The sequence below is a fragment of the Dermacentor albipictus genome, chromosome 9, assembly GCF_038994185.2.
Source record: "Dermacentor albipictus isolate Rhodes 1998 colony chromosome 9, USDA_Dalb.pri_finalv2, whole genome shotgun sequence".
Taxonomy (NCBI): domain Eukaryota; kingdom Metazoa; phylum Arthropoda; class Arachnida; order Ixodida; family Ixodidae; genus Dermacentor; species Dermacentor albipictus.
Window position 1 is genome coordinate 106570629 of NC_091829.1, and position 71592 is coordinate 106642220.

Sequence of the window (71592 nt, forward strand, 5' to 3'; positions counted from 1 at the left end):
GTTAGTAATGTTTTCAAAGGTTTTGCAAAAGACCCCGCAAATTTGTAGTATATTTGTGAGTCAAGTATAATATAAATTTTGTACACTTTAGAAATAGGTGCAGTTTACAGAATTTATATTGTTTTTTATTACAAAGTTACATGGTTGAAACCTCGGTACTTGAGTATTTTGGGCACAGCTCTTGGGCGCCCGTTACTGCGGCGAGCGCCTGCGTTCCCGGTGTTACCGAGCGAACGAGCACATTGAAAGATGAGGGCGAACGTAACGAGCAGCGGGTGAAGAAAAAAAAAAAAAAACCGAGAGAGAAGAGGCACGAGGCGGAAAGCGGACTTCGCTTCGTTTGCAACGTACGTACGCGCCAGCCAATATATCGCGAAATGAAAACGCGCATATAAAGCTATGCTCACATTTCGCATTAGGCACTACCGTAATTGTCGGCGAATTTTTCGTTTTCAATTTTCAGCAATACATTTGAACTTGAACTTTGAACTTTATTTGCATCTATACAACGTACAGATAGCAGGGGCACAGACAAAAAGCCATAAAATCGGCTTGACTAGGTCTGTGTCCCTTATTGCTTTCTTTGGCATCACGTAGCAATGTGAAAGAAATTACGGCCTGAACAAGAATTCTGCTTCCTACGGTCAGCAGATTTTAACCTTTCTTTTAAATGCAACAAACTATCACAATCGATGCAGTGCATGGTTTGCCGATTTCTCCATTTCCATATATAGATCGGAGCTCTCAAGCTAATGCTTCCTCTTTAGGTGTGTGCTTGTTAAAACCTGTATGTATGAACCAACTATCCTAGTTAAACCATTAATCGTGCAAATGAACTCTCGTCGCTGCCTGTATGTTAACCATGAAGTGTGTTTAAAAGCTGTTTGGAGATGTGCAGCTGCAATTATCAGAAATACTTCTCTGTCAGTACAGACACATGGCGTGGCCTCTATGCATATTGTATGAATTCCTATCAGTATTCATTTTCTTTCCATAGTGTTTCCGCCTGACTGACATGGTTGTGCAGACAGGCAGATGGGTTTAGAAATTAGTTGAGCTTAGCGTGCCTCAAGTAGATATGAAAGAGACTTGGGCCATATCGCGACACATGGTGAGTTGCGCTGTTTTTGTACGAGAACACAGTTGGAGCTCCTTTACAAAGTTAAGTAATTTCCTTGTATGTCAAAGAGAGCAGGCTCACCGCTACGGGTTTTATTTTTGTAAATCAGCTGTTGTTACTGATATGCAGGGCTGTGTACTGATGAGGTTACAAGGAGACTCGTACTTTGGAGGTGCTGAAATGTCGAAGCATTCCTGCAGAGGAATCAGCAGCCTAAAACCCTTCCATTCACGTTTCCGTCGAACAGGGTGACACGCGAATGGAGGGGCTTTACGTCAGCCGAGCGTGCCGCGTGATCTTCCGAAATCAGAACTAAGCGCGTTTCACAAACGCGGATTTATGACCGCCCTTACTTTGACACAATTACAATTTTTTTCTAACGCTGTCAGTTTCCTTCATTAATCACTGTAACTTGATCGTTACAGCCAGCTACTTCACATGGAAAACAGCCGTCAACACTATCATCATCGTTAGTTCGCAGTCAGCCAGCTGGCGGCAGCCGACGCCCCTCATTCAAGTGATACTTAAGTGATCTGCGGTAACATCCTAAACAGCGTGTGAAACCGTGACGACAGCATTCAAGAAGAACGTGCACTTCGCCATCGAAGCTACCCGATCGATCCTTCCCAATCGTAGGGTCGACATCCCTTGATACCAGTCGAGCATGGCGGAAGCGCAGAAAGCCATCAAAGTGAGTGCGATTGCGCGCCGCGCCGAGGGCATTGCAAACCTTTGCCAGCGTGTCAACGATCGTTGATCGTCGCAGGTTGGCATCATCGGGGGCAGTGGCCTCGATAACCCGGACATCCTGGAAGACCGTAAGGAGTACGCAGTGAGCACGCCATTCGGAGAGGTACGCAGCTGTAGGCGCTCAGCGACAGCGCGCGGCACACGGCACTGCCGGCGCTGGGCAGCCGGTTGCAGCTTTGCGGCGCGGCCAGTGCAGCAGTGTTCGTCTTTACTGTGCTCGCAGCCAGCGATTACTGGCTGTGGCTTCGCCGAATGATCGCGGTCGTTTTTCTTTCGACGAGCTGTTGCACGCACGCCTGCCGACTTGTAGGCAATGGAGGAGATTGAAAGAGAAGGGAGATTCCTTGGGAGCTAGTGGAAAGCCCGTTGGCTGCATCACGAGTGTCTTAACGCGCGGCTGATGCCCGAACACCGGTAAACCGTAGTGATAGAAAAGAGCTAATCTGGCTGAGCAGGTGCCCGTGGTGATGACGGATCGTTTAGAGAATGATGATGTAAAGCTGCACTTATCCCTCATTGAAGGGAGCGGGATAGATGGAGGAACTACTTGAAGTAGGCCCCCTCTATCCTCGCAGCCCACTGCAGGACGGCCTTCTGAAGGTTGGGCCTCGAGCTGCGCAAAGCAGCCTCTCATTGCTCCTCACTAGATGTTAATTGCTTGAGGAAAGTGGAAGGGGGTGCCCTGAAAGGGGTGCTTAGGGCACCCCCACATGATGAGTCTGCTGGGAGAGACGCAAAATTTGCGAGGGGGAGAAAGGTAAATGGATTGATGAATGCGGGAGAGGAGGTAAGGGGAAGGAAAGGTGCGAGTCTGCAGCTGTCGCGCGGGAATTTGCCCATGAGTGGCGGAAAGGTTAAACGGTCTAATCAGTATTGTGTGCAGATGTCGTGGTAGGTAATATTAAGCAGAGCCTGCGCTGTAAACGGCGCCTCCTCCGTAGCGAGGTCCGACACATCTGATTGCTGAACCTGGACTGTAAATCCTCGCGCGCTGGCCTGAGCCGCCTCGTTTCCTGCAAGGCCCGCATACGCGGGAGTCCAGATTTATGCTACAGTTTGATTAAGAGGATGGGCCAAAAGCAGGGAAAGGGCTGGCTTAGAGACCCTGCCCTCCCCAAAGTTATGTATGGATATTTTGGAGTCGCTAACGATAACTGATAAAGTTGGGATTTTGAGGGGCAGGGCTAAGGCCTCCTTCTCCTCCTCCGAGGAAAAGCCAGGCGGCCGCAGTGGCCTGGCTGGGAGAGTTAATGACTGATATTGCATAATGATTTCTGTTCCCATATTCGGCGGTACCAGTATAGAGAACGTCTTTTGATGTGGAGAATTCTTTTGGAGAGCCTTTGCTCGCTGCCTCCTGCGCTGTTTGTGGTGCACAGGGTGCATGTTTTCAGGAAGTGGGGGGATGCAGAGGTTCTCGTGTATGTGACGTGGAATGGTGTATTTAGTCTTGATGATGGGTGCCGGAGTGATAGACAGAGTTTGTAGAATATGTCGACGTGTCGCTGTGTTAGAAAGTCTGCTATACTGGGATGCGAGATGGGCTTCTGTGAATTCAGTAAGTGTGTTGAAGGTGCCAGTAAGCATTAGCCTTTCAGTGGAGGTCCGTATGGGGACCTCCACTGAAAGACGAATAGTGAGAGAAGTCTCTCTACATTTCATAAGCATTGCCTGATATGTGTGAAACAGAGTATAGTAAATGCTAATCCAGAGTACTTCATTACAGCATCTCTCATGGACCGTGTGTTGCTTTCAGACATTAAAAGTTGAAACCCACAATTCAACTCGACTGTTCCTCCACTGAGGCCATAAAAGACAACAAACCCACACTCCTTCGCCATGTTTTATTTCCTGTGGTGCATGCATCCAGTCCTTCATGCAAAGAAAATTGGAAGTAATCTCACATTCACTCTCTGCCTGTTTCTTACTTCCTTAATTCTCTGTGCACCATGAACACCATAGAAATCAACAGATTGGCTACAAGAGTCACTGTAGTGGAGGGCTCCAAATTCCAGATAAATCCTGACCACCTGGGCCTTGTTAATGCATAGCCACAGCAGGCTACACGAATGCCTTTGCATTCTGCCATCCATACAATGCAGACTGGGTGGCTGGGAATTGAGCACATGGCCTCGTGCTTTATCGTCAGAATGCTATAGCCACTAGACGACTGTCTCGCATACATCTGTCAAGTGCCAAGTCTCCTGATTTCTGCATGAATTTACAGCATTCTGCTTAGCTGGCGCTAGTGCTGCAGCAGAGGCCAAAGTCTCATAACTACTGCATTTTCTTGCAGCCCTCTGACGTTCTTATATGTGGACGGATCGGCAAAGTGGACTGTGTGCTGTTGGCAAGGTGAGGCCCTTGGCTAGATAAGGGATCCACTCTTTTAGTGGACAGACAGTCACATGTGGTCTTGCCCCTTGTCTGTCTTGTCTGTCTTGCCTGTAATCTTTGGGCTGTGCGCTACAATATTCATGTGTACCAACTGTCTACAATGAAACCTTTGTGTTTGTGAGTTTATTGAGAGACCATAGAGATTTGTATAGGGCCGCAACCGTCTAAGGGCTGCAGCCCCGACTTGGCAGCCCAAAATTTAGAAAAAAGTGGTCCATCGGAGAAGCAATCACATTCGGTGCTCTGATGATGCGGGCATGTGTCGACAAATTTTTGTGCTCTGTGCACTACCACATGCCCTTACTAGATAGCGAGAGCTGTGTGTTGACCTCTGATGCAATGGTACATTCGGGGATCCGGGGCTTCGCCGACTGCACCGGCGACCATATTGACCAAAAGATTCAGTCCCATGTAAAGGCCTGCACCTCATAAAAATTGGGGAAAAAAGTGCATGCCTTACGTGAGTGTCTGTACAGTAGCGAGTTCGTGTTGTGAACGCATGAGTGCTTGTTCATTGGTTAACATAACATTTTCCTGACAGAATGATGAACTTTCATTTGCAAGTAGGGCACAACTCCTCTTTTTATGCATTCTGTAGTCTGGTCTATGCCATTGCATTTCAAAAAATCCACATGAACATAGACCAATTCGCTTGAATCACCATCTTGTTCTCACCAGTTGTACTTTTTCTGCTCCTGCTCTGTAACATGCTAATGTGACCATCACTTTACACTGATACGGTTTAAAAACTCTATTTTTTGTTAATTTTGTGGTAAGAGGTTTATTTCTAGGAGAGAAAATGAGAACCAGAATGGCAGTTCTTGAATTTTGCACCAGAACCCCACTGCATGTCAATGTGACATCACAGAATTTAAACTGTTATTTTATTTGGGCCGTTGTAACGTAGCAGAAATTCAAAGAAACTTACTAAATCCAGTCTGTGGCTCCTTTAGAATACAGTGGGGTCTGTCTTTATTGAAAAAAGAAATTACCATATCCAAGCAGACACTGTCTAAATGCACGACATCATGGAGAAATTGTGTGCTGTAGTCCTTGGTTGCCTACAAATCATATCAAAATCTAACCTTTGTATATTAGCTTGCTGTGCACTTTTGTGGCTCATGATTTATAGTGTGACCTTTCATAGTTATTTACTTTTGTGCTGTGTTCAGTGTGGTAGCTCTGTTTTCAAAGGTATCAACAGCCCAAGTTAGTTTTGTATAAAACTTGTAACCATGTCTTTATTCCCTTCATTGTTTACTGTAACCACTTTCCCCTTGTGTAATACCCTAACAGGGGCCCGTAAGGGCGAAATAAATTATGGTGATGATGATGAAACTTGAAGCTGACAGATATATACTTGTACATGGACATTGGAAGTTGAGGAAGTGAGTGAGAGAGAAGCACTCTAGCTGTAGGGTGGCTGCTGCGATTGGCTTAAAAAGGGGTACTGACACATGTTTTCGAAATTGTAGAAATTATACGACAGATACCTGCCATGTTGGCATAGTGGGTTTGGCATTGCTCTGCTAAGCATGACAGCATGGGATCGAATGTTGGCCATGGGGGGCCACATTTCGATTGGGGCGAAATTCAAAAGCCCTTGTGTTCTGCGCATTGGGTGCAGGCTAAAAAACCTTAGGTGATCGGTATTAATCTGGAATCCTTCACTACGGTGTGCCTCATAATCGTATCTTGGTTTTGGCATGTAAAACTCCAGAATTTAATTTTTTTTAGTATACCACATGTTTCTCACACATAAAAGGATGACACTTAACAAGTACGAAGGTAGGAAAATGCTTATAAGGCATGTTAATTTGATACTAAAGTTGGTCTTGGAATTCTGGAGCTGCTGTCTGTGTTATATCATCATGTCATGACACAGAACACAAATTGCTGCCTTTGTGAATCGGCAAGGCTAGGTGTGACGGCGTAGCTCATAAAAAATGACAAAATGTGCTGCATGCGTTTAATGTTGCTGTGCTCGCGTGTGGCAACCGCAGTGATCTCGGGAATGGAGCTAGCCAGTATGTCATGCTGCCGTGACATATCCACCTCCCGAATGCAGAAACCCACATTGTTGTCGTACAAACGTGTAATATAGTACTTTATTTAGTGTGCTCGGACCCTGGCCAGTGTTTCTTTCTTTCTTTCTTTCTTTCTTTCTTTCTTTCTTTCTTTCTTTCTTTCTTTCTTTCTTTCTTTCTTTCTTTCTTTCTAGTGTTTAGTGTGCCTTTAAAGGGACCCTGAAACGATTTTGGCGATTTTCTACAAACGTACTGAGTTGTTAGAGTAGGTTCTTCTGATCATTAATTGATGCATCTAAGTGCTCTGCGTAAAGCGTGTTATTTATTATAAGATTTTAAAAATACCCATCGCTGCCGATCGCAGCGCACTGCTCGGCGGAATTTTAAGCCGCCCCTACCCATATGATGCAAATAACCCATATTACGTCACATGGGCGAGCTATCTGATTGGCTGACCAGGGCGCGTGGTCGATAATTTTTCCAACTTTATGGTGAACAAATGGTGCTCGTAATAGTTGGAATGTTAGTTACTTTGTTTTTGTAAAAAGAAAATAACTTAAAGAGAATACACAAGCATAGTTTTTTAGTACACTTCAGCACTTCCGGCACACAGCAAGTGTCGTCTGCTTGTGTTACAACGTACTCCATTTTGACGAGAGCTCCGCGGTCAGAGTCGATCTCAGTCTTTTCGCGAGCACTATGATTCGACTTTGTTGCCTTGTGGACTGCAAACCGCAAGTCCAGTATTAGGGCAAGCGCAAGGGGACAGGGTCTGGCCGCTTGACTGTGCCGGGATGAGCCACGAGATGAGCAGAAGGGCAAATGTGAACGGTCTGCACGGTGCAGCCACCTGGTGGCACAGAGCTCAACCATACACAGTAGCAGCAACGAAGTGTATTCTTTGCTGCTGGTGTGTATTTTTCGCAGGAGTGTAATCATCAACACGTTGATTTATAAATGTTTAAAATGCTTTACACTTGGTTAGAGCAATATTAGTGCTTTGTTTGACTGGTTAAGCGCTGCGCCAGCAAGTGTCTGGACCGTGCAGACCGATCAGGCTGCTCACGTACGTCTACGCTAAAGTTCCTTCATCAGCTTGAGTTCATGCCTCCAGTCATTTGCTGAAATGACCAGCTTGCCTGTTTTTAGCGGAGTACCGGACACGTTCGGCGCTACGACAGAATGCTCGCAACGCACGCTGCTTCGATAGCTCTCGGTCGACGGCCAAGCGGCTAGCGGAGAGGTCTCGCGCGGGAGGGGGCGTGCTCCTAAACAACCGGAAGTGAGCGATGTGACGTCGCATCGTGACGCTGAACCAGTGAAGGCGGAGCTTAGCGCCGCTCGTTCGGCGAGCGAGTTGAGGAGGAAAAGCATAGCTAGGGAGGAGGGTAACTTCTAATCGCTTGCAGCTCCATTAATACGTAACGCTTCACTTAAATTGTGGTGCGAATGTTCTACTTAAGCTGTACCCTACGCGCCTACAAAATTTGTCCGAACCGTTTCAGGGGCCCTTTAATGCATGTACATGGCAAATAATAAACGTCATGTCAGTATACTACTTTAGCTGACCATGAATTACCAATATATGGCTGAAGAAAGGTCTATTATTTTATATATGAAGCTGTGTTGGATCAAATAGTGTATGAAAATATCAAAGGGACACTGTACTACATTCGTATGGATGAAATTTTATTGCATCATTCTAATTGAAATCATGCTAACTCCAGATGTTTTCATAATACCCATGTGTGTTTGTAGTGTACTTCATATGGGTCTGTTTTTCCATGCTTATTAAGAATATGTTATGTGCAAAAAGAAACAACTCAAGAAGTGTTTCCTTAGCTGGAATTCGTGAATACCTCAGAACGGTGTGTACATGTGCGAAAGTTCCTCAAAGTGAAGTTTGAAGTTTCTTGCGGTATTACGCACACGGCAGAACATGATGGGTGTGTGTGATGTTGCCAGTGTGCGCAAACGAAAGCCTAATATTCGTATTTCATGGCAGTTTTGTCTTTGAAACTTTAATTGCTGTGTTTGTGTAGGCGGCTAAATCATGGGGTTCCAGATTTAATCACCTGGAGTGAAAAGGTCAAGCTTGCTGAGTGGGTGGCGGTGCTGAGCTCGGTGAGCGTGCCTCATGTGACCTTTATGACCTCTTTGCTGTTTAAGAATGTGACTGGGTTATTAGCCTGGTATTTGTGGCAGATGGTGATAATGGGCCGTGTTTTCGTGGGGCTCCTACGTAGAGCCAGAAAAACTGTCAGTAATTTTGTCATGTTGTTCGTCTGTCCACACTGAAACCCTTTTTGCATATGCAGGCACGGCCGCAAGCACACGCTGATGCCGTCCAAAGTCAACTACCGAGCCAACATCTGGGCGCTCAAGGAGCTGGGCTGCACCCACGTCATCGCCTTCACCGCCTGTGGCTCTTTGCGTGAGGAGATGAAGCCGGGTGACATCGTCATCCTGGACCAGTTCATTGACAGGTACGCTTGCCAACAACAGCTCTGGACGGAATGTGCATGAAATTGATGCTGAAAGGCAAAATTTACATCCCGTGTCACAAAAATTTCCCTTGTTTAACTGTTCAGCACTGCCTTTTTGGCTTTCCTGGTCCGTGTAACATGTCATAACTAATTAGCATCGTGTTTATTGTCATGTTTCTCTGGCAGGACTTGCCAAAATTCGGCCACGGTGGCCTGTGGCTATGGCATACTGAGCCCGATGTTGTGGTTGCAGTTACCAGCCGCAGCTGCCACATTTTGACAGGGGCAGAATGCCAAAACATTTGTGTAGCTAGACTTAGGATCAGGTTAAAAAAAAACAAAAAAAAGCATGGGTGGTTGAAGTTGATCCAGAGTTCCCTGCTATGTTATCTCCCATAGCTCATGCATTCCTTTGGGACATCAAACCTCGTAGTTTCATTTGATTTGATGTAGAAGTCGCTAGATGAAGAAACCATCTGTTTTCATCTGCAACTTGATCGCAGCTTGGCGACACATGTCACCAGTTGTAGTGCTGTTGCCATCCTTATGCTGCTTCATTCAATCAACTTCTCTGTAGTGCTGCTAACCTCGGTTGAATTTAGGGGGCCCTGTGACACCTTTTTCATATGGCAAATCAGCCTGCCTAGTTGCTGTTTGATCTCTTATGAGTGCCTGAGCTAAATGCAGTAGATTCCTGTTAATTTGATTCCTAGTTCATTCGATAAGCCGGCGCCCACGCATTTCTATGGGCCCAAACTTTCGTTGCTTCGATCCTAAGATTGGCCTTTGCTGGATAAGTCAGCAGTCACCTGACCATTCAGAATGCACTTGCCTTACCTCTACAGGGACCTAGACAGCGACGCCATTAGTGGCACAGTCTGTCTCGGCTGAGCTTAGGGGACAGTGAATGCGTTGAACGTACGTCACCTCTCGTCGAAAACGGCTATTTTCGGCCCGCCCTAGGAATATTTTCAAGCAGTAACCGTATTTCACAATGTCCGATTACGTTATTTACCACACTCCAAAGTGTACCTTTCTTCATAAAAAAAATATTAAAAAATAAAGAAAAGGCCATCGCGGTGCGATCGGACATGCAACCAAAACCACCTTCACTATGGTCATATACTTTACCGCATAACTAGGATGTATTGCGGCGGAACTGACGTAAAAAAGCCGTGTGGCGAAGTTCACTTTAGAAAACCGGCCGCCATTGTGGAACAATATTTCTAGCTAAAAAATCGGGTGCGCGTTAGATTTTCACTTCGTTTAGGGGCTTTAATTTCGTTGCTGTGTTAGTTTTCTACTTTGGACACATTGGAAGTGGGCGCGTGTTGGAATGGGGCAAGTAATGCCAAACGAATCAGCAGTGTGTTTGGCATTTTTTTCTGCATCCTGTCTAATTCGACCCATCGTATAATTTTGTCGATTTCGTCGGTCCCATCAGGGTCTAATTAACGGAAGGCGACTGTTCTAAACATAATTCTTGCGAACTGATCTAATCAGGATGTGGGGGATGGAGCAACCCAAACATTACTCTGCACAGGCATAGCAGCTCAACATTGAGTTCAGTGGGAATGACAAAAATGAGGAAAGGCTACGAAAGGCCTGGCTGAGTTGGCGTTGGCTTGCCGATGACTGCGCAGTATGAAGCGCGTCAGCGTTTTTCTTGAAAGAGACTCGTGCCTGCTGCATAAAAAAAAATTCTGGAATGTGGGGAATACCACATGCAAATTGTTTTCCCTGTAACTGAAGTTTATTTTCGTGCTATCGGTGATATGTTTGTGTGTTGTTACACTAGCCTTGCTTGAAAAAAATGTTCAAAAAGCCAGGCGAACTTATTCTTCAGTGTGTTGTTTTCACTGGCTTTACTCAACAATAAAATAACAAAAACATAGACGTTTCGCCACCTATGCGGGTGGCATCGTCAGTAGGCGAATGACAACAAATGAGAAAATACATCCTATTTATGTATGAAACTGCCGTAAACATCCGTCATGGGGCCACGGTTAGAAGTGCATGCAGATTGATTGCAACGGATGAACCATGATTCCACAAGTTTTCTTGGGCCCCATTGGTGTTCCCGTGCTAACCTGGTTACATAATCAAAATCGAACGTGTGTCCTTTAGTTAAGAAATGGTCCACGAATTCCGTCTTTGCACGTGTGCCATGGGTGGCTTTCGTAGTCGAGTGCGACATCGCCGCCCCGTCTCGCCAGTGTAGCTGGCACCACAGTCCGAGCAGTCAACCTTGTAGACGACGCCATTTTGTTCGTCCGGAGGCATGCAGTTCTTTGGCTTCGGGAACACATTCGCCAATGTGTACGAGGGTTTGAACATAGTTCGAACATTCAAAGGCTGTAAAGCCCTGTGCACTGTGTCTGATACACCACGGACATACGGAATGCACTCAAAGGAAGCCAGCCTTTCAGCCTTGCTCACACGGGCTCTCTGCATGCGGCGTCGCATATCATTAACAAAGCGCCGAGGGTAACTCCGTTTATGCAAAAGAGCGGTAACATTCGTTAATTCTTGCTCCCTAAAAGTTTGCGTTGACGAGAGTGCATCGCAACGGGACAGGCGCATACGCACCACGGCATGTTTGTGTTCTGTAGGGTGATGAGAGTCAAAACTCAGCACACTCCCGCTATCACAAGATTTGTGATATATGGCTGTCTCCACTGAGCCTCCTTCACTCTGTTGTACCAGCACATCTAGAAAGGCTAGGCTGCCACTATTCTCCGTCTTGCATGCAAATTGAATGGTATGATGGACGGCATTCAGTACCTCATGCATGGTGTGCAGGTTTTTCTTTTAGACAATGACAAATGTGTCATCTACATAGCGACAGTCCATTTTGATGAGGAAGGGCAAGGACGTTCAGTCGCCAAGGCGGCGACGTTGCACTCAACTGAAGGAACACTTAAGGGATGCTACGAAAGCCACCCATGCCACACTTGCCCAGACGGAATTCGTGGACCATTGCTTAACAAAAGGACACATGTTCAATTTTGATAATGTAACCACGTTTGCACGGGAACACCAATGGGGACCAAGAAAATTTGTGGAATCATGGTTCATCCTTCGCAATCAATCTGCATGCAATTCTAACCGTGGCCCTCTGCCTGATGTTTATGGCAGTATCATACATAAACAGGATGTATTTTCTCATTTGTTGCCATTCGCGTACTGACGATGCCACCCGCGTAGGCGGAACATGTATATTTTTGTTATTTTATTGTTGAGTAAAGCCAGTGAAAACAACACGTTGAAGTACTAGCCTTCCTTCAAGATCAGATCTTGGTCGTGTCATGAACGCTGCAGCCATTTACAGAAAAGGACAGGCCTGTCTCATCACATTGCATATAATGCACATGCTGGCTTCCAGAGTTATTGTGGTGACTACCGGTTCAACTGCGATGTATCACAATGCTGAAACATTTACCTATGCCTGCAGTCATGGGCATTACGGAGACCTAGTACCGGTAACAGTAACTGTTACACTGGCATTATTGAAGGCAAAAATGTCTGTGAGATGTGGGCAATAGATGTCGGAAGGTGGTTCCTGTCACTCTTAGATTAGGGGTTAATAATTCAAAATATGCATTAGTACAACACCTGAAAATACCAGCATTGAGACAACAGTCAGTGCAGGATGAAAACAGAAGTTAATAAAGAGAAAAGTTCTTTCAAAGCTGGGTTGATGTAATTTAGAACATTTATTGAAGATCCTGAAAGTGTTTTAAGCACAATGCTACAGTACACAGTAGAAAGAACAGGACAAGGTGCTTACTCACCTTGTGCTGTTGTTTCTATCATGTGCTGTCTCTCATCGCACTTACAAAGTTTTCAAGATGCAAATCAAGCAACTAGCCTGATTGACCATTTTGTTGCATTTATGGAATAGACACAAAGGAGAACAATTATGGCATAACAGTATGTTTGCTTAACTGAAAAAATGCTGGCACTATAGAACTAATCGGACTAAAACAGCCCGATTTCTTTATATTTTCGGCAGCATGGAATACTGCTGCATGCCCTATGTAAGATGTCAAACATAAGGCACATGCTGCAGTGTTAACTGGACAGAGACTCGTAAAGTGTAAGTTTAAGATTGGGTGGATGAAACTTTTAAGGGCAGGCCGATCACTTTTGATGACTGCCAACTATGCCATCACTGTCACCTTCACCAAGCAGCGCATGGTTCCTATAGCAGGCACGTGTTCACCCAATAGACCCGTTTCTCAATTTGCAAGTGCAATTTTCTGCGCTGCGCGTTTATGGAACTGATGGTGGCACCAGCCAGTGTTTAAGTAAGTGTGAAATGTCAGTAGCTGGCACATGATAGGGGTCCATAAGCTCGAATTTCTTTAGCACGTCGGCCCGTTTTTGTCTGTCGTGTTCATGCGACAATGCGATCTCGGAGCAAAGAAATAATTTGCAAGAGTCGTGGCTACGGCTTACGCTGGTGCTGTGTGCAGGACGACCAAGCGGGAGACGACCTTCTACGATGGCAGCAAGGACTCTCCGGAGGGCGTCTGCCACATCTCGGCTGCATTTCCTTTCCACGCGGGGCTTCGCGAGGTGGGTTGGCCTGCCTATCCATCGTAAGGGGAGTGGATGCGGTGCCCGTGCTAGGGGATGGCGACGCGACATGGTGCTGAACTAACTTTTATTCTGACACGTATTTGAATTAATATAGACTACAGCATCAATGGAAGGTTAAAAAAAAAGATGTTTTGTTTTTTGTCTTTCGTATTCTTTTATTGCTGTTGTGACTATTTCTTCAGATGCTCATCAGAATGAAGCTTCAATTGTAAGTTTGTTGCTGTGTTGTGTCGCCCAGCTTCGTCTTGTGTCCCTGTTGCCTAGTGCTGGTATCGCATCATGTCTGGTCAGCGAGCCCAGTGTAGTGTATTTTTGTAATAGACTGTTCTTATTCATTTACTCCTCACATGTGCAAAAGAGTTGAAAAAAAAAACAAAACAAACAAACCCAGAAAAATGTAAAGAGAGAAGTTGTTCCAGCACAGCTATTTGCATGTTCAATCTAAGCTAGGAATCCTGAAATACTTTTAGAAATGCAGAATAAAACATTTGAGGTGCGTGTAGCTTTCAGCAGCTACATTATAGACAAGGAAACAGCTGCAATGTCGCGCTTCACACGTAGTTTTAGCTATACAGTGGAAGTCTTAAAGTGCCAGTGAGGGAGCTTTTTTCTTTTTTCGAAGTTGCTCGCTATTAGAGGACATCAAACAAATTGAAATGGCATGTAGCCAGGCTGCCCGGAAGTGAGCTCCACTGCAAACGTAGACACTCTGTCCTTTTCCCTTGACTAGCATCTGCAAGAGACGTTCCTCCCCTGCCTCTTCTTGTACCAGAGACGAGGGAGTGCGTCACGTTTAGGTCCCGAGCCCCATCTCTTTTTGCTGTGCAGCACACTCTGTTGGCGGTATTCCGCACTATCCACTGGATTATCTACTGAGGTCACGCGTCATAACTGGTGAAATCGCGGGTAGTGCATCTTACATAGAGGCATTTGTGCATGTGACCTTGACTTGAGCTGGAAGTGGGGGCTCCGTTGAGAAGAAGGGCTCACTGGCTTTCGTTTGAAAAATTCATGCATTATCACACCGCATAGCAGTTTGATATGTTGAAGACACAATTTTCAGTGCATGATCTAGGCATCATACTATACTTGTCAGCTTGCAATGCCCAAATCTGATCAGGGGGCCTTTTGCGGGGGGCACTAAAGATGACAAAATCTTTGGGCCTGAAGAGCTCCTTTGTATTTCTATTTTTTAGATGATTTCATTTGACCACATTTAATACTATGTTACCCAAATTCGGGTGGTCCGCTGACAGAGTCCCGATGCAGCTGAAGCTGGGCAAACATGACAAAGTGCTTCTAATGGCATCACCGACGAAGCCACTACACGCTGCCTGGATCATAGCAGCCTGCAAGGTTTCGAATTCCCCCTACAGCACCTGAAAGGACTGGAAAAATACAAACTTGCTTAGACAAGTAAATCGACTACACCATATTTTTGGGAGTGCAGCCAGGAGAACTAGCTGGCAAAGTTGTTATATAAGGCGTCGCTGCCTATAGCAGCGCCATTAGAAGGCGCATGCTTGGAGCTGCCTAAAAGGAGGAGAAAGAGGATGGAATAAATGGAGAGACTGAGTAATGTCTCCATTGCTATCGTGCTGAGTAATATGCACGATGTAACATAATTGGCGATGAGGATGGGAAAGCCTGGGAAAAAGTTGCTATCGACATCGCGAGACCTTTCATGCAAGCTTCAGCTGACTGCCGATTTGCCATTACACTTATTGATTATTACAGCAAGTGGCCAGAGGTGGCTTTCGTACGGGGTGCGACCACGTCTACAGTGAGAAAATTCCTACTTGAACTTTTCGCAAGAGAAGGATATCCACGTGGTATCGTATCCGATCATGGACCACAATTTTCTTCGGCGAATTTTGGAGATTTTTTCACAGAGTGCGGAATCACGCATTACAACTCTTTTGTGTATTACCCGCGAGCTAATGGTTTGGTTGAAAGATTTAACAGGGTAATTAGTGCTGTTAGAACGTCGTGAGATAAGAACAGCGATGTTTGATTACCTGCAAACATATCACTGCACGCCTCATATGACTACTGGTGTTGCACCAGCTGTTCTTCTTCATGGACGCCAACTTCGAACCAGACTTGACATTGTGGGATTGCCTGACAAATGTTTCAGCACCAAGCCTTCAAAGGCACTACAGCAGTTGAGAGAGTGCATCAAGAACAAGCAAATGAAGCCGAAGAGCTACACTGAAGGAAAACGTGGTGCCAAGGAACCCAACTTCGTTGTTGGTGACTACGTGCAGGTTAAATTACCTGCAGTTCATGGGAAGCTATCTTCACAGTTTTCTGCTCCCAAGAAAATTATCGGAAAGTATGGACCGCCTCTTACCTCTTGGAAGATGGACGTGTGTGGAATGCTTCCAAATTAGCGGCCGTTCACCAGTACCACTGCTGTCATGAACTGGTCACCGGCATCTGATCATTCAACTATTGTGGCTTTAAATCATCCGTCACAACCTGACACATCAAGCGCAGACAATGCACCCCTGAACCCTGAACCACCTGCTGCAGGGCGTACGCAACAAGCTTCGTTTAATAATTTGCCAGAATGCGAAACAAGCGTGAGAAGTGCCCGCAACAAGAAGACACCGAAGCTGCAGGACTTTGTTAGGAAGTAATGGACAACCATTTTCTGTTTTTTTTTCAAGAGGGAATATGTTATATAAGGCGTCGCTGCCTACAGCAGCACCATTAGAAGGCGCATGCTTGGAGTTGCCTAAAAGGAGGAGAAATAGGATGGAATAAATGGAGAGACTGAGTAATGTCTCCATTGCTATCGTGCTGAGTAATATGCATGATATAAGAAAAGTAAATTTTTACTTTCCAGCTTGTCCATATTTCATCCGTGAAAATTTTGCACACCCTTGAATTTGCAACACTTCGTCATGAACTTCGTGCAACAGTCGTGAAATTAGAGAGTTTTAGCCCAGCGGGTTTACGGCCAGCGGAGCGGAGCGGGCGAGCGGAGACGCGACTGCGCATGCGCACCACGCTGAGGCGGCCAGCGGTTTTACGGAGCAGCGTTTACGCCCGCTGGAAAGCACTCCCCAGCGGAGCGCGCGAGCGTGCGTAAGGGCGCGCGGGCGTTTATGGGAAATGCAAGACGGCAGCCACGCACATGAACGCCGGCAGTTCTGCATCGAAGACGGCGACTGCCGCGCTGACCCGTACATTAGTACTCAGTACATTATTAACAAATAATGCACTGAGAACATGTAATATATCTTTATTCAACATTTCTTGCATAATAAAAGCAAGCGTAATTCAATTTCATTTCTCAGTAACTCCTATTCGAACCACTAGGTGGGGCAGCAGAGCGCCCCGCTCGTTACCCCGCTCGAGCGGGTGATCCGCTGGGCTAAAATTCTTTTTTCGCGAGCCGCTCCGCTGGCGCAACGGTGGAGACCGCTCCGCTCCGCTGGCCGTAAACCCGCTGGGCTAAAACTCTCTATTAGTGTAACCTTAATGGAGCCCGAAAATAAGAGGTCTTACACTAAATCATTGTCAAATGGATGTCATATTGATATCCTCTCTCTGCACACTCCTCCTCTCCACCTTTCGTTCATAAAAAAACTTTTTTTTTTACACATTTTGCCATGTACAAAATAAACCTTTAGTTGAAAGTCAGCATCTGTCCTGTAATACCATCCTTTGTTCCTTGTTTACTAGTACTGTATAACCTAAGTAAATCATGTCAAATAAGTTAGCCTGTCAGCACATCCTTATGGAATACTTAAGGTGCTTTCCCATGTTTGGGCTGCATAGGAAATGTTCTTGAAGTTTGCCGGGTTGAGTACTTTCCTCTCTCTCTCCTTTTTTCTTTTCAGATGCATTGTAGCTTTTCTTTAACTGTTGAACAATTAACTAGGCCAATGCAGCCACTCTCAACTTGCATGCAAGCTGATGCGGCAACTTCAGAATGGTGTTGTCAATCATATATTTCACTGTTCGCTACAGGTGCAAGCGCTTGTCAAGTCACATATGCTGTGGTATTCGTGCCAGCAAGTTGAACGCTGTACGAACGACATACGGTTCAGGTGTTGGCCAGAGTGTTGTCTAGATACAAGGCTGGTTTATGTACCATAGCTGGTTTTGGTAGCACGATGACACAAGGCCACAGTATGATGTGCTGACAGGAGATGTGCTGTCAGTTTGTCGCGGTCTTTCTCGCTTGCTTTTGCATGCCTCTGTTAATTGCTTCAGTTATTAGCATGTTTTCGCCTTGTGTTTTGCTTATGTACTGTTTCCTCTACTCTTCTGCTACTAGTACATACTATAGCTATATAGTACTTATAGGGCTACATACAAATGAGAAAAACGAACTGCTTATTTGTCCTCGCATTGTCGTGCTATCAAAACGAACTCTGAATCCATTGCCCACTTGCCCATATTTATGTCCTTTTGCAATATTTTCTTTTACTACGTTGGAAATTATTTTCAATGCCCATGTGACTGCGTGCCACTGCGTTTGTTGTTGTCATTGCAGGTTCTCATCAAGACTGTGCGATCCCTAAATGTCCCACATCACGAAACAGGCACGGTAGTGACCATCGAGGGCCCGCGTTTCTCGACTCGCGTCGAGAGCTGCCTCTTCCGCTCCTGGAATGGCCACGTGATCAACATGACCACCGTGCCTGAGGTGCGGCCCTGCTTGCTTTACACGTTGATACTTCTGATGCAAGAAGAGCTCTTTCGTGTCAGAAAAAAAAAAGAGGTGGTTTAAACGGATGCTAATGAAAACAAATTGAACTATATATTAGGAAATTCTGTTTGTTTCATCCTTTCAAACCATAATCTAACTGAGAGCATAACCTCAATGAAAGCTAACCTAGCATTTCAACCACTAACTGTTCCTCGCAAAGTTGCCAGCCTTTCCTTGCTTCATAAAATTTTCTATTTTACCACGCTTAACAATGACCTCGCACTGCAGCTGCAGTACACTTCAAACTGTGTTGATCACTGAAATAAGGTAAACATTTATTTGCGTTGCACGAAGACTTTGTTCCAGTCCTTCGACTGCCATGCATCCAAAAGAATGGAACCACTGTCCGCCAGGTGCCGCAGCAGTCATCGACAACAAACTTCTTTCCTGAAACATTGTCTAATGTTGCATAATCAGGAGTATCGTTGGACAATTACCGCAGCTGGCAGATTCCTTTTTGAATGCCATTTGCTTTGTGACCACTCCCCACTTTAATTCCATGTGTCTCTGAGGGTATTTTAAATAAGCGTATAAATAAATATATATCGATTGCCCTACTGCAATGCCAGAGAGCCACTCTTTTGCCAGTAGAGACTAAAATGAAAGGCAGGTGGCAACACCACCTTAGACCTAGTTAGTTCCTAGTTCATTCTTTCTTGGTAAAGATAGACTACACTGTGTTCTAAAAGAACGAAAGATTGGTCTTGGTCAGTTTTAGTGAAGCACAACAGTTCAAACAGACAAAAATACATTGAAGTTTGTAGTGTTGCGCTGTAGTACCGGATCTGGGCTTTCGGCACAAAATTAAAGAAACAAACAGAAATTTGGCCTTCATTTCTTCTGCTGACAATCGATCTGTTAATGTGCAATTAGTAAGAACAAAGATTTGAAAGAATATCAGCCTAAAGTGATTTAGTGTTTATCTAGCATTTATTTGAACTGTTTCTTTAATGCACCGCTTTAAAACGACGCTATATAGATAAAGATTATTTCAAGCTTCTACATTCTACAAGGCCAGTCTTCTTGTTTCTTAATCTTATGCTGATGGCCTGAGCTTGACGTCGCCAATTTTGCTCGTTTTCTGCATTTTTCAGCAGTTTTCCTGCAGGAATAGCTCCCATGTTGTGGCTCTACACAATCTCGAGCGCACTGTGACCTATCTTTATTTATGACCGACTAGGTAGCCTTGAGGAGGTGCTACGAAAATTGTAAGACGTCGTGGGCAGCTGGCGTGGAAATTTTACGGTAGCACCACCTCCCGTCGTTTGTTTTTGCCAAGTGTTGAAGAGGATGTTAGATGAGCTTCACACATAAGGTGCCCAAAGGAGGCTCACAAGTTCTGTGGCATACAACGCTGCATGCATGTTGAGAGCTGAGAGAATAGTTGCCTTTAAGGGCCACAAGTAGGCTGTATGCTATCTCGCCTCTTAAAAAGCAGTACCACACCTGCCTACTTGTTTCTGTATGATGCTATAGACAGAATTTTTCTTACTGTCTCGCCCGCGTTTAGAGCAAGTGCGCTTAATGTCGACCCCAGTCACCGTCCGTCAGTGTGGCCCGCGCAGGGACTGTGGCTTTGATGACAGGACAGCTGACAGCAAAGCTCTGACGGCTGAACGTTGGTGCCAAGCATGCGAGAGAACAGGCTCAGCGCTAAGAGGCTGGCGTTCATTTAGCCACTTCCTGTCAGGTGATGCACGCCCCCTAAAAGCACTGCAAAATCTCATCTATAACCAGTAACGCACTAGCGAGTCATACAGGCTTCAGTCTTTGTGGCAATTGTTGGCTTGTGCCCATGTAATGCAGGTTATACTGGCCAAGGAGGCTGGCCTGCTGTACGCTTCTATTGGCCTGGTGACGGACTACGACAGCTGGCGGCTGGACGTACAACATGTGAGTGGTTTTTGGTTAGGCCTTCTAAACTGATGGTTTTACCGTAGTTATAAATTGCAAAATAGGTAGCATGTGCAAATGGTGCACACAAGACACAGTCAACTAGCCCAGTTTTGTACTTTCGTGTAGGAAGTGAGCCAATTGGGTTTCTTCTTCATCCTCTAGTTGACAAGGCGTGACATGAGGTAAAGGATTTCTAGCAGAAAACCATTGAAGACCATACTGCCTTTATACCATTAAGCAACATCTGCTGGAGTCGGTATCAACCTTGGTTTCCCCAGTATGGGTGGTGCTTAACTTCTTGAGCAGTACTAGCGTGAAAATGCCCTTGTTACCTTAGGTAAAGGAGAACACCAGTAATAGGCCTCTTCGATTTTCGGAGTTCTGGCAGCCTGCTGGGAGCCAGACGGCAGCCAGCTAGTTCCGGTTCTGACAGGAAGACAACCAAGACAACCCAAGACAACCAAGACAACCCGAACCTGCCCGAAGTTTGCAAAATCGAGCGCCGGTACAGCTGGCCAAATGTAAACATGCTACCAGCATGGCAGCGCCCGTTGAGGCCGACGCGCGCTCGGTGTAGTCGGCCCATTTATGCTTTGCCAGCTTGAAAATATATAGTTGCATTAAGGAATACGATCACTATCGCGTGATTTCGCGTGACTCGGCGCAGGACGCGTACTCGGCCAACCTCGCCTTGCGCAGCGCAACAGATGGCCTCCGACGAGGCGGATGACAAGACGCGAAATCGTGATTGTGTACTCGAAAGCGATAGCTGGAGGATCCCTGCTTGCAGCGATCACGTCGACCACCGGCGACATTGATGAGTTGGCGTTGTGTCATCGCAAGACATGAAAAAGCAGGTTGTCGGGTACGTCTCATACGGATAAAATTTCGCGCCGACCTGCTTGGGCTTCGATTTCAGAAAGTTTGTTGTGGCTGATGGTGCTTCTCATTTAAGGAGCTGGGGACGCGGCTGGCACGTGAAAATGCACGTCGCCTGTGACCAGCGAAACGTTTCACACGAAAAACAACATTGGTCGCAATCATGAGAGCAATAAGCCAATGTACGTGTGTCACAATGTACCGAGTGCAATCAGTGTATTTTTAGATCAACGGCCTGCAGTTTGAACACATATCGGTTTCGAGCTGCCACCTAAGCATACGACGGAGAGACGGAGCGAACACGGGCTAACTGCAAAGCCTTCGCTAACTGCTGAGAAAGGAGAGATATACATACGCGAAACATGTGAAAAGGAACGCCACCAGAGAAAGACGAACCCAAAATGTACCGCAATGTGTGAATGAGCGTCTACAGCTTGCGTGGAACACAATGCAGATAACACGCACGCATGAGAGCGCGGCGCGCTGTTCACCGCCGCGAAGAAGCAATCAAGGGACACACACACACACACACAAAAGCTTCAAACGGTTCACCACAGCTCGTATCACACCGCTTCGCGATGCGGAACGGAGCGTTAGCACCTAAAAAGATAACGCTAGAAGTAAGGAAATCCGAAGATGACCGTAGACAGTTGGCTGAGCAAGGTAAATTTAAGTCCTCAAGTGCCCGCGTTGCAATCCCTGAAGTCCCTGTAAAGATGGCGGCGAGCGCCCATCGCCTCTTTTAGTCGTCTGCTGGCCAGAGAACTTCCAGAGAGCAGCCAGACCAAAATCGTCCTGGCAGGTTCTGGCAGCCCGCGGGTAGCCAGAACCGTCCGGCGCGAGCAAAACGAACGCCCGGCGGAAGTGCGTAGCGCGGTGGGCGGAGCAACCCGAGAAAAACGAAGACGCTCTGGCTGGCTCTGACAGCCCGCGGGTAGCCATAAGTGGAAAATCGAAGAAGCCCAATGTGTGCAGTATCAGTAATCCTTCGTGGTCTTGAGAACTTCTCCACTTTGCGGTCATTCCGGTGGGGAACTATGGTTCGTGGTTTCTGGACGCTGCCCAGAAAAACCACTTGTCTGGACAAACATACAGTAAATGAATTAGGATATCAGAATTTTTATTTTATTCCCGAGGCTCTTCTACAGTGTGTACAATAGCCTTTAGCTAGTGTCACTTCGGTAGTGACAACCACACAAACTGTTTTCTCTGGGGTTCTCAATGTCACTTTCTTCGGTCCTGATATGAAGATCTTTGTTGGCCTTCGAATAACGGCATGTATTTTTCCTCATTAGTAAAATCATATTCAGATGCACTGAACTCCTGCAACATTTTTCTGTAAGATTCATGCAGATAGAATGTCTTCAAGATGCCTTGCAGCACTAATTGCGTGCACAAATTCCTCCGAGACTGCTGTAAAAAAATATATACTGCCTTTGTACGCAGGTGCTGCCATGTGCACTTATGAGTGGAGTTTAACTTCGATATAACAAACATGGATATAATGAATTATGAAATATAAGAAACTAAATCTACACATTTCCTCGCAAATACTGTCACGAAGTTAACAAGCAAGGCCTTGGCAATACGGTGTTCCTTTAATAATGGTTGTCGTTCGGAGAGTGCGCATTCCACTGTGCACTACATCGTTCTCGTTCCAGTGGCTGGAGCGACCATCCCGGTCGGCTGGTTACAATAAAGTGCATAAAGTGGTAGGACAGCTCTAATGGCCAATGGGCTCACAATATCAGTGTAACAAATACAGTCGAGCCCACTTATAGCAATATTCAAGTGCCACGGAAATTCCATTGCTATAACTGGGTTGCATGAAAAAAAATCAAAATAGGGGGACGGCATAGCTGCTGTGAGAAAACTATAATGACAGGGAGGCCAGTGCCCCTTGCCACCCCCTTCCTCCACCTGGCTGCTGATTGTGTTGACTCGTTTAACTGTTTAAATCTGCTTCCTGTGCACTCCGATCGCACGTAACAAGCCTTGGTTGTCGGCATACAAGACTAGCACTGCTCTAACAACTGCAAAGAGGGTTCACGGGCAGCAAGTGACATGCGAGCTCCACCGAAGCATTGACCCAAAAGGCCCCAAAAGTGGCCTTTTAAAGAAATGTGAGAAGGTTGATGCAGCAGCTTTTCAGCTTGAGAAATCCAGAAAGAATGCAGGGGCGAGATCGCCACAAGCACCTCGCCATATACTTTTCACTAGCTTGCACGAGAAAACCCCATGTCTGTCAGCGTTGGTTGCTTTACGTGAAGCTTGCCGACATCCTTCTCCAAGGCATCCAGGCTCTCCAGATAGTGCAGCAAAAGGTTCCTCGTGAAAATGAAGCCCCGGAGGACTGTCTGCAGGGCCTCCTGTGAGGACAATGTTCAGGCAGCCTGCCCTACCGCGTCATCGCTGTCATCATCACTGTCGCTACCCGATGCAAACACGTTCGCGGCGATCGGCTTATCGGTTAGGAGCACTTCATTTCCAAATCTATAGCATTTTACTTTCTTTTTCACCGGCAACGTCGTGCATTGCCGATCATCAGCGGCCGCAAGAGCCATCTACCGTTTAGGCAGCGAGTCAAATGAGGCCGAGAAACCATGCATTCAGGAACGACTTTGATGCAACCATCAATGATGAGCACGAGGGACTTAATCCGTTGGCAAAACTGTGCAAAATGAGGGGCCAGTGAGCTATCTGGGAGCAGCGCGACCAGCACAGTTGGCGCAGTCCATTTGTGTTATGGAGGGTGATGCAGCATAGAGCTACGAGTGCAGCCCAATCGTGTTTGGAGGGGTGGAAGGGTGACTGGAGAGATGCGCGCGAGGCTGGTGAGGCGGAGAAGGCTGGAAAACACGCTTTATTATATGATTGCATGACGGCCATTAGGGCAGAGGGCGATCTTGCAGCAGCTCGAATTTTTTTTTCTTTTGAAGGATTTCACATTCCATTACCTTTCGGCACGGACACCCAGCAACCAGACTTCATTGTTATAACCGATAATGCGGCATGGGGGCATTGTAGCAAGCAGGTCAATTCTCCATACAATATATACTAAAGTTCACGGTGCAGCAGCTTCTCGTTATTATAACCGATGTTGTTATAAGTGGGTTTGGCCGTGCTAATAACAAACATCTTATGGTATAAGGAAAGTATTTATGTTGGGCGCGACTTCGTTACGACGAGATTGGGCTAGTTGAAAAGGCTCCCGAACGATGCCGCAATGCACACATGTGCACGCTAAACGAACAGCAGATGCAAGCGTGTGTGTGTCAAATGCTTGAAGCATAACTGAACATAACTCAAATGCTTGCTTGACATCTGACTGGAACTGATCTTTTTGCAAGTCATGTGGGCCAACACATGACTGCGAGGGAACCGATTGGCACCATGTGCCGTGGCAAACCGGCTGAGTCAAAACACTCCCGTCAGTGCACGGCGTGCGCTGTTGCAAGGTAGATCCAAGACGGATTGTAATGCAGTCATGCGCAGGTGGACGTGGAAGCTGTGCTGGAGACGATGCGGAAGAACAGCAGCGTAGCCATAAAAGTCCTGCTTGCTGTTCTCCCCAGGGTCGCTGCCATTGATTGGAGTGCTGCAATAAAGGAGGCAAAGGTGTGTGTGTGTGTTTGTGCACGCTCGTCGTTTACTAACGATACATTGTACTGGTCACGTTCGAGCACTCTGGCGGCACTCTCGCCTTCTAGCTGTTCTAACATTACTCTTTTCCAACCAAGGTGTTGAGTCTCAACCATTTCAAATGAACGTCCAAGCATGCTTGATGCCTAAAAACAAGAACAAAAACAAATCGCCTAATGATTTCAAAAACACAACGAAATTGCATGTAATATCATTTTAAGAATAATAGTGCTTTGACACGTTTCCTATTCACTACGTGGTAGTAATCTGTTACTTGTAATTTTTTGCTTAGGTACTGTATAATGTCTTGTCGATTTTGTATAATCGGTTTTATTTCGTATTCAACGTGTGTCGATTACAAAATTGGATCATGTTTTCTGTTTTGTGCACAGGATGCCCATCTGTAGAGCAGTGAATGGGTGGCACAGGCCCACGTCAGGCCGATGTATTCTGTCTTTAGTGTTATCTAAGACTGTCCTTGTGTCTAAAGAATTCGAAATAAAAAAATACCCAATACATACATACCCAATACTGGAAGCTGAGCTCAACCAAGATCAGACTGAATTCAATGCAGTAGGAGTCAGTGAAAGGTAAAGCCATGAGGAGAAGTATAAGGACTGCAGGCTCGCCAAAAAAATATCTTCACAATTCAGATATATAAACTAAATTAATAAGCGCATCGTAAAGCTCACAAATGCCAAGTTTGGAGTACAGTTTTCATTCCATTTCAGTTTATATAGCAGAAATAACATTGGCTTTGTCATGGAATCCCTGGTCCATATACTGCAAAAGTTAATGGACTGCAGGGCCCGAAGAATTGAATTTTCAAGCAGTTGCGACTGTAATCGGTAAAACTGTACAATGTTGTTTGCATATATGTACTACTACTAAGCTGTGGTCTCAGCTTTTCCTTGGATTCTGCGGTCCGTAAGATTACGTGGCCGATGCTACAAGTGTTCAGAGAAGGGCAGCTGCTCCCTTTCTACTTTTTGTTGGCATGGGTGTGATCCTTAATGGTTTGAAAAACAAATTGTTCGCTTCGGCTCTTGCGATTGGTCAAAATTGCGCTGTCGTCGACACAATTTCGACCAATCACGTGAGGGAAAGCGAAGTTTGCTTTCCAAACCGTTACAAGATCATGTGGCATGTTTGTGATTGTCATTCACCAGTATTATTAAAAAATCCTGCTTCAGTGGTTTGCCCCTGTAATTTACTCACATGCACCCTGTCTCCATCTCTTGCAGGATATTGTTGCAGAGGCAATACTTAAACCTGTGCCGCTACTGTGACGACAGCAGGGCTAATCGGTACCCTGCTCAACAAATAAAAAAGGTTAACTGAGCCCGAGTGCAGTGAGAACCAGTCAAGTGTACCACAGGCATCTAAGTCTGTGTGCTTGTCATTCACTGCATATCTACAACAGGTCTTTTGTGGTTCAATTCCATCAATTTGATCTGGACGAATTCGGTGGTATAAATAAAATCGTCTTGCTGGTAAACTGAAAAGGCCTAGTAAAAGGACGTCCGAATAAGTGGCGTAGTAGTGACCCGACTTGAAATTAACCAAATTTTGAAAGCGGAGCTTCCATTGCCTACCTCATCCCCCCCCCCCTCCCCTCCACACACAAATGCACTTTGTGGCTGTTGTTTTGCCAAGTAGACAACTTAGCCACTAGGTATGTGTCGCTGTGACAAAAAAATCAAGCATATTTGTCTCTTGACAATCGCCTTTATAACACAATGTAGCATGCCTCCAATTCTAGCCATAAGGAATAGGATAAACTCTGCCAAATTTGCCTTCATGGAATGCTGGCCAATCTCGAGACAAGGTTTTGCAGCAAAGCTGTACATGGCTAGGGCATGTCCGTTGTCTGCAAACAACCCGCGAGCTAGCTCGCTGGTGCGCCTCGGCGCAACCTGTGGGCGCACTTGTGCCACTGCTCATGCGTACGTCCGCGTAGTCTCCTTCCACAGCTGGCTCGGTTGTCGCTCTTCATTCCATCAAGACTTTCACTTCTCTCCTATCGTCGTAATGGGGAGGCTGCATTTACGGGGTATGAGCCATTCATACCCCCGCAAGTCAAGAGGACACTATCATCATCAGCAATGGCTCGAGCATTGTAGTCTTCCACAGCTGGCTCCTTTGCAGCTAATCATTCCAGCATAGAATTTCATTTGTGTCATACAGATGGGGAGGCTGTGTTAAATTTTAAAAAGATTTACGATGGTATGAACCATTGCTCAAGGGGTACGAGCCATTCGTTGTCTTACATGCCAGATGAATTTAACAACAGAGGTGACACACGAATGTGTGTGCGTGTGTGTGTGTGTGCCCATCATCGCTATTACTGCTATCAGAACAATAAATATGTCGATACCTTTGTTCAAAATTCTGTCACCTCTGCGTCGTGTGCTAAACACCTTCGCTCGTCAACCACGTTCACAGAGTGGAATGGCTCAATTTTTTTGTCGCCGTCTATGGTTCACAACAAATTGCCCTCTTTGTGAAACCACATATTCCACGTTTCTCGAATCGCTTCTTTGCAATTGTCTCGGCTACCCGGACGCACGCCAAAAGTACACGACACAGTTCTGTTGCTATCCGAGCATGTCAAATAACTTGGCTTTCATAGGGGCACATTGCCGACATTGTGCAAGATAGAGTTTCTGGCACGAGATGCATCTGCATTACCCTAGCCTCGCACAGACAGATGCTGCAGCCATTATAGACAGTACTGGGTTCAGGCATGTGCATGCTGACCAGCCAAGTTGAATTCCAGCGAGGGCCAATGTCAGGCTTGAGCTATCCATGGGTGTGGGCTGGGTCTTTCGATCAGGACTGAATTAATGGAAGTCTACTGTACGATTCCCAAATGCAGCATTTTCACAAACCCCTGTGGCGAAGATCCCCCTCCTCTGTTTTACTTACACAGTCTTTCTCTTCTCTTTTTCAGGACGAGGCCGCCCGGGCAGTCATGAAATGAGGCAGCAAACATTGTTTCGTTGTTTATATATATCTTTTTGGTTATTGCGTGACACACAACAATGCTAATCTGTACACTGCTAGACAAATAAAAGAGATGGAATGTTGGGCCCAAGCTGGAGGCATGCGTGGTAGTGGCCACCCAGCCTAGAGCCGCACGTGCGTGTCGGCCATGTCGATGCAGATCTTGAAGTACACGTACGGGTAGTACTCCTGCTGCCCCATGTTCAGGCCGGGAATGTCCTGCGAATGAACAGCCGAAGATCCGTTCTCAGAGATGATAATACCTGGCAACCTGTGAACTTTAAAGTGTGTAGGACTTCTCGCCAAAGGCCAACTGCAACAAAATTTTGGACCACTGGGAACCTAGCTTCAGATAGCGTAGATTACAGCATCCTCCGTGGAAAATTTGTTTGAAATATGAGTGGAGGCGTTGCATGCAGCTTGCAACAATAAACATCAACAATGTCAACGACAACAAAACTAGGAAAAAGAATGTAGAAAACCAGAGCAGTGCCTAAAGCTTGACCTTTGAGATCATGCAGCGCCCACAGTGTGCCGAAAATCTTCAAGGCCATAGTCCAAGATATGCGTCACACCCACGAACCACAAGGTGCAGTCTTCAGCTAAGACGCTATTTGAAGGCTGTTAAAAGGAAATTAGAGCAGCCCTGAGGCTTTGCCAAGTTCGTTTTAACAGTATGCAGTGGAACCCCAGTTATACGTCCCCTGGTTTTGCGACGGTTTTGTGACCCATGGAAGCAATGCATTAAAAACGTCGGTTATCTGATGCAATTTAACGCCTGACCTGCGTTATACAGCGACCCTCGCTAAGCGCGGCACGGAATGGCAGACGAAAGTGCTGCCATGCTGAAATAGCGCCTTTTATTCTCCACAATCACTTTCTCCCTCTCTTCTCAGTGGCGTTGCCTCTCGTTGCTTTGCGGAAGCGTTTCTCTCCTCCCCCACCAGCAGCCGCCCGCGATGACCGCTGTGTTGAATTAGCGCCTTTTCTTCTCCGCAATCACCTTTTCCCTCCCTTCTCGGCGGCATCGCCTCTTGTCGCATTAGGGAAGCGCTTCTCTCCTTGCAGTTTCCTAGCAGCAGATCGCCGACAAGGTAGTGCAGAGAGGCCTGGGTTTATCGCACGTGTTCTTCATCGTAATCCTAATGACCAGCATTCAGCGAAGGTTTCGAGTTGTGTGGAGCAATGCGACGCACGATGTCCCGAAAGTGGACAGTTCTGTCGCTTGGCGATAAGCTGAATATTATTGAAGAAGCGGAAAAGCAGCATGGAACCACGAAAGCAGCATTGCCCGGGACCTTAAGATACCCGAATCTTCAATTAAAATGATCCTGGCAAACAAAGCGGTGATATTGCAGAATGTCAACAAGTTTGGGCTCAAGCGGAAAGCGGCAAAAGAAAGACAGCATGAGAAGTTAGAAAAAGTTCTCGTCAAGTGGCTGCATCAAGCAGCCAGGAGCTCTGCGATCAACGTTGAGGGCGCCATTCTAAAAGAAAAGGCGGACCTTGTGGCATTGCGTCTGGGCATCGACGACTTTCAGGCATCGAACGGGTGGCTGGATCACTTAAAGAGAGCCTGAAACGATTTTGACGATTTCCTACAAACGTACTGAGTCGTTAGAGTAGGTCCTTCTGATCATTAATTGACACGTCTAAGTGCTCTGCGTAAAGCATGTAATTTATTATAAGGTTTTAAAAATGCACATCGCTGCCGATCGCAGCACACTGCTCGGCGGAATTTTAAGCCGCCTCTACCCATATGACCGAAATCGCCCATATGACGTCAGTGGGGCGAGCTATCCGATTGGCTGACCAGGGCGCGTGATCGATAATTTTTCCAACTTTATTGTAAACAAATAATGTTCGTATTAGTTGGAATGTTAGTTAATTTGTTTTTATAAAAAGAAAGTAAGATAAGGAGAATGCACAAAAACAATTTTTCAGTACACTTAAGCACTTCTGGCACACAGCAAGTGTCGTCTGCTTGTGTTACAACGTGCTCCGTCTTTGATGAGAGCTCCGCTGTCAGTGTCGGTTTGTCTTTTCGCGAGAGCTATGATTCGACTTTGTGGCCTTGTGGGCTGCATATGTAGCGACTGGCAATATGTCAAGCTGCGACATCGTGTCCCTCTGCAAGCCAGTAGACGAGCGAACTGGCTGCAGCGCATCGGACTGCCGCTATCCGATCGGCGCCAGGATTTGCGCGATTGCGGCCGTCACTTTACACCGGAAGATTACTAACGCAATAGTGTTTCGCGAGTCCGGTATTAGGGTAAACGCAAGCGCAATGCTCTGTCCCCTTGCGTGTCGTTTCAAGAGATGAACAGAAGCACAAATGTGAACAGTCTGCACGGTGCAGCCACCTGGTGGCATAGGGCTGAACCACACACAGTAGCAGTAACAAAATGTATTCTTCTTTGCTGCTGGCGTAAATTTTTCACAGGAGTGTAGTTCGCAGTTGTTTTCGTAAATGTTTTAAATGTTTTACGCTTGGTTAGAGCAATATTAGCTCTTTCTTTGGCTGGTTAAGCTCTGCGCCATCGGGTAGCTGGACCATGGAGACCGATCAGGCAGCTCACGTATGTCTACGCTAAAGTTCCTCCATCAGCTTGAGTTTATGTCTCCACTGTTCCGTCGAAATATTCAGGTAGTGCGTGATTACCGGAATTCCAGACACGTTCGGCGCTACGACAGAATGCTCGCAATGCATGCTGCTTCGATAGCTCTCGTTTGGGGTCGATGACCAAGCGGCTAGCGGAGAGCTTTCTCGTGGGCGGGGGCGGGCTCCAAAACAACCGGAAGTGGACGATGTGACGTCGCATCGTGATGCAAACCAGTGAAGGCGGACATCAGCCCCGATCGCGCGGCAAACGAGTTGAGGAGGAAAAGCATGGCCAGGGAGGAGGGTAACTTGTAATTGCTTGTAGCTCCGTTAATACGTAACGCTTCACTTAAATTGTGGTGCGAATGTTCTACTTAAGCTGCCCCCTACGCGTCTACAAAATTTGTCCGAACCATTTCAGGGGCCCTTTAAAAAAAATGAAACAGGATTGTGTACAGCTGCTCCTGCAGAGAAAGCACTTCCGTGGACGTTTCGACGGTGAACGAGTGGGTGGAGTCGCTGCCGGAGATGATTGTCGCTGCCTGAGCTGTCGGAGGCCGACAACAACATTGCGATGTGTGGCGAGGTGTCACTGGATGACGCCATTGAGGAGGATTTGCCGAGTGCCGACACCGCTGTGACATCGGACGAGGACAACGATGACACCTCAGATGCCGTGCCTGTGCCTACCACATTCGCCTAGGTGCTACTGCACACAGACGGCATCCGGAACTTCATCTGTTCACGTGACGCTACAGAGGATCTCCTTTTGGACGTTGCCCAACTCGAGCGAAAAGCTCTTGGTTCACGGATCAAACAAGGTCCAAAGAAACTTAACGACTTTTTTAAAAGTTCGCGCTGGCTGGCGGGAATCGCGGCAGTGGGCAGTGGAGTGCTGTAAAGGTTCGTTTGAATAAAGCATGACTGGTGCCTGTACTGCAGCATTAATTCTTATCGCATTTACTTTTTTGGTAATTTGCGTTTCCAAGCCCTGCAGAGTATGTTAGTAGTTTTGAAGTATGTTAGTATGTTATTGAAGCTTCTTGAAAATTCATCGTGCGAAGTAGTATTTTCATAGGCATAATTTATGTTCGAATTTACGACGCTGTACGACGCTTTTTCGCGATCCTGAGAAAGTTGTATCATCAGGGCTCCACTGTAATGCACTGGAATGTGAGAGGTCTAAAGTACTACACAGGTTTACTCCAAGGATGCTGTGTGTGCAAGAGACGCACCTAAATCCTTCATACACTAACTTTCTCCGACAATATGCCATTTACCACGAAGGCCACAATGACGCTTTGACCTCGTCAGGCAATGTCACCATAATGGTTAAATAAGTAGTATTTTTATAGGCATAACTTATGTTCGGATTTTACGACGCTTTTTCGCAGTCCCGAGAGAGTCGTATAATCGGGGTTACACTGTATAACAGTTACAGACAACTTATCCAAGGTGAACTTTCATTGCACTTGGCTTTCATGGAACGGGTTTGCTCAGCAATGGTCATCTGTGAGCTGTGCAGACTCACATCGACGGGCCCCGCGGCAATGCTGGTGTCGAGGTGGCTGTACAGCTGGTTCAACACCTCGCGCAGTCGCTTGGCCGTTTTCTTCTGCGGCTGCAGCAGCATGCCCTGGAAATTCACTGGCAGCCCATACCTGCATGCAGTGTGGTTACGGCAGTGAAGGGTCGAGCTGTGAAACAGCCACAAATCAAAAGCGTGCAACCTAATGAACAACACTTTGTAAATGTGGCTGCCCAGTCTATGGCAATGAGTTTCCTACAAAAAAATTTCTAGAGGGAACTTTGGCGCTAGTGTCTATGGGAGCTGCAAGCATGGGAATCAAGGTGCATACAGTTGAACATCGTTATTAATGAACTTCAATATACCAAACTTCTCGATATAAAGTATTTAACTTTTTATAACTTACTGTCCATAGACTACCACGTACTTTGAAGCTCAATATTTAACGAAGTGTGTTTATGTCCGATTTCCATATAGTTAAATTTCATTGCTGCCACGAAGGACATGCGAATTACATGCGACTGCTTGTGAACCCGCCTCTCAAATAACACGGTGTGATCCCAATCAAACGAGGCACCTCTTGCTCGGTATGCTTCACAGCTGTATTGCGGCGAAACTATAAAGGCAAATACTGCAAAGTGAATCAAAAGCGTTTTAACAAAGTAGTCAAGGCTTTACCAGGTGCATCATAGGTCTATTTGACTTGCTTGTACTTCCTGAACAGTTGCAGAAGCTGGTGCACTTCGTTATTCATTTCAGCAGTGCAAGGCGCAGTTGCCATATTTGTTTCGCCTGGTGCAGATTTTGTGCAGAACGAGTTCACCACACTGCCTGTACTTGGTGGGAGAGGCAGTGTGGTGCTCATGCAGGAGCTGCCGAGCCAGTTTTGTACAAGCATTTAACTGGCACTGAACCGCAATGAACTAGCTCGCGAAGTGCAGGCCAAATTGAATGAACCTCTTGTGTGAAAACAGCTGGTTCTTGTGGCTTCTGGGCAGTGCCTTCGTCATCATCATCAGCAGCCTGCAAAGGCACCTCCAGGCTTTCTTAATTATGGTAACAGCCCAGCAGGCTTCTGCATCATCATTGCCAATGGCCTATTATGTTTATGTCTACGGAAAAACTATTTTGCTTCTCATGTGGCTAGCAGATACCCTCCCTGCTGAGCCAAGTAGCAGGTGTAATTGGAGACTGCAAAGTTCAGCTTAACTGAACTTGCAGTTCGTGTTGAGCAGATTTCTTCAGCAATGGGTCACCAACCAAATGTCCACGTACAGTTGAAACTCGATTTAACGAAGTGATGACTGCGGTCAAATTATTTAGGAAAATCGAGTAAGAGGTTTTTCGGTCCTTTGAAACCTAAAATTGTAATGTAGCGAAACCCAAAAGGCACCACGGCATTGCGTTTACCACTAACCCACGCCTGTGCATGTAAAACATCCACGAGGGTGGCCGAACTATTGGCGCCCCTAGGGCCACTTGGTACGTAAGAACACTAGTGGTTGCCGAGTCCACTGTTCCATGCATGGCCGCAGCGTGCAGCCTTGTCAAAATAAAGCTAGGGCCGTGACTAGATTGCCTACGTGTTTCAATGCGACGGCGTTAGAGTGCAAGAAGCAATCAGTGTCAAAATTAGAAAGAAATCACAGCTTTTTCTACTCATTTGTTTCTGGAAAAGCTTTGTTAAATCGGGTTTAATGCAAGCCAGCTATTTCTTTAATTCAGGTTCATGACAACATGGAACGTTATGGGTATTTGCCGAGAATTGTAGATTTCTTCGTTAGCTTGCAAACATTGTAAAATGGGTTTCGTTAGATTGAGTTTTAACTACTGCTTCCCATATCTGACGATTCGACTAGGTGTTTGTCTTAATGGGAGCCTACAGTATGTCTACCTCCCTCCCATCTCAATTAGAATGTAGCCAGCTATCGAGGTCGGGAATCGAATACACAACACGATGCGCATTGTCAAAGCGCAGCAGATGCCGAGCGACTGTGACAGGAACCACATGGAGGCTTGCGAAGCTCACCTCAGAACCGACTCGACAAACAGCCGCAGGGCCTTGACATGGACCCAGGCAGTGAAGGCTTCGCTGAAGTTCACTTTCAGCCAACGTATCAGCAGACCCTGCAACAGGCAGGAAGATCACTTATGCTCGAATGAATGATGGTGCAGGAAAAAAATTCTGAGCGACTACAGCAACACCTGAAATGACTGCAAAAGCATGCAACATTGGGCTACTTGGTTTCTCTTGAGGTTATGGGAACAAACGATGACAGGTTTATGCTAGAAGGACAGCGCACGAGTGCTTGTACGGTATTTTTTTGTCTCAGTCCTCGGTTGTTCTTGAAGTGCCCAGAAAGCGTCCGAGGGGCCGGCTGAAACAGCACCAGGCTGACATGCAGCACACTGATATCGCCGCTGCGAGACTTCACCCAGACCAGGCCCACAATCGAGAGAGACGGAGACAAAGGTCTATAAGAGCAGACCCCTCAATCAAATGGGGCTAAGGCTAAGGCTAAGGGCTGTCTATGGTGTCTTGCGTCCAAGCTATTGAGCAAGACAGCCACGCTCAGCTAAGTCCAGGAAGGTTCACGAAGGAAACTTCGTGTTAGAATTAAAAATTTGTAGGGGTGTGCGAGTAGCAAATGGTAGATATTGAATCGATTGTTGAATCCAATTGAATTAAAAGAAACAAACACAAATAAATATCGAAATCGAATATTGAATATCAGAAAATGTTTTCACAAAAGTGAATGCTTACAAATATTAGGCAAGAAAATACGCTGCTGCAAATGCTTGGGAGTCTCCTGACATTGCATAGCAATAATGTAGCAAGCTATCAGTAACTTCGGTACGTAGAAATCAAGGCACTTGGTAGCCTACGGTTATTAAGGGAACACCACATTAGTACGCCACCACTCATTTACAGCTCGCTTCTAGTATATGAAGGTCTAGAAAATGTTTTAACGTAAAAGCATTCTGTGCCCCATTATGCAAAAATATGGCGGCAGCGGCGTGACCAAAAAATGGTACTAAAAATGGCCGACGGCGTAAGGAGTAAAAACATGTCAAAAACTGCTCGCACAGGCATCACATTTCTCAGTGAGGTTCTGTAAACATAGTAGAATAATGGCTTTGAAAACAAAATTTGGTATGTTTCGTTCTGGGTGGCAATCAAACTCGGGCTTCTGGGATACAAGATGAGCGCGCTTTCCCCGACGCCATGGTGGCTCCACGGTTCTTGCTGACAAAAGGTGTGCCTAATTCATGCGTCCGTGAAGGCATTCATGCGTGCAATGAGTGCATTGTGACATTCTGAGGTCAACAAACAGTATAATGCTTTCACATTCTCACATGTAGGCAGTGTTAAGTGTAGCTGTATAATTTTCTTTTATCAATAGAATTTCTGATGAATACAATTAACCCTTTCGGTGTCAATGACGTAAATATCTGGCGCCGCAAACAAGTCCAAAATGGTCGATGCCGCATATTTACGGCGCCATCTGTGCATTTAAAAAGCGTGCCAATTTCCTAACTTTTCCTTTCCTGGCATGTGGTGCCAGTATGCGGGAAACACAGAACCTTTTTTCTTGCGTCTCCCTCTCTCGGTTTTCGTTGCATGGTTTGTTTGCTCTGGCGTGTATATGTACTACCGCTCGTGCATTGGCACACGTGCGCGCGGGTGGGCGGGCAGCGGTTTGTTTGGGTTTTGTTGTGCGGGCGGTTTCAACTTCTTGCGCTCGTAAACTGATGACTATCTAGTTACTAATCGCTTAAAGGGCTACCACCTGTTACTCCCTCGTTTGTTGCTCACAGAGGCGCACGTATGCGAAGGATGCCACCTTGCGTGCGTTTCGTTTTTTGGAGACTTGCAAAAACAAACTGTCTCTCGTTGGCGATAAGACGAACGATTAGCGGAAGTTTGTCACACCTTTTGCTTTTTTGACGGGCACACAACTGCACAGTTTTCTTGAGTGTGCTCACCTATGTATTTCGATTATGCTATGGATGTAAATATCAGTGTAAGAGGAGGAACGTTTGAGACTTGCAAAATATTCACGTGTGCGCATTTTTCTAAGCCTTTGAACTATGTGCATAACAATGCATCAGTTATTTAATTCTTATAAGTTCATTTCCTTTCTTTATTGTTGTTATTCATGAATAAACAGTACATACATACCAATGCTCAGTATTTTTTTATCGCTTTAGGTCACCCAAGAAAACTTATGGCAAATTTTTTTCGGAAAAGGTCCCTCTGAAGAATTTATATCTGCAATAAAATAAATCGTCCCTTAAAGGGTTAAGTGCCTTTTTTTCCTCTGAAACTAATGAATTGGGGACGTTCTGTTGTACTGAACACCAATCAGGTTCTCAGTTTACCAGTGGACCTGCATTTTGCGACAATCTTTTATTTATTGCACAGATAGTTGATTTCCAGTCTTCTCAAAAATACAGAAGGGCTATTCCGACTTTACAGCAGGTGGGCTATCTAAGGCCAATCTGCACAACAGATGAAAGACAGCGCATCGTGTCGCTTGATCACTGCACCGCGCATAGCCGGTGCAGACAGCAAAGAGCAGGCATTGCCCGTGCTGTCTTATTGTCAGGTTTGACCCAATTCGCCACCTGCAAAAGATTCTGAAATCTGGAAGGTCATGGCTAATTCACGTGAGGCCCCCTCTCCCTCCTGTATTCACTTTCTGCACACCTTTTGTGCGCACCGTTTAAACTCAAAACTAGTTTGTTATGGGTTGCATCAAGCTACAAAACGAGACCAGTGTGTGTGTCTACAGATAACATCAAGAAGGAGCGACCACCATACTGTGTGTCACAAAGATGGCAGCGGCAAACCACTTTATTGCCATTTCGAGCAATCGCTTTCCTTTGTCAGCCTCCTCGAGTGTTGCGGGGCTGCTGCGAATAGACGTGCATCGATTCAGCACCAAAGTTTAAAGTGCTATTAGCCTTAACGTCCTTCCTGGGAAGTGTCGGCGTCGGAAAAATTTGCTGCTGGCTGATGTGGTAACGGACTGTCGCTGAATGCCTGCTGTCTGGAACACCTGACAGGAGTGCTTGCTGCTAGTATGTTCGTACGAATGGCTCATCGGTGATCAGTCCCATTATCATGTGTGTGAGTTAGATTGACGGCTGTGTGCCTATCGGTGGCTAATCGGCCCGATCTTCGCACATGCGTTTGCACTTTACGAAACACAGTGCTGCTTCTCTCTGTCTGCCCTGTGTTGTCATTTCAATAGATGCTATTGACCTGGATAAACCTTGTGCCGATAGAGGTGGCCCCTGCCGACGCGCCATCGTTCTGCAAATTGTGATGTTTGGGCGCCGTGTGTGTGTGATCCTGGCATAGGGCCGACGAAAAGCGCCTGCAGTGACGTCTGCTACCGTGTCAGCCGGAGCTGCCTGTCCGCAGCACGCTCATTTTGCACCGAAAACGAAGTGAAACGCTTGGATGGCATCGAGAATAAAGGACTGCGTGGCGTGCGGGACACGTGGCACAGCACGGTTGTCTACACCGAATACATCGAATATCAAAAGAATTGAACAGTAGATACTCAATTTGCAAATCAAAATTTTTGTATATTCACTATTTGGTTCAATTCAGTGACGTCAGAATATTTGCACACCCCTAAAAATGTGCCCACCATTACCGCCACTGGGCAGTGATGGCAGTGATGGCAGCCCAGACTGCAAGACGTGTAAATGAAAGCCACTCACGTATTGCTTTTTCTTGTCGCTCTCCAGTTTGGCAATCTCGTTCTTGCCGGCCAGCAGTGCATTCTCATCGTACACAAAATCGCGAACCACGAATCTGCACGCAACAAGCAGAATTATGTGCAAGGGTTTACACCGTTTGCAGGATTTATTCGTGCAGTGTACTCGGCTCAAAATTTTAAACTAATTTAAACGAGTCAGACGAATAACGAAAACTAAGGGTCTCAATTTTTCATTACTTACGACATTAAGCCAAGAGACAATGAAGCCAGCAACAGCATAGGGAAGACTAACTTACTAAAAAAATTTAACTGAAATGCAGAAATAGTAAAGCAAATAAACACCAAAATGGGACGAAAAGACAACATAAGCAGTGACGGATTTCGGTCGGCGGCAAACCTAGGAATGGCTTGCTCTCTTTTGGTGCATAAGTTGCTCGGATGTGCGTGTATCTGCGAAGGACTTATGGTGTCCTTCAACTCACATTGTGTAATTGAGTACACAATAACGAGAGACGTGTTACTGGCAAATAGACCCTATGACGATTTAAAGGAAGCTTCCATTACGTCGGACAACCTTTACTAACTGGCGAGTGGAGCAGCACGTTCCTGTGACCAGCCGCCAACAGCACACGCCTTGCACTTGCGACCAAAGCAGAGGTGCATCGCACGCTGGAAGCATAAATATGCACAAGCAACGCACGTGACTTGATGTCGCTTTCTGTCAACAAGTTGTAGTTGCAATACGCGAAGCAGTTATTTCCTAGGAAGTGTCACGTGTCGAAAACAATTTCACTGAAACATGCGCAGAGTAATACTTCCATGTGCAACTTCCTTGCGCAGCTTCCGCAGCATTGTGGGCAAAGTACCAAGGCGAGTACACCAAGAAAACTTTACACCCACTGGCGTGCATCTTGTGCCTGAACAATAACTGTCAACTGTCTGGGTTGCGTTTCCTTTCATGAGAAATCCTGTGATCGTTCCTTTCGTGTCAAGAATGCTATGTCCTGTTGATAACGCATGTGCCATTCGTTACTGTGATGCATGACGATTATCCGGGGGGCAAGATATGCATCGAAGGGTGCAAAATCTTTCTTAGTGTATAGGCTAGGATGAAGATCGCGGGTGGCGCTCACTTGTTTTCTCGGCAGTGGAGCTTGAACTCGTCCACCACCTTGTGGAATAGGGTGACGGTGAACAAGCCGTGCTCGTTATCCTCGTAGACCAGCCTGCAAGATCACCGAAGGTGGTTACACACTGTTTAACACATTATCGAAGCAAAGCTAGCAGCACATGAAACACTACTTTAGCCTCAATCGTAATAAAAATCGCAAGGTAAGGTCGAAGGCAACGTGTAAGGTACGAGTTTTAATGCCCGCTTCAAAAAAAAGATAGTCAAATTGCTCTTATTTCATGTACTTTCTTTTTTACACCTTCATTCATTCATTGATGGGGTTTAATTAATTAATTTATTTATTTACACAGCAGTACTAGCCTTAAAAAGGGCCGTGAGCGGGAGTGGAAATGCAAAATTCAAGTTTACACGACACCTTGTTGAGAAACAATTATACACACACAAAAAAAATATTAAGAAAGAAACAGAAAGAAGTACACTTCACATTGTCAGGCCAATATTAAACAGAACTAAGCAAGCAACACACACTTACATAATTTTTGTTACAATGTGCATGCACACAGTGCAGTTCTGCATGCACATGTTCCAAACTCTGGTCAGATCTATCTGGACATATTTCATGAGTCTCCCACGACAGGGCTACAAAGTTACGCATTGAAATGTGAGGGACACTGTAGTAGTATTTCCTTGTACTTTGACGAATGTCCGTTTTTTCATGGTGACAATTTCGCAAATTGTGACAAACTCTGATGAATTATCATCAAACCTTGGGATTATGTAACATTGGGGGGCTGCAGAATTAATATTAATTTCAACCACATAGGGTTATTCAGTGTGTGCCTAAACCTCTGCAAACAAGCGCTTCTTTCCATTCTGCCTCCATTGGAAAGTGGCTACAGCGGCTGGGTGCTGAATCTATGACTTCATGCTTAACAATGGGACCCCATAGTCATAGAGCCTCTGCGGTGAGCATTTGAACACAAATGCTCAAAAACGCAGCTTGTCATATCCCTGTCACATTGGCATATTTAGTGACACGTTGAGTGAGAGTCAATTGGCGTTTGTGTCATTGACAAGCTGTTGTACGAAAAAAAAAAATGCGGTAACGCGACAGAGTCACGTGAGAAACTTGTTCCGCTATGTACTGCTACCCTGCAGTGTGCATCCTCGTCAATACTAGCCATAAGGACGAACAAAAGCATCGGTAAACAAAGAGGCTTGGTACCCTTGCCCAAGCATTACTCCAATTGCGTTTGTTTCAATCGACAAAAACAACTTTCTGCGCACACACTGTTAAATTTAAACAAGCCACAGGTAGTGTGTTATTGCATTACATTACACTCATGCATGCATCACGGCGAATTAGAATATCACACTGCTAAGCAATGGCATTGCCGTCCAAGCAGCTTCTGTGAGTGCACTTAATATGTGAATTTCACGATAAAGCAATATTAACTACTTCATTCAAATATAAATAGTAATTTGAACTCAATTCCACATTACACTTTTTGCTGCATAGCATCAAGCTGCCAAAATGGCACTCAGTTAAAGTGAAGTACACCACTGAAGTTGACACCAAATTTGCTATCCTAAAATAAATATTAAAAAAAAATTATGGGCTAGATTAGCTGCAGCAAAGGCAACCTGTGTAACAAGTGTACAAGGCCGACACGCTTTGATGATGCGAATGCCGAACCAACCCGCCAGCTTTCTTCCGCACCGGTTTCGAGTGGGAAAAGCCACTCACTGGGAGGAGTATGGAACCACCATGTCTGACAGCTTCTCGTACTTGGAGTGCCAGTCCTTGAACAGCATTCTAGACAAGCAGCAGAAGGCAAGGAATCTCAACACAGCATTTGCAAGGCCGAATAAGCCATCAAAAGATGCCTGCACAAAGGGCTTTTGAGCCGGCAGAGACGTTTTTTTTGCACGAAATCCTGTAACGCCCGAGCAAAGTTGCACATCAAAGAGCATTTGAACAACTTGTTCACTTTTATTTCTGGCCACAGTGAGCACATTTGAGCAAAGTAAAAAACAATGAAGTGTTACTTGAGTTGTGAGTTAACTAACATAGTAATTGCTCTGCTAAACTATCCACAAGTGAATGCTCTCTCCAGCATATCAAAAAATGCTATTGCAGTACGTGTGTTCTGTTTCCCTTGCTTAAATGAGACTGCTGAGATATCAAACTCAGCATAGCACACACAATACAATGGAAACTACAGGGCTAAACTTTTCCTGTAACGAGAAGGGGAGAGAGATGTCATAAGGGAAAGGCAGGGAGGTTCACTATACCAAAGTCACCGGCAAAATAATGAGGTTTATTTATTATAAGTAGTATTTTAAATGTGTAAAGGCTCTAAAGGAGCCATAGTAAAGCGAGACAGCATGGTAGCTCAATAAGCATAGCATAAAACCTTGACATAATGAATGTGGACACAGTTGAACCCACTTATAACGATACTGGTTTTAACATTATATCGGTCATAACAATGAAACACTGCTGCACCGTCAACTTTTGTTTGTTTTCTATGGGGAAATAAACCGCTTACTACAATGTCCCCATGCCACACTATCGGTTAAAACGATGAAGTCTGGCTGCTGGGTGTCTGTGCCGATAGGTAATGGAATGCAAAATCTTTGAAAAAGAAAAAAGAAAAAGTGAAATGCGAGCTGAGAGATGCGCACCAGCCTTGCGCGCATCTCTCCCACTGCCCTTCCACCCCTTTGAACACGAATGGGATGCGCCCATAGCTCTGCGCCACGCCACCTTCCGAAACATGAATGGACTGCGCCAACTGCGTTGACAAAGCTTCCAGCTTTGCATGACGATGATCCCCGATTGGTTGCTGGGCCCTCACTGTTGGTTCTTTATTCTATAGCGCGTTTCTGTGCAATTATGACAACAGATTAAGTCGCTCGTACTTGTCTTTGTTGTGTTGAAGTCGTTTCTGGCCACACTGTTTATCAGCCTTGTTTGACAAGCCGCCAAAACGGAAGATGGCCGGTCCGCCTGCTGATCATCGACAACGTCATGCACTGCCAGCGAAAGAAAGCGCACTGCTATAGATTTGGAAACGAAGTGCTTCTAACCGATGAGGCGATCGTTGTGAACGTGCTTGCATTGAATAGTGACAGTGACGGCTACGACGGCAGCGCAGATGCAGTAGGGCAGGCTGCCTCAACATTGTCCCTGCGAGACGTCCTGTAGATGATTCAGTCCCTCGTGGGCTTGCTTCCATGAGGGACCTTCCGCTTCACTATGTGGGGCACCTGGATGCCTTGGAGAAGGCTGTCAGCAAGCTTTGCATAATGCAAGCGAGCCTGACGGATGTGCGGTCTTCTTGTGCAAGCCAGAGTGGGAAGTACGTGGCGAGATGCTTGTGGTGATCACGTCCCAGCGTTTCTTCTGGATTTCTCCAACTGAGATGCTGCCACGGCAATGGTCTCACATTTTTTAAAAGGCACCTTTTGGGGCCACCAAAGTGATGTCTTAGTGGAGCTCGCATTTCACTTGTCGCCCGTGACCCCTCTTTGCAGTTATAGCAGTGCTATTCTTGAACGTCAACAGCCGCGGCTTCTTAACAACATGCGATCGGAGTGCACAGGAAGCAGAGTTAAACAGTTAAACAAGTCAATGCAATCAGAAGCCAGATGGGAAGGTGGTGGGGAGTAGCACTGGCCTCCTCGCCATTACAGTTTTCTCACAACAACTCGGCCATTTTTTTTTCATGCAACCTGGTCATAACAATTATTGGTTATAGTAACAATGCAATTTTTGTGGCACTTGAATATTGTCATAAGTGGATTCCACTGTGTAACAAATTGGTGAGTATAATGAAATAAATCTCAGACATTTATCGCTGATATCACTGTCATTTTCAACAGTGATGAAACTCTGCTGACATCCTTGAGCACCTGCTTTAGCCGTTGGTTAGGTTATCACGTGATACAGTTAGTCCCAAGAAGCTGCCATTAAGTGGCATGACTACTTTCGCAGCACTCCTTGTGTCACCAGGTCAATAAAAACAAATAGGTCACAATATCCAAAGGAGCTTTAGCTAAACAGAAAGAACCTGCACCATATGCCATTTCTGCATGCACATGTCACAATCTGTGGTCAGGTACATTTTCAACTACCGTTTTGCAAGTTCCCCACGACAAGGGTACAAAAGTGGTCTGCATGCCACAGGGGAGTGGGGGGTGGGTGGATTCCTTTGGCGGGTGCCGAACTGAACACCCAATGGAAATTGAGCCAAATTAGGACTCATTCTTGTTTGGAACCCCCGGCCCATGGTTCACTGATCAACGGCAGCAGCGAGGCATACCCTCTACTAACTCGAGCTGACTGAGTGTCTACAACAGCTTGCACTCACTTGGGCACGACGACCAGCAGGGTCGTCAGGTACTCGGAGCCGAGCACAAAGTGGTCCTTACGCACCAGGTCCGCAAGGCTGCGAACCAACAGGCTGCCCCTGTGAAGGCAAAGGCCACAAGTGAAAGCTGCTGGTCCCGCTTATACGTGTTTAAATGTTTAATGCCTCTGTTGTTCAGGACACAAGAAATTAAACCTCCATTTTCAACACTTAGAGCTCACTGTCACGTGAAGGTGACAGAACTGACACAAACGTTCCTGTCTATGTGTGCGGTAATTCCGTGTACCTATGTGCTGCGCTTTGTCACGCTACACAATTTGCTGTAAAACTAGTTAAAGCACTGGTTGTAAGACTAGTGTCAAGGGCCCCTCCATTTCACTGAACTCAACCAAGAAAGTTTTCTTTTTTTTTTTTTCTGTCAAAGCATTGCACCAAATGGTGCATGGTGCTGTAGCAACTAAGCTCCACCTAGCAACACCTAGCAGGCTAGGCGACTATTTGTCACTGCTCCATTTCAAAGGGGATGCCTATAACTCGTCATCATCATCATCACCATCGTCGCCATCATCATCATCATCCCACTTTTGTTGTTATTGTCCAGATAAATGGTAGAAAACTTGTTATGGAGGACAAGTAGGACAAGGAAGAACTTCTTATTTTGAAGGTTCAGAATGTGCATGAGAAAGGAAGGACTAACAGTTGCACTTTAGTGTTGCGAAAAAACTTACTCACAAAATTAGAATCTACCAATTTTGTACCATTGTTCAAACAATACTACTGCACACTTTTATTGTTCAGATAAGGTGAAATTCGTTGCATGGTCTATTTTACAGTCAAACTTCAAGATAAAGTCTGGAATAGCAAGTCATCAGATACAACTAAGTAAATATGCAAATTTTCTTCAATACCTCTGTGCATATACATATACTGATAATGAATACTAGTGGACACAAAGAAAGTGCTTTCGTCTTCAATGCAATTTCGTTATACCGTGGTTTGACTCTTCTCTTTGCATATTTTACTCGTGCACTCCCCACGCTGCTCTGTCTTAACTGAAAAAAATGTGCCCCACTCAATCAACCAAGCCAATCGGTGGCTTGTTTTTGCTGGTGGAAAGCGGCCTGCCCTGTGCTTCACCTATACGGGGTTTCTCATCCTCCATCCAAAGCTACGTTACCACGGGCCTCTGCATTCTGCCCCCGTCGGAATGCGGTTGCTGCGTCTGGGAATCAAAACCTGCAAACTCATGCTTGGTAGCGGAACGCCACTGCCAGTGAAGCACCGCAGTATGCCACCCGAACGCCGAGTTCAAATTAAGCACAAGTTCAACTTCAGCTGGCAGTGACCGGCGCACACTCACGTGGACTTCCGCTCGATGGACTGCAGCTGTGTCTTGAGGTTGTTGTAGGCGGCCGACTTGCTCTTGAGGTCCGCGTCAATCTGGCCCACTTGCTGCAAGGCATCAACACCAACAGTGGCTGCTTGTAGGCCTAAGCTCTCTTAAAACGACACCTTAAAGACCAAATGTAGGAGTGATGTACAGTATGTGGATTCGTCTAATCTTCGTGCGTGTGGCTTCAGGCCACATCTTGCGGCACACTTCATACACTCCTAGATTACCAGGGAAAATGTAGCCCGAACACAGCGAGGCAATTAGGTCTCTGCCACAGGCATCATCACTACAAAATTGTTGCATTTATAACGCAACATTTCGTTGAAAACAACCAATTGGCAATAGCAAAGCCATATGGAGCCACAAAGACAAAGTTTAGGCAAATCCATGCACAGCCGGCTAAAACTTCAGCTACGACACGCAAGCGCCCGAGTTTTCTGTCTTGCAGCACCTCATGACTGAGCGAATTTGCAGGGTGGTCGATGTCAAGGACGTCCTTGTGAGCTGAAGGTATGCTTCGCTCTACAGCCACGTCACGCCCAAGCTGGCCGAACGGCCATACCGTAGTTGCAGCTCCCACGAGTGCTAGTGCAATGGTTTTTCTCCGGTAACATGAGGATGCAATGTGCGGCCAGCGTGGAAGACGACAGAGAAAAGAGGGAGCACTGGGAGTCTCAGTGCAAACATGTTCTCATTTATTTAGATGCGTTTCTGTGTGCATACATACCGAAGCAGTATGCGTTACTAATTGAAACTGGCTTTACAGTCGGCAACGCACAGAAATTTGGATATGACGCCCGGACCGGATGTTTTCAGTTTACATAGGGAAATTTAGTGGATTGCCTGCCCAAGTTGTCATATCTGCTTATTTATTCAAATACTTCATAAATATGAATAATTTGGAAAAGAAATGATAATGACTACCTCTGACTTGTCCCGCAATTGTGCTTCAGCGGAGGTGCAGGGCATGGAACTCTGAACATCTTGCGAAACAAGATCTTGCAGCAAGGAGAGAAAGTTAACATACAGCCATGCTTCAGTTGAAGAGTCATACCTTGCTGATGATGTCAGTGATGTTTCGAAGGGACTGCTTGATGGGATACTTGGCCATATCCCACTGGAAGCGCGTCAAGTATGCCTCCAATTCCACTGCACAACAAAGGCATCAGATATCAACAGAGCGCCCCAAGTTTGATTGATGGGGCGTAAAACGTTAAACTGTGCTTTGAGAGATGCCGTAACGGTAGGATCCAATTTAATTCTGACCATCTGGGGTTCTTTGACAGGTGCTTAAAACTGAGTAAATGAGCCTTTTTACACTCTTGCCCAATAAGAATATGGCTATCACAGTTGGGAATTGAAACCCATGACCTTGTTAACTCTGCAGCAGAATACCATCACCACTGTGCAAACATAGTATGTAGGTCTTAAATGTTTCTACAGGTGCTTGTAACTTCGTCATTAACCTTCACAAGACTGGTCGTACACGACAAAAGCAAGTCTATGATTAAGGGCATAGTGAAGCTAAACGCTGTACTCTTAATCTATTTTAATCAAGCACTGGCAGACTAAAGTAATGGAGGGAAACGTGACGAAATGGTCAACAGTCATTGGACCCATGAAATTTCCATGCCACTTAGTAGCAGATAGCTGGGCGTCTGAATGCCACCCTGACAACAAATTGCCACTGCCATAGTGAACCATCACACCCGTCAGAGCTTCGCAAAAAAGTGAGGGTACTGCGAAAACTAAGGGGTCAGAGTGCAATGCTGAGCTGGAAAGTAGTTGCAGCAGCTACAATCAGAGGGCGGGAGTGCTGCGCTGCAACAACTACTACTTCGCACTGAGAGTAGCTTATACGAACCATAAACTAGGTTTCTTGTGTTTGACTTAATGGAAGCAGTTTGGAGAAACCATCCCAGCTTCATCGTTTGACACTGTACGACAGCCATCTTGTAACCTCTGCCATGCAGCCACTGGTGCCAATAGGGACAATGGTGGCATCATACAAACATCCATTGTTGTCATCCACTTGGTGCCATTTTTTGCCTTTCTTTGAGCCAGCTGGCCGTACTTGTAGAACCACGAGAGAATTAGCCCCACGTAAAGTTTTTTTGTAGGAGCCACCTTTTTTGGTGAGCGAAAAAAGTCGTCAGCACAGCCTTTATGAAAACCTGGTGCTTGCTGGTTGGCATGCTGCTTACAAAAATAAATGTCTAAGCTCTACATCCCAAAAGCTACGTCTCATGAAGGACGTTCTAACGAAGAGCTACAAATCAACTTATGACCCACACTTAAATGGGCTCTCCAAAAGTTCTTTTTTTTTGGCATGTTCTTCCTAATGCTCTGTCAGTGTGGCTTGTGCAGCTATGGCGCAGCACCTATGCTGCCGAAATGTACGCAGCATAAATCTCTTTCACGCTGTCATGCATTGTTTTCTCTGCTTTGTCATTAAGTAGCTGGGACACTGCTAACTCTTATAAGTGTCGGGCTCGAGGATGCTTATTGGGCCCCCCTATGCACAAGCCAGAGACAATTTGTAGACACGAAACATCTGCAGACCGGTTGTGCCATTTACTCAAAGATTGGTTAAACTAACATTTTATGGTAGGTTTTTGGCTTCATACGACAAATGGCACAGCAAAGCTTATCGGCTGTCGGTACTACTCGTGCATCTCGTTTTCGGACCGGCGCAAGAAACCCACACTGTACAATGCAGGAATTCTAGAGCTATAAACGCCGCAAAACTGAAGAACTGTTTATCAACTGTGTTTCAGAGGACTTTAATGTTGATTATGAGGAATTTTTAAGGGACAATGACAGCAATGAAGAGGCCATGCTACTCAAGAAACAGTGATTATCCTAACTAAAATAATTTGCATAAGTGAATTTTTGTTTGAGTTTTCAGATTTCACACTTAGTAAAATGTTCAGCAACATATGCCAACATAAAGCATTTGAATTTAAAGGCCACTAAGGTGTCCCTTATACAGCAATTGAACTTGCACTTTGAAAAAACACCCAGTGACCAAACGAATAATGGAAGCAAGCAATGCCTTTTGCATCAGCATTCATGTAGTAATTTTCCAGAAGCCCTAGCTATAGTGTGTTGTAATCAAGGTGTGGGTGTGTCAGCTTGCAAGGTAGCTTATTATGGTTGAATGAATTGTGTGCTCCATATTGAGGTACCATGTTTGCGTATTGATCTTTTACACAGGAAACTGTCATACATGAATGAAACAATAAAAATATACAAATTTAGTTTGCAAAATTTATCAACTACCAATGCCCACAACGTTTCATTGACCCAGCAGGTAGGCCCATGCTTTAATTGCACAAGGCAGGAAGTATTTCACTCAACCAATAGCAAACCACGTTTATGCCCCTGTATAACACAGTTTTTATATTGGCTATAAAAATCCTTTCTGTCCTTGCTATTCTTCCATTGCGCAAGGTACAGAAGGAAGCCATTTGCAATTGCAAATCAATCCTGATTGGGCTAATTGCAAGTGAAAGTGCCTCATGTGACACCAGTATAAATGCTGCAAGCCAAAGAGGTCCGGCGCCATGCGAAAAAAAAAAGAAAGCATCGCCTTAACCCTAAGCCACCTAGAGAATTTGTACAAACTGTTCTCTCTTAATTTGTGAACTGTAGGTGTGTCTTCAAATTGCTTGACATTACGTGTGAAACACCACTGCAGCCAGAGATCTTGCATCGGCTGTCTCCTCTGACTGTGCTTTCAAAAGAAAGCGAGTCGCACAAATGAAGAAAACTCACATCCATTGGCCAGAAGGTTGTCGGCTAACTTGTCCCTCTGATCGTCCAGTACATCACCGAGGTAGCTGGCAACTTTCCGAGTCACTCTGGAAACAGCACCGGCACATTGATCATACCCTGACAAATGGGGGCTGCAGCAGAATGCTATATACTCAGTTTCATGCACAGCAACTTAGCGCCGTTGTTTCTGGTCTGCAAAGCTTTAAGCGGAATAACTACATCTATTATAACAACTACTTGTGGATGTAATGTTATGCCAAATCACGTCTTGTTTATGAAGGTTTGCACTTCCAGTACGCGATGTTCTACTATGTTCTGGTCGTGAGATCAAGCGGTGCGTGTTGTGCCTGGTTGCAGAGACTTATCACTCCTCTCATTTGGTGGTAAATTGCGTCATATCTTGGACACCTTCCATGTAATAATGATGTCACATTTTGTGGCATAAATGCATAGCACGCAATGTTAGGTCAAATTACATAACCGATACCTCTCTCTGTCATACATGACGCACAATTTTTCGGTTGCCAGTGTGAACAGTCAGAATTCTCAAAGGCCTTCTTGGCGTTGCCTGCTATGTATGACACGGCATAGCATAGCATATGTAGTTTCTAAGGGTATTAAATAACATTCGCAACTGTTACAAAGTGAGGAACAACTGTCACCTAGTTGCTCCCAGGCCAGGTAACTCACTCTGGTGGGCTATGGTAACTTACGACTGATTAGGTTTAACATCCGAAGGCTATGCAGATGCCTCACACTTCACAGGAGATACAGGTTGAACAGGTAGACAGGCACAATAGCTACACATTTGTTTCAAAGAATTTCGAAACCATACCAGCTTTGTCTATACTGCTGCTTATGTTAATCAAACCATAATGAAAACAATGAAAAAATTCTAGAGTTTTACGTGCCCAAACCATGATATGATTATGAGGCATGCCGTAGTTAGGGAATGCAGATTCATTCTGACAACCTGGCACTGTTTAATGTTCACCCAATGCATGGGGCGCAGACATCTTTGAATTTTGCTGCCAATGAAATGTTGCTGCTGTGGCCGGAATTTAACTGGCTCATACTTCTGAACATTGTCTACATGTAATTTCACAGATGCTAAAGTGCCTTAACATGAATCACCGGTGTAACCAGACGCTCTTGGTAAATAGCTGAGTGCCAGCTTACCCTTCCACATAAGCGTCGAGCTTGCCGAGGTCATCCGAGAGGCCCACCAGCTGATCAAGTGTGCCCACCTGTAAAACAAAGCAGAAAGGCTTATTTAGATGCCGTTCCCATTCAATCTCGCAAGACAACATTGGCCCTTGGCTATATACATTCTCTGTGAATCTCTTTTTGAGCCCCACATTGACCGCAACATGATGCGCAACATTGAAACAGGGGTGGATCTAGGGTTACGTCAAGGGGAGGGGGTGGCAGTGGGTGTGCACTTTACGTTTAATTTTGTTGACACAGAAATGGCGCCAATATATCTCGGGGGCAGGGGCGAAGCAGGGACGCAGCAGGCCTACCTGGGCCCCTTAGAACACTGAATCCTGAAGTACCTACAGAAGGACTGCATGTTTGTGAAGAGAGAGAAGTTAAAGGCACACAGGCCAACCAGATGCAAGTCTGGCGGCAAGGTCCTGACTAGTGGTGGAGAAGTCACGGTGTGCGGTAGTGCTGAACTTAGCATCCCAGGTTAGTGGCTGGGCGTGATACTGCAATTGTTTTCTTTTACTGGTTCTTACAAGGTGCCATTTTGTATTATTGGCGGCACCTCCATGATACTAAAGCAGCAGTGGGGACATCAAAGCTGGAGCCCAGGCTGGTCGATGGGTTGGGGCTCGTAGAGTCCTACGCATGCCAGGGGTGTGTAATATCAGCTAGCTGTCTGCGATAGCGGACAGCAAATTTTGTATGCGAATACCCCCTGGCACACTCCGGCCTTGGTGGTTCCTATGCACGGACCACTCTGCTTCCAGCTTTGATCCCCCCCGCTTCCCCTCGGGCACGCCAGATATCCTATGCTGCCAGCTTTATTATAATCTCCAGTGCTTTCCTGAGGTGTCTGCTTGCCAGTTACATGTGCCCTCCTGGTGCAGCAGTTTTAGAGAATTCAATCTATCCTCACAATGAGAAAAGCACCACACGCCTTCTGCAATGCCGATCACAAACTTGACTGCCCTGTCCGACCAGCTAGCCTCTGCTGGGAAAAGGAAGTTATATGCATGAACAGAAAGAAAGGCAGGAGAACACTGAAGGGGTGCCACTTCATTCAGAGGTGCCTATCGAGACAATCAGCAGGTTACCGAGGTCTCACGTCAAGAATGGTTGCAATTCGTATGTTGCTTTCTGAGCTTAACATAGTGGTTCTGTATGTATGCAGGATACTGCGTGATTTAGGAGTGTAGTCTAAGGCAAATCCAAGTCGGTGTTCTAACTACGACGAGCATAGCGATAATTGTAAAATGTGCTTGGATGTTTCTCTTTATCTCTGCACATTTGCAGTATCCATATAACGTCTCGTTTTTTTAAAAAATAAATTGGCTGGTAGTGTGCGCCCGTCCATGTCGTTTTTATCGTGAGTGTTCTCATTTTTCGCGCCCCAATTCTTGTATAAAACGTGCACGAACTCTCCTAACAACTCGTTTCATTAAACTGCGACATGGCCCAAGTTTGGTGAACTGCACTTAGAAGCAAACGCGCACAGGCTACAGGGGAGCCTTCGGCCCTCATCCACGCTAATCGCGAAGCGTAACCAGTCGCTTCTACGATGCTCATAACCCGTGCAGTTACCAAAACCTAAACGCGTGCAAAGCGATTCTTTGTTTCTTTGACCGCTTACGGGGCACGCGTCCTAAGCCAACGGGCGAGACAACCACTTGCCTTGAGATCAGGCAGGTGGAACTTGTAGTTCGTGGACAAATTGTTCTGCTTGGCCGTGACGGTGCAGAGCTTCTCCCATGTCTGCTGGCAGGTCTTTTCACCCGGAGCCGAGATGAGCCAGAACTCGGTCATGGTGGTGCCTGCCGCAGCGATGACGAGGGCTGCCTCCTTGAAAGAACAAAATGCGAGTTCCTTGTAAAAAAATCAAGCACTCCAGGTGCGGTGCGAGGCGGCCAGCGACAACACGGGACCGTGCGACCGCGGTCGAAACTCCGTTCTACTCGAGCTTCGCGATTAACGGTAGCTTCGGCTCGCCGGCCAACACGGTGAACGTTCTGACTTCCGTTCTCTCGCATTTCGCACCCTTTGAAACAAACTACGCGCGGCAGCGAGCAAAACGAAACGTTAGTTTCGTCGAAGGAGGTGTGCCGCATCGCGGGACACCGTTGGAACATTCCACGGCGTCGTCTCGCGAGCGCATGCAAGCTCTGGCGCTATGCCCGCTACGCTAGAAATCGCGTCAAGACGTCGTGAACAGAAAGTTCACGCGGTCGAACGTGAAAGTCGCGCTGTACGTACCCAAGGTAAACCGTTTCCTTACGGCGGTAGAACCACCGCAGAGACCCGTTCAGCGCCTGTCACAGGTCCCGTGACTGCAAGGATGGCCTCCGAACGAACTGCCCAGTGTTGCCAGCGGTTCGAAAGCGAAACTCGTGCAGGCAGCTGCGTGCAGGCTCGCGCAGCATTCGCCGCAGTGAAAGAAACTGCTTCTTCTACATACGATTACCCAGTGAAACATGCTCAGCCTAGTGGCACGTTATACTGGACGTTTCCAGGGCCTGTATTGAGTAACTATTCAATTTAATTTCCCACGCGACACCTCATGTGGAGTTAGGGATATTAAAAAGTTGGAAAGAACAATTAAAGACTGAGATCATCAGACACTTACTTCACCCAAAATTCCTCTCACCGAGATGTCACCTTTGTCCCACATAACCTAGTGTTCCTGTATATGCTCCCGCAGGGAGCATATACCCTGCGGGAGCATATACAGGAACACTAACATAACCCCCAACAGCTGCCGAGAGCCGCCCCGCCCCATTCGTTCAAATAAAGATTTATTCGTTCATCGTTCAGTCCTTCGATCATTACCATGCGATCGCTAAATTAGCGCGACCCCAGCGTTAACGGTGGCGTCCTAGCCAGCTAGTATGTCTGAGTCACGATGGTAGTAAATAAGAGGGACAATTAAAGTGAATATTTCTAGAACATAACGGCACCAGAGGCTGTATTATGGGACCTTTCCTTTTCTTCTATTCAGTGGCGTAGCCAGAAATTTCGTTTGGGGGGGGGGGGGGGGGGCTCACAATGCAGCTCGGCCTCCTCCTAAGAGGAAACATTAGGTCAGATGCTCCTATCTAAATACATGTAGAAGGAGAATTCGTTTTTCATGGCAACCACTGCACCAAATTTGATGAGTTTTGTTGCAATTAAAAATAAAACTCAAATACTAGTGATGGTTTGTTTAGAATTTTCGATTTAGGTCGTCAGTATTTTATTGAAAAGTGGCAAAAATCGAAAATTTTCAGAAAACGAAACAATAAAGTTTACAACTCCATAAATCAGCAATGAAAATTGATATCACAATTATGTGATAGTACATCTACAGCGGACAAAATTGATGTTACACATGACTCTTAAAAAAATTAACTATTATGGAAATACGGCTTTTGCAGAACCCTCGTAACATAACATAACCAATTCACAATAAGATACAAATAGACAAATCGAATTTGTTCGCTGTGAATGGTGTAATGGATGCCGTTTTCAGAACCGCGATATACGTTCTTGATGCAGAGCCATTGATTTGTAAACTTCGTGCTTCTATCTTTTTCGCAGTTGCGAATTTTTCAAAATATGTTAAACAAAGTTCGGGCCCTAAATCGAAATTCCGCTTCAAACAAACGCTAGAAATTAACTTACTCTCTCAAATTCAACAAATTTCATTAAAATCGATTCAGGGGTTGTCTCAGAAAAGCGTTTCTGCGTTTTACATGTATCTAAATAGGCCGCGTCAGAGTTGGGCCCGAGCTAAAGCTTCCTTTTAAACAATTTGCCTAGGGATCAAATACACGAATAATAACTGAATTGCCAAAGATGCTGCAAACGAATTCTTGAACGCTACGCACTGTCAATACAAGTAAAATATGTATTTTTTTCATAAAATATTATACTCGTATGCGCCAAAAATTGAGCCTAACATAACTGATGTCAATGCTTCCAAGTTCTTGTCTATTTAGTAAGTAAAGAAAACGTCGCACGAGCTTTAGAACTACATCAGTTCGAAACCAGCAAAGCAGTGCATGCTGCTGATGTCAAAAATGTAAAGGCCATGAAATGAACGAGTTCTGGACAAATATGTTAATGAAACTTTGTCATTCAAGATCCTTGTTTACATTCCTGCAAATATGCAACGGCCAGCGAAAAATCTCAATGACGCTGTCATTTCTTCCAATGTATTACGCAGGAGCAGCTGTCACCACCGATCGTGTATCGTGAGTAATTGCATCGAAATTACAGTCGCAACAGAGAGCACGTATAAAAAGCAGGAGTTCTGTAGAATATACGAGGGCGAGTAAAATGAAAGTGAGCCAATGCGAATATGTGACAAACGGGGTACTTTACTTAAAAGTAGTCTCCGTGAGCATTTACACATTTGTCCCACTGATGAACGAGTCGCGTAATTCCTGTCTCATAAAACTCCATGGGTTGCTGCTTCAAAAATTTGTAACGCCAACATCCGATACAAATCTGGTTCCCTTGAGCAGTTCTTCAAATGCTCCCAAATGTGGAAGCCGCAAGGCGACCAGTCTGGGCTGTATACATAGCGGATGTTGCAACGTTTCCCACTTGAACATTGGCACTTTTGTATTAACCCCATCAGCGACATGGGGATTGGCATTGTCGTGGAGCAAGATGATCCCATTGTTCAATTTTTCATGTCATTTGTTCTTGATTGCGACACGCAGCCGATCCGACGTTTCACATTATCGGAAATGATTGATAGTCTCTCCAGGTTTAGCAAATTCGATCAATAATGGCCCCTGACGATCGACAAAAAGGTCAACAACGCCTTTCCGGCAGAAATGATGGCCTTCGTTTCCTTGGGGGTGGTGAATTCAAATGTTTTCGCTGTAAGCTTTGTCGTAGTGTTTCAGGCTAATAGTAGCGGCACCATGATTAGTCCGCGGTCACAATTGCAGACAAGTCGTCACCCTCATTGTGATACCGGATGGGATGAGTCAAGGCAGCGCAGAACTTCTCCGTCTTTTGGCGGTGGTTCAAAATTTTGGGCATCCACTGCGCACACAAGAGCCGATGACCGAGATGTTCATGAATTAGGGTGCGACCCGAACCATGACTGATGTTCACACGCGCTGCCAATTCATCGATGCCTATCCTCCGTTATTGTCTAATCAGCCTTTGCACTTGTGTTGGGGGTGATTGCACGGTGGCTTTGGCCCGGCCATGGATCGTCTTTGCAACTTTCACGTCCTTCTTTGAACTATTTCCTCTAACGTCTCACAGTGGCCAATGAAATGCAATGTTCAACGCACACGGCGGCCATATGGCGACACATTTTTGGGAAAACATTTTAATGTGACAAAAACCTCACCACAGCACGCTGTTCAGCTTTTGCAGTGTCCATTATGTCATGCAATCATATTCAACCCGATGTATGAGAGCATTAAAGAACATTTATCCCCACCCCTGCAAGTCACGTTTGTAAATGTGATGCGTATGTGCTATGCGCATGCCTCGCAAATAATGAGCCGAACCGTTATGGCGCGGGGCGGGTTGGCTCACTTTCATTTGACTCGCTTTCGTACATTAGGAATGTGAAGATACAATGGAATTTAAAAATGTGAAGATACAGCTTCATAAAGCGCAAAAAAGTGTCACTGGAAACAACGTTCACTGCGCATATACACCAAACCTCGCAACAAGATTTTTAAACATATGTATAAGTCTCCAATAAATCTACGTATCTAAGAAAAAGTCACTATATATGATGCGTCAAACAAGGCAAATAAACAGGTTGCGCAACCACAGATTCACAAATCACAGCCCCCCCCCCCCTCTCTCCACTCCCCTGAGGTATCGTGCGCGACGGAAGGCGGTGCGCTTCCTCTCCGCTTTCCTTCCTTGCGCACAAAAGACTGAGCCACCATCGTCGGCTCACTCATGCCACCCGCCATCCCCAAACGGTTTCATTCGCGCATACAGTATGCGGCGCGCGGTCACGATTTTATCGCCCTTGGGCTTTACATGGAGCATGAGGGTGACGGCAGCAATGCGCCTGCATGGAGTGTCCATATAATTGCTACCGCAATAATATAAGAGTATCCGGTAACTGAAGCGTTTCGTGGCCCATTACTTTCCACAAAAGAAGTAACAAAATGGAACTTTCCCCATGCGACAATTCGCTGCGACGCAACAATGTCTTTTTTTATTTTGTGGGGCGGGGGCACCGAAATCCAAAAAGAAAAAAAAACACTAAAAGGAGAGCATGTTGGCCTCAATCAAAGGAATACGTTAAGCAATTAATGCGGCCACAAAAAGGATATCGAAGAAAACGTGAGACCCCTGGTCTACAGAGAACCATACGCTTACTGCTCGGTATACTACACTGGCGAGACAAAATTTTCCGGAGAGGTTGCGCTCAAGCGAACGCGTTGCAATCCGTCGAGTCCCGCTAGTGATGGCGGCGAGCGACCACGCATTGTTTCTTTTTCTCGTCTGCTAGCCAGAAAGCGTCCAAAACTCTGCCGGGCGAAAATCCAGTCGGCCAGAGAAAAACGAACGCGCATCGAAGTGCGCCGCGCGGTGGTCGATGCAGCACGAGAAAAACGCATGCGCTCTGGCTGGATCGGCAGCCGGCGGGTAGCGAGAAAAAAAAAAGAATAGAGAAAGAGGCTCAATGTGTCCTCGCGAATAAAAGTCCAAGTAGAAAAATAAATAGGAACTTAGTTACCTTTGCTGTCTTTAGTGTCTTGACATGGATGCTTTGGCGCAGGTGACAAAAAAAGGTTGACATTCTTTTCTGTGACGTGACAGCACAAATGAACCACCACAACGCTTCGTCCCATCGGACCTCGCTGCGAGCTTTGTCAACTTGTCTGATAGTGTGTTGATTTGGCTTGTCTCTTTGTATGGTCCGATGTACGACTTTAGAAAAGTCAATCTTTGGCTTCAAGTGTTTACACCATCAATAAACCCACAAAATTCCGGAATGGAAAATCTAAAGCACGACTTTGGAAATGTCAATGCACCTTTCGCATCAAAAGGTTATGACAACTTTATACCCATAAAGTTTCGGAATTTAAATCCAAGCGCTCCGTAGACTCCGCGGCCTCCACGAGATGCCGAGACAAGCCCGCTCGCTATCAAGACGCCTTTGAAACTTTGTGCTCTGTGGGGCTCCTTGCGTTACGATATGCGACTCCCGATGCATGGGCGTTGCTGCGGAATCCAACCCGATTTCGCAATGTTCGCTCTAAAATGTCTGTTCGAGCGCGAAAAGAAAATCCTCCCATGAAGCCCCTTGTATACGCAGTCCCGCTTTTTACAGGCGGTTGAGAACCTCCATGAGGACTTCGTGGTGCTCCTCTGCCGTTTCGCTGGCCACAACGATGTCGTCAAGGTATGCCGCTACCTGGCATAGACCTGCAAGCACTGTATCAATTGTTCTTTGAAAAATCCTGGTGCCATCGACACACCAAACGGCTAACGTCGCACTTTGTACAGGTCCTTTACTGTATTCATCGTGAGCGCTTATGCAGAGGCGTCATCAACTGCAAGTTGCTGGAACGCTTGCGTCAAGTCAATTTCAGAAAAAATACGGCCTTTCCCCAACTTTGCGAAACGTTCCTTGCTAGTAGGTAAATTATAAACGTTGTTCCTCACCGCTTGGTTGACTGCACTTCGATAGCGTACCGCATATTCTTAATGACCCATCCTTTTTACGGACGATGAGCACAGGGGTGGCCCATTCGGAGTACTGCGTCGGTTGCCGAACACCTTGACGTACCAGTTTTTCCAGTTCTGTGATGACGTCATCCTTGAGTGCGAAGGGAATGCTGCGGCATTTTAGAAACTCGGGCCGGTCACCCTGCTTCAGCTCGATGTGTAGTGGTGGCAAAGCGGCGCCTGGAAATGTTTCGCCAAAAACATCCGGAAACTTTTTGATGAGGACTTATGCGTTTTGTTCGATGCTGTGAAGCCTAGGGGCATTAATGTTCAATACCTTGAACCAATCACAACCCAAAAGCGTGCTACCTTCCTTTCTTACAACGAGTATCGGCAGCTGGAAGTCTCGTTCTTTGAATTTGACCGAAAGTGTGTCTTTTCCAACGACGTCCCATCCTTCCTTTGTCCAAGTTGCGAGTTTCGTGTTCGCTTCTTCAAACTTAATGTGCCTTGCCACTTTCAGTTTGCTGAATGTATTTTGACTGATAATCGATCTAGCTGCTCCTGAGTCGACTTCCATGGGGACTATTTCACCGCCTATACTTACGGCCCCCATAAACTTGGGGCAACCGCTAGTCACTTGACTAATATTTAGCATGTCATCATACTCCGTTTGCACCGAGTTTGGCATATTGCCCAACTGGCGGTTAACCTGACTTCTTTGTTTCTTCCGACGCGCTTTGGCCAAGTGTCCTTTCGCGGTACAGTTGAAGCATACTGCGGCTTTAAACCTGCAGCGGTATGCAGCGTGGTTACCCAAACACCGGAAACACTGCCGTTTCAAATGATCGCTTGAAGTTTTTTCATCCTGGCCATTCTTCTGCTGTTTCATGTGTTTCATGTTGCCTATCCACTTTGGTTGTCAAACCTGGGACGTCCTGATGCAGGCCGCCCATAACCTTTTGATGTTTTGCAGCAGCCTCTGCCGTCACTGCTAGATCGTAGGCCGTCTTAAATGTCAGGTCTTCCTCAGCCAACAAACGTTGCTGCACAATGCTGGCGGAGATTCCAAAAACCAACAGGTCCCTGAGCATTAGGTCAAGGGAAGCTGGTTGTCGTTGAACCCGCAGTTCTCGGCTAACTTAAGTAAAGCTGCAACGTAGTCTGCGACAGATTCGACGTCGGGCTGATCTTTCCTCGAGAACACGTACCTTGAACACAGCTCGGATGGTTTCGGGTTGATGGGGTTCTTCACGGCTTTTACGATGGACTGGTAGTCAGCGTTCGGTGGTCGGAGGGGCTTTACGAGGGTAGCTATCAGGGAGTATGTATCCTCCCTACAGCAACTCAGCAATACTGCCTTCTTGTCGGCGCCTTCCGTGAGCTTATTTGCAGTGCTGCATACGCTCGACGTAATCCTCCCATGAAGAGTTACCATTTAAGTGAAATTCGCCGATACGAACGCCGAAGGCCACCTTGCCGGCTACTCCCTCCCCGCACGGGCACAACCGTGCCTCTTCGCCAGTGTAATACCCGATGTGGACGCAGCAGCAGCTTTTGCAAGATTGTCTTATTGCACAAAAAACTAGGGTTTATGTACGCACGGTTCATTGCTTATCGGCACACGTGCGATTGGTCCAAACACGGAAGATATGTGCACAAGATAGCCAATTCAGTCACATCACTCCTTTATCACAGTTCTATTCAGCAACACTGCGTACGAGTTACAACAAATGATTGAGGACCTTAACAAGGAGAGTGTAAGAGTGGGGTTGAAGATTAATATGGCAGAAAAATTGGAGGACGCTTAAGCTTCGCCTTCAAGAGTGGGACGCGACAGCGTTCCCGTCGACCCGCCAAGGGGTATAAGACAATCATCTAGTACTTTCATTCGCCCATTTGTTCCTCGCTAAAACACTTCAGCCAACAAATGACAGACAGTATTTCAAAGGGAATGTCAAGAAATCATCAACATCATCAGACGCGCCCACAATGTTAAAAGGCGATGACTACTGCAACGCGCGGCTCTCCAGACGAACCCACACAGAATCGACTCTTGCAACTCACAGAAGTGACGTCAGTGAAAGAGCGTAACACGCACGCGTATATCCGGTTTTTTATGGGCGCGTAGTTTGATTCCTTGTTCACATGTGACATTCAGTACGCATGTCGTCAGCCGCGCTTGCGGGTCGTGCTTTCCCTGTTGCCGCGGGTGCCGGTCCCAAGGCGTGCTTCTGTTACATCCTCGTTAGCCTTTAACATCATACTTTTATACACGCGAAAGCTGCATTGCAGCGCAATTTTATATTTGCTAGCGTTATTTATATCTGTTCTAATAAGCATTTTGAATGTAATTGCCAATCTTGTATATTTATTGTATCTGCCAATCTTGCTAATCTTGTTCGCGACCGCTTGCTTTGTTCATCCCTAGCGCGGATTTCTCTGATTCAACATATATACTGCTGACTAGAAGCTAGCCTTCTTTCCTTTGTGAAAAAGCTCAGATTTATTCTCTCGCAGCTTTTTTCTTGGTGTCATTTAGATTGTACTGCTTGCAACATGACACGTGTCTTGGTTGCCGGTGACTCGATAGTGAAATTCACGGACCAGTATTTTGTCAGTGTTTCCGCGCATAGAGGAATAAGGATTGAGTATTTGCTGCCAATGATTGCTGACACGCTAGCTGGTTTTGATGTTGCCATTGTGCACGTTTGCACTAACAACACTGTTGACAATGTCAGCATGTGCATGGACAAGTATCGCCAGGTCGCTCAGAGGATCATTGAAAGGAATCCAATGATGCATTCAGTTTTTCTGCCATCCTTTCTCGAGGGCAGAATCAGTACTGCCCATGGGAAGCTCAATCCTCTTGGTTGCGTGACCTGAATGACAACTAAAGTTAATGCTACACTGATGCAATACTGTGCGGCTTCACTTACGTAGGTGGTCTCGTGGACAACTGACTCAGCCGCCTCAGAAGAGGTGGCGACCACCCGAGGCACCTTTGTAACAAGGTGCTGGCAGAATTCCTGTACCAGGAGGCCTGCCCTCTGTCGATCCAACTGGAGAGAAACCGCATCCAACAGTGCTACAAGGAGACCCAGGCACCTTCATGGATGGGCTGGACTCGGCAGGACAGCATTCCTGCCATTTCTGAGGCTGACTTTCCCCCACTCGTTTTGCATATTTTCTTTCCTTCTCAAGCAGCAAGTAGACCTTCTATAGCAGCAGCTGCTGTCTGGAAAGCCAGCACTACTCCCTTGAAGAGACACGACACCAACCAGCCAATCAGAACCCTTCAAGGTGCTGGCTTTTCACTTGTTAACGGTGTCCGTGTCCGTTGCAAGAGAAGCAAGACTTGGTGGACCTGGGACAGCCTGCCTTCTCCCATTTTTCATGGCACAAGTGTACCAAGCAGGGGAAAAGTCGAGGGAGGGTGTCTGTTGAGCCAATTATCCCAGATCGAGGTGCAAGAACCACTTGTGTTAGGAGAACTAGGAGAGCCACACAGAAGCATGAGAGTGCTCCTACTGTGTGCTCTTCTGCGGGAGAAGGAGAGGCCAGTGTTCGAGAAGTAGCCTTGCCTGAGGCTGTCTCTCAGTGTGGTGACAGTGAGTTGAAACTGTTGGTATTGAAAAGGCGGCGGAAGGCTGTGGCACTGCACAAGCAAGAATGGAGCGTTGACCTGGCTGCAGACACGGAAGGCAAAGTTCTTGCTGCGGCAGCTGCAAAATTCTTGAAGATCGCTTCACCTTTGACAACAGTTGTAAACCAGAAACAGACATGCATTGACCATAGAAAATCTTAGTCTGCTTCCTCTACTGTCTCTGATAGCAAGATTGAAGGAGAAGCCAGTGCCTCTCGTGATGCTATTTGTGATGTTTTTGGCAAGGTGCAGCATGTGGCTAGCATACAGAATAAAGACTGCTTGGTAGTTGCTACGGCTGAGTGCAGACCTGTCATAAATGGTGTTCCAAATGAGGTTACTGTCTGCAAATTTTGTAGGCCAGGAACAATGCAAGATGGAGCGCAGATCAGAACAATGCTGGCACAGATGCTGGTGACCTTAACAAAGCTGGGTGCATTGCTTCCACGCGACGTAGGTGTTGTGAGGCTGCTTTGACATCCAGCTGCGGCCCTGCCAACTCCGATGCTCTGGCTTTTTGTGAAGGAATTCACTGGTGCCAACATAACCAGGCTTCCTAAGACTGTGAATGCATTGCATGGAGGAGGCAGCAAAGTTAATTTAAATGCCACATTTGATAAGTTTATTTCTTTTAGGCAAAGCTTTGATGAGTGGTGCAGGGAGGGCAAGCACGTAGTCACAATAGATAGGTCTGACAAAAGTCCATTTGCAACAAAATCTGAAGAGTTTGAGTATATTAGGATTTCATATAGCCGTGCTCATGGCCGTGCTATAAAACCAAGAGGCACAAGAAAGCGACGCAAGCAAGCATACAATGCTACTGGTTGTGAAATGACAGTATTGGTAAGCCTGTGTAAGTCGTTTAATCTGCAATATAAGATAACCAAGCTGCAAACTAAGCATTATCACGAAACGAATTATTATGACTTGCATCCTCAAAGCAGGCTTCGGAGCGATGTAGAGAAGGTACGATTCTTTGATTTTCGCTAAATGTAATATTGGCCCAAAACATTTAAAAATGTAGTCGAACAGGAAACAGGCTAGTTGTTAACTACGAAAGATGCTAACAATTATAAGCAAACGATTTTTATTCATATGCGCAATGAGCAGGCTCATGGACAAATGGTTTTAGAAAAAATAGACATCTTGTTAGCAAATAACAAAAACTGAGTCATTCACTATGAAAAGAATCAAAGTAATAACCTGCAGTTTGTGTTGCTTCGGACAACGCACATGCATGAAATTTGGTAAAAGTATCCAGAGATTTTATTTATTGACGGAACATTTAAAGTAACCACTGAAGGCTACATCTAGTACTCTATCTTGACTGAATATAGTGGACGTGGTGGGATACCTGTGCGTTATGCATTTTTTTCGAAATGAAGTGACTGAAATAGTGCAGGCTATGTTCTTCAAGAGTTTAACCCATTTGTTGTGTCTACTTGCAGAGTAGTCTTGACGCTAAGCAGAGGCACTCAGTTTGTCACAGTGACACGTTCATATCTGAGTGAAAGTTGCAGAATCTTTTTAATCCTTTGTACTTCACCTTTGGTTTTCTCTCTCTCGTACGGGTCCACTAGATGTACTAGCTGCGTAGATTCACACTACCATCAGGCGCGTGTGTGCATCTATCTACTAGGGTTGAGGATTGGGCGAGTTGTTATTGCATTCTGAAACTGGTACAGCGCAACATAGAAAGAAAGAAACAAGCCGAGCCTTTATGTGGCCGACTCGGCTTGTTTCTTTCTTTCTATGTTGCGCTGTACCAGTTTTAGAGTATTTCTATCTAAATTGTAAGCTATTGTCCAAGATGGAAAATCAGACTTGCGCATGATGCTGTAATGGTTCTGCCAATAAAAATTGATTATAAATTTTAATTTTCTTGCAAAGCTGGCACTCTATATGTAACAGGCCAGTGCAACATGTTAGCTATAAATAGTTTTTTTACATTTTTTTGCAGGTGAACAATACTCACCTGCTATGAAATTAGGAGAATTACTTTTCTTTAACATAGTGAGAGCAAGAAAAGGCAAGAAAAGCACACATCACAAGAAAGAGATATACACTGGACTTGCATTAATTTTTAAAGTTTTTTTCAACTTTGCGTCTTCTTCACGGAAGCCAACTTGCGCTGCATGGTTTACACACAAGATGATTAAAATTAAATAATGGGGTTTTACGTGCCAAAGCCACTTTCTGATTATGAGGCAAGCATAGTGGAAGACTCAGGAAATTTAGACCACCTGGGGTTCTTTAACGTGCACTTCAATCTACGTACGCGGGTGTTTTCGCATTTCGCCCCCATCGAAATGCGGTCGCCGTGGCCGGGATTCAATCCCGCGCACAAGATGATTGTGCACCACCTTGTGTGCTTTAGCATTATTACTTCCGCGTATATCGTATCAGCTAGGCAGCATAACTTGGCTTCCATGTTCAAGAACCAGCTAGGCTACACACAATCGTTTGGTTTTTGCACTAACTACGCTAAATGTGCCATCTTGGTCCTCGGCAAATCTCTAAATACTCGCCTTTGATCGGGTGCTTACCACTGTCAAATTTGAGGCAAGGTATAGCTTTGCCTACAATTTTTATTCGCTACGAGCACAAGTGGACAGGGAGAACAGCATAAAAAATTCATGCCAAAGGGCAGCACTATACAAGAACCAAACGCTCAAGCACAGATTATGCTCTCTTGCAAGAAATTCGCTTGAAAAGCACAACACACATTTATTGTTCGATTGTCTTTCACGTATGCTTTTACTGTTACGTGGGTGACCAAGTATTCGGCCCCTGCACCAACACGGAGCATACATTAAAATTTTTAACACGTTTCAATCTTCCAGATCACATTTTTATGTAGTCTACATACATTTCTTTTTTTTTCTAGAGCATTTTCTGAGTATCCCACAGACATTGCGTTGAAAGACTTATGAATATCATGTGGATGGTCAGTGAACGTCTAGAAAAGGCCATTTTATTGTTACCCGAAAACCAACTCGATATTAATTAAAAATTATTCATACTTTGCTTGACTGAAAGAACACAGCGCATTTTATGATGTATGGCTGTCTGTGCATACCACGTAATTGTTGAAGCTAAACATTTCGACAGAATTGCCTGTCTGGTTGGGAAATTGGTTAGAACTTGAGACTGACTCCAACCAAATAACTGAATTTTATTAGCCCGACGTTTCGGAGCCCATTCGGCTCCTTCTTCAGGGGGTTCTTCTTCGGGGGGTGGCGGTGTGCCGCTTTTACAGCATCTTTTTTGAAGAAAGGAGGGGGGGAACACGGGAGGTGGGGAGACACTTCACAGACGGAAAGGTGGGGGGGAACAAAAGGAAAGGGGGGTGTGTTGTTGAGCGCTTCCATGGTGCTGGGATGACCGGTGCTGGGGGGAGTGCTCGCGAGGGTGCCCTTGATGGGAGGCGGGGGGGGGGGGGAGGTTACAGAGTCGCGCCGACGTTCTGTGTTGGTGAAACAAGCGGGAGTCTATCTGGCTGTGCGTCCTTTTCTTCTTTTCGTCATGTCGCCAAGGCCATGGACATACACCGATGGTAATTGTTACTTTAATGTAGCAGATAAGTTTGTATGCTGCTGCATAAAGGTAGCCTGTTTCAGTACATGAAATGAGTGTGAAAAAGTGTGACGTATCTGAGGGATAAAATAATACCAAGTTAATTTCACAATAAGTGTTAAAACTTGGTGTTGAGCACTCACTCCAAGCAACTAAATAAACATTTATGCCTTGTTCCCATACTCACTTTCACTACACTATAACACTGCTGAGCATGCAACAAATTTTGATTAAATGAGTAGTAACGTGAAAACTCATTCGTTTGTTACATATCTAGAGGAAAATCTAAAAATTAAATGTGGTGTGGAGAAAACATGTAAACATGCACAACTTAAAGATTTCATCACTAAGGTACTAAGATTTTATGGCTTTTCATTATAATTTTGCTGCAGGCTAAGGTAGCCAATAAACTAAGTCTTAGAGAGCATACCTTGCCACATTGAAATTCATATCACCATGTTGTTTGGATGCTTCAGGCCACGAGTAGCTGTTCTAGGTACTTTAAAGTGAACCCGTATGGCTTGAAGTGCCTTTTCCTTGCACCAAGAGAAAAATTCAAACAGGCTCACAAAACAACAAATTCGGCAGGTCTTACACTCTTGTAACACAAGAAGGCGAAAGCCTACTGCACTTTTGCTAATACATGAAGTTATACGATAGGGGCTGCCATCGTTTGACATCTGCTCGTTGCATCCCTCGTTCTGCTTCTTGCTTCCGCAGTTCGGGATCTCCCTGTCTTGGGCATCGTGCTCGTGCAGACGCAGCGGCACGCGCTTCTTCTGTAGTGGCATACTTGCGTGGCCGTCGTGGCGAGCCGCAAGAGCGTGCGCACTCCTCCATCACTCGGGGCCGCCGACAACCGCCGCCGCCGCTCCGGCTGTGACGTCAATGCGCAGAGTGCGCATGGCCACTTTTCCGCGCAGCTACACCTGGCGCGACAGCAATTACTGTCACGAGTATCCCATCCTCGTCGCCAGTGTCACGATCCACCCGAGTTCGTGAACAAGGGGGGGGGGGTGTGCTCGGGGCAACCTCCATTAGACGGACGCTCAGCAGCGTGGTGGTGCTGGACGATAACTGACCCCCGAGCAGCTGTGCTCGTCGGTGTTTACACCAGGACGGAGGTTCCTGGCGAAAACAGGAGCTCCCGATTCTGGCAAAGGCCCGGGACGGCACCCTTGGTCAGCAGCCAGCTTCTGCTTCAGCTGCTTCAAGAGCACTGTGGATCGGAGGTCCGGGTGCAAGACGTCCAAAGGTGTCTTGACCATTCGACCCAGCAGGAGCTTACAGGGGGCACGGCCAGTGACATCGTAGGGCGTGGTCCGGTACTGAAACACTATCCGGGCAATCTGCGTCCGGAAATCCCCAGTTTGGCTCTTCTTGAGCTTGTCTTTGATGGTTTGCACCACCCGCTCGGCTGCACCATATAAAGCAGGGCGGTACGGCGGAACCATCATCCGGCGGATTCCGTTCTTCGTCAGCCAGGCCAGATACTTTGTGCTGGCGAAAACAGGACCATTGTCGGACACGATGACATCCGGCAACCCCTGGGCGGCGAAGACCTGTCGTAGCGCTGCAATGGTCGCTCCTGATGATGGAGCGGTGACAGGTAGAACTTCCACCGACTTCGAGAAGGCGTCCACTACCACCAGGAAGTAATGGCGCTTGAAGGGTCCCCCAAAATCCACATGTAGGCGGGACCAGGGTCTCTGTGGGAACGGCCAGAGGGTTATCTCCACATGACGCGAGGCTCGCTGATGCTCCTGGCAGATTTGACAGCTCTGCACCAAGTGAGCGATGTCCTGGTCCAGGCCAGGCCACCAAACATGGGACGGGGCCACCATCTTGGTCTTTTCTTCGCCAGGATGACCCGCGTGCAGCAACTGCAGGACCCTGGACCGAAGACTTTGTGGGATCACCACCCTAGAACCCCACAGTAGGCAGCCCTGCTGTAAGCTCAGCTCGGCGGCCTTGTGGCTATAGGCCTGCTGCACCAATTCCTCTCCACGGGACACCACCTTGACCACCTGAGATAGGACTGGGTCCCGGCTAAATTCGGCACACAATAAGGCTGCTTACTTGTGGAAATGCGAAAGTATTACGCTGCTTGTAGACCCCAGGGACGTCATCAACGTGCTCATTTTATACACTGATGACGGGGCGCTACCTCCTCCACACCGTCATGTGCACCACTCCATGACGCACGCACTAGGCCGCACCTTTAGTCAGCGAGATGGCTGCAACCTGATGTGTGCAATCGTGCACGCAATAGGCGCACCTTTAGTAAGCCAGAACCGGGAAGCGTGCTCGCCTCGCGCCCCGGAGGCCCGGGTTCGATTTCCCACCAAGACCGAACTTTCTATTCAAAGCCACTAATTTACTTTGTTTACAGGAGCCTCCCTGAGAAATGTGACATCAATCCGAGCATTTTTTGAGGTGTTTTTACTTTTCGCGGCGACGGCCACTTTGCGTCATGGCGCAATTTCGCCAAGGTCAACCGCCAGCATAGACATCTAAGACTTTCGCCTTAAGAATCCTGCGAAAGTTACTAAACACGTATGTTTTTGGGTTTTTATAATTGGTGGAGCACACTAAACATACACGTAGAAGGAAAAGTTATTCACAGACTGCACCACTAAGCATCTTACGATGCTGCTGTGAATTTATGCGCTTGACCCATCCCTCTTCCCCTATGCCTAACTGCAAGAAGCTCACGTCGATTAATAGGTCTTATGCAGAGTGTCACAGAACTCTGTTCAGAGAATTCTTTGCAAGTGCTAATATTCTTCGGCAATTGAGTGTAAGTAAATTAAGAAGACTAAGCTAGAACATAGCATTGATAACTGTCTAAGTATGCAATAGGAGTGATGATTGTGTCACCTCTGTGCACGTGCGACTTTGAACACTATCATTTATCCAATTAGCGTTACTATACCTTGTACCTCTCACAAACTTGCGATTTCGTGCGCACTGTGACACTAGTGTACACTCTAACCACCTCCAAAGTGCACAAGTCCGTCCATAATGCTATATAGTAGTGTGTGACTGTGGGTGGGATATAATCTGTCTTCCAGCACAGCTAGCGGCTCGATGTTCTAACCATTAACCCATAATTGCCTGCCTACTTCTCTCGCGCCAAAGTCACTTTTCGAAACATCTGCTCCGCGCAACACATGGCAGTTTCTCGCATTCTTCCCTCTTGATGGCTAGTACTTTGAGATGCTACGTTAGGCTGCACTGCCTTTGGTATCAGGCCACATTTTCTGCTAGATCCTTCAAAGTGGTTAAGTTCACCTATAATGCCACTGCATTCAAAGTAATCAACCAACTTTGGCCCTATAAGGTCCCCTTGTTGGGTCCTTGCAGCTGCGTATATTATATGTTGACTTGTCATGCTGATAATAAATCATGCTAATGCTCTACATGTAAGTACGTCATGCTATCTCTTAATGTGTCGCGCACCTAGAAGTGACATCACCATATTCTTTAGTTGCAACCTTTCACCTGTCTGCCAATCATGCATGTCGGCATTATGAGCTGAGAGGAAATGAAGCTCGCTCTACTTGCACACCAATGTTAGCCCACTCAAGCTTGGTAAAGCAAGGTATTTTTAATTCATCAATGTATTAAAAACTGCTTCATCAAAATGTGTCCGAACTAAAACAGGTGTCACACTTTCGCTGTGGATGGAGGCGCGTGACATGGACGAAAGGGAGTAGAACATTCACGATACCACTTGGCACGAGCAAAGTTTCATTAGGACTAAATCCGAGTTCAAGCATGCCTAGTGCATCAATTGATGCAGCTTTCCCTGGGAACGACATGACAGGGCGTTGAGTGCAAACATAAGAGAGAAGAGTTGCTGCACTAGGCTGCATGGAACGGTGCCACTGTGGGCAGGAGGCCGTGGCTTGATACAAAAGGAAATGGTTTAACGAAGGATTATTCGGTTACATGGTGATGCGGCTGCCTTGGTGTTATACGGTTACGGACGCTGAGAGCCGAACACGTTGCACCATCTGAGGCGGTATGACCCATACTATGGAAGAGCACAGTCATTAGCAAGGACATAGAGTTTCCTACTGAATTTACCACAGGGACATCACTTATACTACACATCGGCACATATTTCAGTGCGAACACGCAACGCGCGTAAATTCGACGTTACGTTGCGATGGCGGCACCATGCACTCGTTGTCTGGGAGCTATTCGGTATTAAATAATAAGTGCAGATTTTCTCCGACGCAGTGCCAAATCCCGCACTAGAAGTGTAGTTTTCAAAACGTGCTACTTGTCCATCTAGGCAGTGAACAGTTTTAGCAAGCCGAAAGCAGTCGCAATGGTTTAGATACAAACATTGTAAAACTCGTCGTAACCTAATCGCCGAACTCATCATCACTGAAAAGCATTAAGAAGTGCTCACGCATGAAATTCAAACGGCGCGCACAGGAGACGTGAGCCCGCGAACACTGCGATACCCTGGCACATAAGTGGATTGGATTGACTTACATTGTTTCCCCGCATCTCCCTCGTACCTGCGTACCTGAACAATGTGGGTTTACCGCAGGTTTTCAGCATTTCACTTGTTTATTACTGCTTCATTACTGTTCTGCAAGACGCGGCGTGGATTCGAAAGTTCTGCGAACGCGCTGCCCGCGTCGCATATCCGATGCTCGGTCAAATACTTACACGGCGAGCGCCAACGACCATCGGGCATTACGTTCCCTCTGGCTCAGTTCTTTTTCACGGCTCTTCAACGCACATTTATGCTAAGCGCTTTTCCTCATAAAGAATCACGCTCAAGTCTTATGTCAAGCGCAGACGTGAACGTACAGGCTTAGTTTACAGAAGCATAATAAAACCTTCGAAAAAGCGCCGGCTATGGCTGATGACTGCCGCTGCACGCTTCACAGCATGACTACCATTCATGCTGTAAAGGCTCCAACCAATAGAAGCCTGCAAAGCATTAGCATAAACCTCAAAAATTTGCCCATGCCTGTGGAGTTGCGAGCTCAGTATCAAGTTTCATTGCCTCTACGAACAAAATTAAATGCTGTAGTAAATGAAATTATATCAGACCATGCGATCTTGGAACAACTTCGTGAAGCTTCACAGCCCTACAAAAGTATTGCGATAAAGCCCGCGACCGAAGTAAGGCATCACGAAATCATATGAACGTATGCACAGTGCGCGTGTACTTAAGGTGAATGTAACCATTTGCGACCACTCTGCTCAAAATTCATTCTCAAAGCGTTAAATTCGATCGTACCGTGTGACATCGTTACAAATTTGTCGAACTTCACCGCACGACTAAGCGCTGTGGTAAAGCCATCGACAGAAGTAAGACAGAGTGGTATCCAACGAATGACAGCACAGTGGGTTTGCGCTTAAGGCGAATGTAATAATTTGATAAAATACATGTTTTTGCCACTGGTTAAAACACACACAAAAGCAAGACACATAGCAGACAACAGGGGCTGTGTTGCTGCCCCTGCTGTCTTTTATGTCTTACTTTTGTGTGTGTTTTAACTTGTGGCAAAAAACATGTCTGTTATCAAGCACCAGCAAGGCCAACAATCAGTTTTGTTGCAGTAATTTGCTACTGCTCCGCTCAAGATTCAGTCTCAAAGTGTGAAATTATGTCGTATCGTGCGACATCGTTACAAATTTGTCCAAGTTCACCGCACTATACAAGCGTTGCAGTAAAAGCCATGGCAGAGGTAGGGCTGCGTGAAATCGCACGAACGCAGAGGCGGTGCGCTTGCGCTTGACGTGAAGCAAAACATTTCCTGCCATTCAGCGCAAGTATGCATCTCAATGCGTCTTTTTTGGGCAGAGCAGGTGACGTCGTTACAACTCCGTAATGTTTCACAACACTACGCAAGCGTTGCCATAAATGTTGCAGCAGAAGTAAGGTTTCAGTAAATTTTATGAATACATGGGCAGCGCTCAAGCGCAGTCAGTGAATGCAAGCGTTCATTTTCTCTTAGCGTAAATGTCTGTGCTAGCTAAATGGAGCGAAGGAAGTGCTATGCAATGCGATATTAGTGATAAAATCAACATTTACACTTCACCGCAATACTTAACCATTCTAAAGCTGGTTGCGATAGCTAAAATGCAAAAAATAGTGAATCAATAAAAAATGCTCTTATTCATGAGATGAATGGAACACTCCATGCCTTTTTTCACGCAAGTCGCCGCACTGTGTAAAAAAAAAGAACTGAAAATTTCAAGGAACCCCTATTAGATATATGCAACTTTCAGATAATAACATGTATGCCAAAGACAGCATGAGCTATAAAAATCAAAGCGTAATCCTCAACTCCTTAAGGTCTGTCATCCCTTTGTTCCCGAGTATGCAAAGTACTGCGAGCTTTCTCTGCTGCAGCCTTCTTGGTGCAGCGCTCCTCTGTCACTTTTCAGAGCCATTGCGAACAAGACACAACCAGGTTTATACCCGAGCTTGACGTTAGATATCACAACCATCTGGGTGCCCCCATTGCTTGACATGACGTCAAGCAAGCTCCACGTCTGCAACTGTCCCCTGCCTCCAAGCAATTCCTTTGTACCTTTCTTGCTTATAATATAAGCAGAGTGGTTATGCACATAGTACGTAAGCGCCATTCAGCAATGATAAGTGACAGTGTACTCACGCACTGACACCCTAGCTTTTTATTGTTAAACTTTCAATATTGAATAGGTGTGCTTGAACAGAGAAATTTTCCAATTGACTCAATACCAATATTGTTACGTAGGAAGACGCAGACGAAAAGCTATGTACAAATATATTTACAAGCAAAATACGCTGCGCTTGGCCAAGAGGCAGCAGCCCGCGCTAGCTTCTAATCGTCGTCGTCGTCTTCACACTGCTGGCCTTTCGTGATCGCACATATTGTGCCGTAGCACTACCCCCGGCTGCAAAAGCGCCGTCCCGGAGCGACTAAAGATCGGACTCGGAAGCAGTGTAGTAGGCCTTGAGCCTACTGACGTGTACGACATCACTAGATGCCACAGGAGAGGACGAGGTTGAGCCCACAGGAGCAATTTCGTAAGTCACAGGCGTCACCTGACGCAGCACGCGATAGGGCCCTGTGTATCGCGAAAGAAGCTTCTCTGAAAGTCCGACGTGACGAGAGGGCGACCACAGGAGCACGAGCGCACCAAGTGAAAACTGTACGTCACGATGGCGGGCGTTGTACTGACACTGCTGAGTGGTCTGTGAGGCCGTAAGTCGAGCACGGGCAAGCTGGCGTGCACGGTCGGCGAGGGCGATGGCGTCGCGCGCATACTCGCTTGTTGAGACCGCAGCAGGAGGAAGTGCCGTGTCTAGGGGCAAGGTAGGTTCGCGACCGTACAGTAGATGAAAGGGAGAAAATCCGGTGGTGTCGTGCCGGGAAGAATTGTACGCAAATGTTACGTAAGGAAGGGCAATGTCCCAGTCGT

At 46.1% G+C, this 71592-nt stretch overlaps 2 protein-coding genes across 6 annotated transcripts; one reads left to right on the top strand and one right to left on the bottom strand.

Moving 5' to 3' along the window:
• The first annotated feature begins 221 nt into the window (after positions 1–221).
• Mtap (Methylthioadenosine phosphorylase) lies at positions 222–27625 on the top strand. Of its 4 annotated transcripts, XM_065438866.2 has the most exons (11): positions 512–643; positions 1546–1811; positions 1887–1973; positions 4167–4225; positions 8613–8780; positions 13259–13361; positions 17896–18048; positions 19918–20004; positions 24382–24504; positions 25773–25860; positions 27482–27625. In XM_065438866.2, exons 2-10 carry the CDS (start codon positions 1785–1787, stop codon positions 25815–25817), a joined length of 852 nt encoding a protein of 283 aa, XP_065294938.1. In that variant the 5' UTR covers positions 512–643; positions 1546–1784; the 3' UTR covers positions 25818–25860; positions 27482–27625. The 4 variants fall into 4 exon arrangements, with proteins under 4 accessions (XP_065294937.1, XP_065294938.1, XP_065294939.1 ...); XM_065438865.2 differs by lacking the exons at positions 512–643; positions 27482–27625 and adding an exon at positions 222–347 and having other exon boundaries at positions 25773–26525; XM_065438867.2 differs by lacking the exon at positions 25773–25860.
• Positions 27521–51697, bottom strand: Vha44 (V-type proton ATPase subunit Vha44). Of its 2 annotated transcripts, none has more exons than XM_065438862.2 (13): positions 51537–51697; positions 50958–51125; positions 49257–49324; positions 48078–48163; positions 45355–45449; positions 44268–44359; positions 42908–43006; positions 40279–40347; positions 38533–38625; positions 37401–37494; positions 33694–33791; positions 31668–31797; positions 27521–27753 (listed from the first exon to the last, which is right to left on the bottom strand). In XM_065438862.2, exons 2-13 carry the CDS (start codon positions 51087–51089, stop codon positions 27658–27660), a joined length of 1152 nt encoding a protein of 383 aa, XP_065294934.1. In that variant the 5' UTR covers positions 51090–51125; positions 51537–51697; the 3' UTR covers positions 27521–27657. The 2 variants fall into 2 exon arrangements, with proteins under 2 accessions (XP_065294934.1, XP_065294935.1); XM_065438863.1 differs by having other exon boundaries at positions 50958–51122; positions 51537–51686.
• Between the last annotated feature and the right edge of the window lie 19895 nt (positions 51698–71592).

Excerpts from the sequence above, each read along its gene's own strand:
- Mtap (XM_065438865.2), top strand. The coding sequence starts at position 1,785 with ATGGCGGAAGCGCAGAAAGCCATCAAA. Across the intron at positions 13,362-17,895 it reads TCCACGCGGGGCTTCGCGAG|GTTCTCATCAAGACTGTGCG; the intron begins GTGGGTTGGCCT and ends TTGTCATTGCAG. Across the intron at positions 20,005-24,381 it reads GGCGGCTGGACGTACAACAT|GTGGACGTGGAAGCTGTGCT; the intron begins GTGAGTGGTTTT and ends AGTCATGCGCAG.
- Vha44 (XM_065438862.2), bottom strand. The coding sequence starts at position 51,089 with ATGACCGAGTTCTGGCTCATCTCGGCTCCGGGTGAAAAGACCTGCCAG. Across the intron at positions 44,360-45,354 it reads TCACTGACATCATCAGCAAG|CAAGTGGGCCAGATTGACGC; the intron begins GTATGACTCTTC and ends GATGCCTTGCAG. Across the intron at positions 33,792-37,400 it reads GCGACAAGAAAAAGCAATAC|GGTCTGCTGATACGTTGGCT; the intron begins GTGAGTGGCTTT and ends TGCCTGTTGCAG.